A 72,089-nucleotide genomic window follows, 5' to 3' on the forward strand; every position below is an offset into this window, starting at 1 on the left:
AACTCGAGTTCTGGAAAAAGTGGTAGTTTGCCATTTATTTCCGAAACAGTGTTTTTTTGCTAAAAATTTCCAAAAAAGGTGGTATATGGCCATTTTGGCCCGATTAAGGCACCAATAGATTTTTGGTGTAGGTGGGGATTGAATTCCAGATCTCTTATTCAACCATCATTGTTTTTTTTTTTTTTTTTTTTTTTTTTTTGAGTAAAAACCATCAGAGACTTTACCAATTGAGCTAACTGAAATTCACGCATATCACTCTAATTTTTGAGAACTCTCACTTTTTTTTTTAATAATTTATTTATAACACTCACCTTTTATTTTCACATATAAACATAGGATTTAAATCTTTTAAAGTTATTAGGATACTTTACAAAGTAAAGTTTTTTAAATCTTCACATATCTTTTAAAATTGATAGTCAAGATACTGCCACGTCATTAATCTATTAATCTCTTTTTTATACATCAACAGTTGTGGTGGGAGATTTAATTTAAACCTTAAATTTATTCATTGGAAACACCAAGAAATTTCTATTAAACTAAAATAACTAAAATGCTCTTGACTAATTGATACCACTTCAACCAAATAATCACGTAAAAAATAAATTCTCGCATTCATTTTTGTGATATAACACATTAGTTTATAGTTTCTCTATCATTGTTCTTTTTACTTCCAGAGTTGTTTTATTCTAATATAAGAACTTTAGCTAGCTTTTTTCCAATCAAGGTTTGCTTCTCGTTCTCCTGGAGGTTTGCCAGTTTCAAGAGCATAGTTTTGATCCTAGTTTGGATAATAAGATAATATTCTACATTTTATTCATGTCAATGCAGATCCACAATAAAAAGATAATCACAATATCATTGTTTTTTCGCTTCTAAGGAGAGCTTTATACTAAAAAATTAAGATAAATAAGTACAGAGTAAACATAGAACACAAGTACTCAGGGAGATTTATATTACACAAGTCTAGATGTAGTTAATCTTTGGACTTCTCATAAGTACACAAAATATAAAGATGGAGGGAAAGTCCTATAAATTAATTCAAAAAGACTAGCTATTAGAGTTTCTCAAAACATCCGAACATTTATTTTCTTTTCAATATATATGCGGAATGGTCACTTGCTAAGGTCTAGCGAGGGTGCTCCTACAATCAGAATTTAGAGCATTAGAAGATGGATGCAATAAAGAAGTATTACTAAGCAAGTTAAATACCTATATCAAGTCAGTTTCAAGAATAAGATTATGGTAGCCCATTTCCCAAGCAAGTGTTAAACCGTCGCCAATAGCCTATTATTCTGCTGTTAAACTAATTGTAACATCTATATTACGGGAAAAACTTACAATCCAGTTTCCAAAAACGATCTCTAGTTAAATCACCAACCCTAGAAGAACCTTGGCTGCATTTGGAACTACCTAGTATTAAATTTTAAAAAGATTTCAAGAGTGGGGAGCAAGTTATCCATTTCACAAATTTTAAAAAATATGAAAAATGCTGTCCATGACTTTTGCCAAAACTTTCACAACAATTTTCGAGTAATAGATTGTTATTGGCTATTACTAATGGGTGAAAAAAGTAAAAAACAGCTTTAATAGTAGGTTCAAATTAGAACTAAAAACAACTTACCACATTGGATTTGTTATGAAAGTGTTATGAACATAATACTTCATAAAAATTTTGTTTGGGAAAAAAAGTCCTAAGTGTTGGGGGGGTTGGATCTGGTGCCAAACTCACCAGCTAGGACCACACACAATCACAAAGTAAATGAAAGGGTGTTTCAAGAGAAGTACAATTACAACTATAAAAGGAAGAGTTTGACCTCCATGAGAGCATGGTACACTATTTTCTTATTAGTGTAACTATAATCAGTATCTAGAGCTAGAGTATTCTCTACCACAACTGTGCTTTTCATCCTTTCTCATCAGGTAGAATGGTTTTTTATGATGCGAAAATCATCAATTGAGGTGATCATCCAGATGGAAGGTGACTTAGGATCGCCCAAATGCCTGTAGGAGAGAAGGATTCAAGTTGGAAAGGTCACCGGTGTGGTGCCAACCACTGAGCCTTCGATGATAAAGTCAGATGACTAGGAAAAGAATGGCCAATGGCTCTATCTGTGTTGTGAGTATAAGAATATAGACAGAAAAAAATGTACCTCCCTTGGGGTTTTGTGTTACCTATATATATGGCTTTCTTTTCTAGCCGTTGGGGGCATTCAATGGCAATATCAATGTCATTCTTGTAATGCCTCTGAATGGTTTGAATGAGAAGATTCGGTGTCTCTTCGACGTCCGTGTTACTTATTGTTGATGTGTAATGACATTCTATTTATTGCGGCTTAAATGGCTTTTGCCTTCATCTAGCGTGGACTCGGCCTGGACAAAGGAAATTTATTGGACTTATCAATTCCCCCCTATTCTGTGATCGTCGAGCCACCTAAGGACGATCTTAGGAATATGAAGAGTCATCTTCTCCCTCCCTTTTTCTTTTTCTTTTTTTTTTTTTTTTGTTTTGGTTATGGCGCTTGGGATACCACCCTTATTGCCTAATTAAGTGTTTATTTGGCAATTCCTAAATTATAGCTAAATACAATTTCACGTTTTGATGAATTGAAGAACTTTGCAGCCAACATCTTTCTCAAGTTGGTGGTTAGTCACATACTTGAATCTGTGTATCAATTGGTTAGTCACGTACTAGAAGCCTTGCATTAAAAGGAGAGATTGTCACTACAGAACAAGTTCAATTGGGTATTAGGGTAAGAGTTCAACTATAGGTTGGTATAAAGTACTGAGATTTCTTTACTTCTAACCGCTTGTTTTGATAATAGTGGATTCTCAGGAGTGGTGACCTTAAATTCACCCGGTGGGGTTTTGCCTCGATAGTTTTCCCCATTCGTAAACAAATCACCATGTTAACTTTATTTTCCGCTGCATATTAACTTAATTGGTGATTTGTTTGCGTTGCCACGCATATTGCATGTTAATTGAATTAATTAATTAACTTGGCTAATTAATTGGTTAATTTATCACAAAGGGGTCAATACATTCTTGGCCTATCAAGTAGTATTAGAGCAAACACACTCTGATTAGGGTTAATTTTTGCTGTGTGATCTTTTGACTCCTGTTATCATGGATAGAGGACAATCGTTGATTATGCCTCCTTTATTTGATGGCACTAATTATGCATACTGGAAAGTACCTATGAGAGCTTTCTTACAGTAATTAGATGAAAAAGTATGGCAAGCTATGGAGATAAGCTGGACCAAGCCATAGGAAGCGCTAGTTGATTGGGATGATGCTAAGATCAAAGCGGCTAACTTCAATAGCAGAGCATTGAATGCCTTATTCAATGCAATCATGAATGAGAAGTTCATGAAGAATGCCAATATAAGAGGATTTGATAAAGACCGCAAGCAATCCAGTTCATCTTAGTTCAAGAACCAAGACAAAGGAAAGAAGGATGCTATGGAAGGCGGTCAGTACACTGTTCCCTCTGGACCTAAGTGTTTCGGATGTCATGGCTTTGGACACATGAAACAAGAATGCCCAACGTATCTCAAGACTATCGGGAAAAGCAAGGCCCTTGTTGCTACCTTGAGTTACACCAAGTCTGAGGATGATTCGGATAATAAGGATGATGGAATCTTGAATGCCTTCACTACTACTGTGAATCCTACTAAGGGGATTAATAAAGAAGTGGATGAAAAAGAGGACTTTGGGGAGTCTAAGTTTGAGAAGATGGATGATCAGGATGACATCCACACAGCCTATGCAAAATTGTACAAGGTCTCGAAAAAACATGAGAAATTGTATAGGTTGGCCACCAAGAAGCTCAGTGATGTGGAGCTTGAACGAGAAGAAATCTCCACAAAGTTTGATGAAGCTAATCAGACTATTGGAGCACTACGGTTTGAAAACAATTTTTTGGTTGAGAAGACTAAGAAGCTTGAGGCAGAGCTGTTCTAAGTCAGAGCTTAGTTGGAAAGGACTTTATGTGCAAAGCTTGACGAAATGCTCAGCTTTCAGAAATCTGCTTCTGATCGAACTAGTTTAGGGTATGATTTCTCTTCTCCTAATATTGCCTCTACTAGTACTACTATTTTTGTTTCACCTGCTAATAATATTGAATCTAAGAACAATGATGTGAAAACTATTTTAGCTAGTGAGAATATAGACAAGGGTAAATCTATCTTAGAAGCACCCCTTGAGCTTGAGAAGAAAGAGATTAAAAACCCTAGGGCTAAAAAGGGCAATACTCAAAAGTCTAAACAGCAAAAGCAGCATCTCTGCCATCACTTGGAGCAACTGGACATACTTGACCAAATTGCTATAAGTGGTTAGCCACTCAACAGAGCAACAATATGATCTCATCGGGAAACCAAAATTAGTTTCCATCCTCTTTTACTCCTCTTGAAGATCTTCTCAAAGCCCTCATATTCCTTTCGAACTTGAATGGTTTCAATTCTTCCCCCTCATCGCTGGATCAAGGGTTCGTCAAACAAAAAGGTTCTTCCAAAGTGTGGAAGGAAAAAGGCTCTAAGTGATTTAGTCACTTTTTCTCTCTCTCCCTTTCTTGTTTTTGAGTATGCATTACTTATGTGTTTTGCTTTCTTATTTTAAGTCAGTCTAGTTTTATGCTTTGCTTTTGTTTAACATGTTTTATTTTGTTTATTTTTAGTTTTGCTTTATTTTTTTTTCATAAAATTAAAAAAAAAATTTGAAAAATCAGAAAAATACAAAAACAGTATGTGTTTTGTATACATTGGTACTTATGTATCTTGGATGGCCATTGAAATGAGGTTTTCTAAACTTTGTATCTTTTATAACTTAGATAAGCATCTCTATACATAACTAAACAGGTGAACTTTTTGGCTCGTGTTTGTGATGAGTAAAATTAAGTAATCTCTTGTACTTAACACTCGTATCACTCTTTTTGACAGGTAGAACTAGAAAATCCTAAGAGAAAGGCATAAATAACTATCTCACCACTGTTACCCGTCAATCATGAAATGGCATCTGTATGTTTCGGTATAGCAAAAGTGCAATGTTAAAAGCTTAACATCATTGGGTATTTCTTTTCTCTCTCTTATATGTCCATGCATGATATGCTTAACAAAGGAAAACATGCAAAGAAAAATAAAAAGAAAAAAAAATTAAAATGCTTTATATATAATTGCAAGTGTGTCTTCTAGGAGATGTGAGAGTTATAGGATGTACCTTGAAAGTGATAGTCTCCATCAAGCAGTTATGGGTGTGTGTAAGTTAAAATAATTTTCTCATATCTCAAATCATTATAACATGTAAACACTTATGCAATCTTGCGATGTTTTTCACACACAACATGCAATATTCTTTACTACTATTGATACATTTGTAGATACAATGTGATTTGGCCATCACAAGGAATACATATGTTAATGTATGCTCACTAAACTGTCTTGACTTGTTTTTGAAATATAAAATTGGTTAGACTTGTTTAGTGTGTATGTGTGTTTTAGATCTAAATGCTTGACATTTTTTTGTTAAGAGATGTTTTTGAGAGCTTAAAATGTTGTTTGGACCTTTGGTTAAGTAGCATGCTTGATTGCATTCATATATGTGTTTTTCTCTTTTTTGAAAAACTGTTTTTGAGCAATCTCGACAGCTTCTCGATACCTCTCAACAACTAGGCTATCTATCAAGCCTCTTGATCTTCCTTTCTCGATAGCTGCTATCGTAATTTCAATCTATCAAAGTTTTTGAGAATTTGGCTCAATAGCTTTTCAACAGCTTCTCGATCCATCGAGAGAGTTTCTATATGCTTGATAGATTCTTGATAGCTTCTTGATCTATCGAGGTCACTTTGCTGTGGACACCTCTCGATAACTCCTTGACAGCTCCATTTGGTGAGATTTAAAGCTCGACACCTCTCGACACCTTTCGATCCATTGAGAATTGTGATTTCCTATATAAAGCTTCAGCGTGATTTTCTCTCATTTTTTCTCCAATCTCTCTCGATACTTTCTAACCCCTCACCTCCATAAACACTTTTCTCTCTCTCTAAACCTCTTGCCCAAGTGATTTTCGGCCTAGATTGATCTTCTTTTCTCTGGTAAGATCTTGTTTTCCCTCTTGTTCATGCATTTCATTCATATAGATCTAGGTTTTTGGGTTTTCGATTTTTTTTTTTTTTTTTAAATTGATGAGGTTTTTGCAAATTTTTTGGGTTGGGTTTTATTTAAATCATCTTCAATATTCATGCATTACATCACATTTGCATTTTCACAATATTTCATGCATTATAGATCGATGTATGCTTACTATGTTGAAATCATGTGTGCTGGTAGGATTGGATTGGGCTAAACCCATGATGCTTTTACTTTTGCAAGTCACATGTTCTTGCATTTTTCATGCATATGTACCATTTTTTTATCTCTATCTTATTGATATTGATCTATGTTGGTACTTTTCTGTTTGTACCTCTCTCTCTCTCTCTCTCTCTCGGTTAGTTGCTCTATGGTACCTAAGCGTAAGTCTACTCCGTCCTGGAACCCTCTTCATTCTAGGGCAACATCTTCTTCTCCCTTTGTTGATTCTACCCCCTCTCACATTCGATTCCGTGATGAGAAGGCCTGTACGGACTTCTTGGAGAACTTTTCATGACGCAACATTCATTTGAAATGCCAAGTCATGCTGCGTTTGTATATTGTAGGGTTTTGTAACCAAGGAGCTTCGTGATCTTCATCATATTGATGAACTGAAAAACTTTGCAGCCAACATCCTTCTCAAGTTGGTGGTTAGTCACATACTTGAATCTATACATCGATTGGTTAGTCACATACTAGGAGCCATGCATTGAAAAGGAGAGATTGTCACTACAGAACAAGTCTAATTAGGTATTAGGGTAAGGGTTCAACTGTAGGTTGGTTTAAGGTATTGAGATTCTTTTACTTGTAATCGCTTGTTATGATAATATTGGATTCTTGGGAATGGTGACCTTAAAATCACTCGGTGGGTTTTTTGCCTTGGAGGTTTTCTCCATTCGTAAACAAATCACCTTGTCAACTTTATTTTCACTTGCATATTATCTTAGTTGGTGATTTGTTTGTGCTAGCATACATATTGTATGATAATTGAATTAATTAATTAACTTGACTAATTAATTGGTTAATTCATCACAAGGGTTCAATACATTCTTGACCTATCAAATGTATTCAACATTCTATTTCTACTTTTCCCTCATCTTATACCACCAAATAGGATGAGAAAAAAGTTTTTCTTCCTACTGATTTGAAAAAATTTCCTCTAAGATATTACGTGACAACTTATAAAACAATTTACAAGTTTAAACAAGCTACATAATTCATTAAACAAGTCATATGATTAAAATGATAAGTAATTTTGTTAATCACCACATAATTGATTGGAGGAATTGACCTCTAAACTAATTTAGAGGTAACTTTTTCTATAAAATAATTACCAGAACTACAGAATCACGGGCAGCAATGGAAAGAATATCAGCACAAGAAACAATGCCAGGACATGCAGCTTCAAGCTGGGTCTTGGCATCATCAATAACTTCATATCCTCTCTATCCAAGGTTAGCTACATCTTTTTTTTTTGAGTGTTAGGACCGTCAATAAGGACAGAAACATCACAACCCTGCATGAAACAGTCATGAAAATGCATCCTCAACAATCCAGCAGCCACAGTGTGATCAGAATTTAAATGGCATCGAACTGTTGAGCTAACAATGGATTCAGCTTGAGGACACGTAGTGGAATAAAATCCAACTCTGGTGCCTTTATGGCCGTGCACCAAGGAGGCACCCATGGCAAGCAAGAGAAACGTCCACGAAATGAATATTTGGTTGGAATTTCCACTCACCATTATGACTTAGAGAATAAAGACAACAAAAGTATTGTTTATTTCAGACACACTGTTTTAAAGATTTGGCTTGTGAGCCAGAGTTATATATAGGCATTAGTGAAACCAAATTTTTGGACCAAGTAAGCGAATATAGCAAATCAAATTGAAAGATTCAAAAATATCATATGATGGATAATTCATGGATAATTAATAGGATGGCCCACTTCAATTCATTATCAAAAAATATCGTCAACATGTCATTTGCATAGTATTTTGTTGCATAGTAGTATATCATCAACAACTTGCAAAATAAAGGCCAACAACTCATACATTGTTAGCAAAACTACATTATTGATTCCTGAAGTTTATCGTATGATCGAGCACAATTAGTCCCTTATGTTCTAAGTGAGTGCTATTGGGCCCTCAAGTTTCAATAATGAGTATTATTAGTTTTTTTATTAACAGTCATTAATATTAACTAGTCGTTAACCCGTGTGATACATGGGAAAACTCTTAATTATGAAAAAAAATCCAATAATGAATGAAGAATTTAAGCTATTACTTAAATTTTTTTATTAAAAAAATAAATAAATAAAAACAATGAATGAAGGGTTTAAGCTATCACCTATGCAATTTTTTTTGTGCATTTTAGTTAGACTTTAGACAATAATAATATGGTTATTACTTCTACTATTTTTGGGCTGAAATAATTTTTTTTTTCCCTAAATTGAAATAAAGTCATTTGTTTACTACTTTTTTTTATGTCAGAATTTATTTACTGTTATTATTAAGCTAAAATATTTAAAAATGATTATCTGATTATTTATTTAAAAGAAATATTTTTATAAAATGTTGTAATGGCAATTTTGTGAATAATAAGGCATGTGATGTTGTGATAAATGTCATCTCCCTCTCACTGTTTCTCTCTCTCTGTTCTGCGTTCTCTCTACTTTCTCTCTTCCTCTCACTTCAAACTCCTCTGACCTCTCTCTTCTTTTTTTCTTCTTTTTTCTCATCTCTTTCTCTCACACTCTCTACTCTCTTCCTCTCACGGCTCACGGTGAAGCCTCTCTCTTCTTCTTTTTTTCTCATCTCTTTCTCTCACACTCTCTACTCTCTTCCTCTCACGGCTCACGGTGAAGCCTCTCTCTGCTCAAGATCGGCTTTGGGTGGGTGGGCTTCAGATCGGCGTGGGTGGCTTCAAATTGGCGTGGGTGGCTTTAGACCGGTGTGGGGGCGTGGGGTCGTGGGGTTGTGGGTAGCCATGGATGGCCATGGGTTTTGTTGTTTATGGGTGTTTCTAGGTGGTTGGAATTTTAGAGGTGTTTTAATAGAGTTTTTGGGTCGTTGGAATTTCAGAGGTGTTTTAATGGAGTTTCTAGGTGGATGGAATAAGGAGGAAGACGACGAAGAAGGAGATGGGATTATTTTGGGGTTTTTTTTTTTGTTTTTTTTTGGAGAAACTTTTGGTTTGGGCCTATGATTTGGTTTTGTGCTTACGTTTATTGTTTTGGTTTGGTTTTGGATTGTGCTGCGCTTGTGATATAGAGGAAGATGGGAGGAGAAAGAGTTGATCGGGTTTTTATAAGGAAGGAGAAGGAGTATCAGGGAGAAATAGTTATTAAAATTAGAATTTTTGTTTTATAATGCTAATATTTAAAAATAAAAATAGTTATTATTTTTTTGGAGCAAAAATTAAAAATATTTATTTTGCTTAAAGGTTTATGACTTGCCTTAAAAAAGGTATGACTTGAAAACGATTGAAATTGAATGAAAATAAGTAATTTTATTCAAAATAAAGGTTTAGAAAATTCTTTTTCTTTCATTTTATTGGTTCCACATAACACATATCAGCGTGGCTCACAACATTTTCACTATTCTATGGTGATGACTTCAAACATACACAAAAAAAAATTTAAAAAAAAAAATCTAATAGTCACTTTTCTATTTTTTTATTTATTTTTTCCAAATTGTGAGTTCTTTAATTCTGTTAACATTAAACCTGATAAAAAACTTACATACCTTTTGAAAAAATAAATCCAAAACCCAAGTTTTGAAGGCACTCCAAGAACCAAATCAATGCAATACCTTACCAATGTGAGCAAAGAGGAAGAGGACATGCGGCATATGAAGAGACTAAGAAAAGAAGTAGTGGATGGTGGGAGTATGTTATTGTATTTGGAATTGCAAAACACAAACATAGAAAATTCATCAAATATTAAAATGTGAAAACATACTAAATAAAGAATAAATGCATTGACAATATAAATATAAAAGACTATAAATAAATTTATTGAGTTTATCTAAAAAGCCAAAAAATCATCATTAGAACAACCAAACATCTTTAAAAAAAAACAACAATTCCATTCAAACTATGAAAAGAAACTACCTTTAGAAATTACAGTAGATGAAGAAGAAGTAACAGCGAGAGCCATTTGGTTTTGAGAAATTTTCTCTAACAAACTTTGTTTAAGGATTTGGGTTTGTGAGTTTTAGATTTTTCTATTTTAAGTTCTAAAAATGTCAGTGTGTGGTGGTGAATAATGAATTTGGATTAAATAAGGAACCAGGGGGGAAAGGCATGTTTCAATTTGTTTATGTGATCTAAATTACTTTTGCAGAAGTCGTGTAAATGTGAGTCCTTATAGAATTTTTGTTATAGAATTTTAGTTGAAATAGAATTTCAAGCTCTTGAAACATATATTTGATAGAGTTTTACTTAAACTAAACTATTGTAACACTTGAAAAGATAATTACAAGTTGAAGAAAAATAATAAATATATAAGATATAAAACCTAAAATAAAAAGAAAAAGAAAATAGTGATGATGTGGAAAATTGTGGAAGCTTTAAAGGTTTCGGTTTTATATAAATATATAGATTACCTATGTGGCTAATGGAATAGTGACTTGACATATTTTTAATTGATGTGACATTTTTTTAATTAAAATATTATAAAATTCAATTTTAATAAACTCACTACATTTGATGTGGCATAATGTCATATCGACAATTAAAATATTAAGTTAACAAGTCAGATTTATTTATGTTTAGAAAAGAGGTCGGATATTAAGATTAAAGAATTCATTAGAATCTTTAAAATCACTTAAAACACCAAATCGTTCAAGTGACCATCCGTGTCCTCCCAAAGTCTCTTCGTCGGCGTCACATTCAAGACATGGTCACCGTTGATGACTATCCACCCACGTCCTCGTCGGTTTCAATTCGACCCGTCAAAGCCTCCACCTCACTACCAAAGTATCCACCACATCCTAGCCTGAGTCTAAACTGGATCTCATTGTCCTGTTCTTGATATTGCATTTTAATATACTACAACAATGATATTTGGTTTGGCAAGAGTGTTGTTGTTGACACCCTATTTTGTAACCCATATTTAACCTCACATGGAGGGTAAAAGGATAATTTCACATTGGAAATATGCATCTTGATTCTGGCTATTAGATCCTTAATCTCATTTCACCAAAATGATCTTGATGTTGTAACAATCAAATCGACTAGTCATGAGCCCTAATCGGACCATTAGATTGAAAGTTATCATCAAATCAAGTTTTAATGGCTGAGATGCACTATCACAAATTGAGTCCGACTATATGTGATTATGAACAATTAATTTCAATTGGTTATAAGTATAATCAATTTGAGATCGATGATGTGTCATAATTTGATTGGTTATGACTACATTTTATGATAAGGTTGCACACACCTAATTAACTAGATAGTTAAACATTAATTATTCAATGAGTAATTTGTGCAATTATCTTTTAATTAGAGTAAATTTGGAACCAATTAAGTCTGAAATGGGAGTGATTGGAGCCATTTAATGTTAATTGGGAGCTAATTTGGGACATATTAATGTTAATTGTGCTGAAACCATTTTCTAACAAATGACCTCTGCTCACCATTTCATCGATATCTCTCAAAATATTTTGAATCTTTGAATGAGGTTAATTTTTTCAGAAACTAGACATCCGGGGCTTCAATTTTAGTACAAGAATGAGACAATTCCGATCAAAATTGAGTCAGATATGATTTTTCGAAGTTAGCTCTACAGGCTGTTACAGCAGTTATGGGAAAACCGAACATTGCTTGCTCCCCACTCTCATCCATCTCCACCATTTAATGCACCAAATTTCCTCAAAGGCTAAAATGAGGTCTAGGTTCATGATTCTTTGTCAACCCTCATTAAATGGCCTTCCATTTATATTTCCTCCACCACTACTATATAAACCCCTCCTCTCCTTCATTCCGAAAGACACAAAAAATCCTCCTCTCTTCTCTTCTCTTGAGTTCTAGTGAAGTTGAGTAGTCTTGTCATATCTTGGTCTTCCTGAGACTCAAGGTATTGAGTGAGACTCACTCTCCCTCTCATAGCTCTTCTTTTCCTCCACCCTTAGGACCTCCATCAAGAATCTCCTCCTCCATTATATGGATCTTGCATGAAGGTATAATCCCCTTCCCTAATTATTTGTTTATATTGCCATGATGAGAATTTAAGATTAAAGCATAATAATTCCCTTGAATATGTTTGAATGTTCTTAATTGTTCTTATGTGTTCTTCACATGTTCTTAGTTGTTCATCACATGTTCATACATATCACTAGATTTAATCTTAAATCCACATAAAAAATATGAAAAACATGTTTGTTTAGTAATTCTTTCAAATCCTTGAATCTAGGTTATCACTATCCACACACATTCACTAGAATTTATTTTTCAATCCAAATGTCATGCTTAATAAATTGAATTAGGGTTTATCACATGCACACACATTAAATCCAACATACAAATTGATTGACATATTGGATGATGTGATATGAATGTTGGCCACCATAGTCTAGAAGACCGGTTTCACCGGACAAGGCGGGTGCCTAACACCTTCCCACCTTGTAACATAGCCTCCGAGCTTAGATCAAGGGTTAGTAGATCAAATGCTTATCCATGTAATTTTTTATTTTTAGATTATAACTAGGAAACAAAGCCATATACTTTATCTTAGATTGTATCTAGGACCAAAGCCATGTAATTTTCCTATGATCAATGTAAATTCAATTTCAAATTAATAAAATGAGGAATTTTTCATTCATGGTTTTCTTATTTTTCCAATAATTAAATAAGTAGCAACTCCATTGTAAAACCCTTAATCTAAAGGGAAAAATATAACTAGTCGAACCTCCATTTTGAAAGGCAATAACACGACTCCACCCATTCACATGGGTTTGGCCCAACATCTCATAAAAATAGGCCAGGGGCGCGGTCTCTCACAGTGGCGACTCCACTGGGGATATTGAGGGCTAAGCTTCAATTAGGTTATGGTGGCCAACCATGTCATTGTTTGTTTATTGGTTTTTGTATATAATATGTCTAATATGTCATTATATTGCATTTCATGCATCATTTGCTTGAATGAAATTTATTCTATTTGTGTGCTAGCCCGGAAGCCCTGTAGTATTAGCCGTGGATTGTGGTCTTCCTGAGACTCACATACCCAACGATGAATCTACCACCCACCGTGACAAGGATCATCATGGTTATGCCATGATGGTTCATAGGGACAAACTGTACCGTTCGGACCAACGCGGCGCTCCTGGTGTCACAAGTTGGGAGGTACGACGTCCTAGCTTGTGGGGACCTTTAACCTACCTTCTACCCATGTTGTAATGACCCATAGAACCTACCTTTAGGTCGTTCCATGTTAATTGCATTGCATTATGCATGTGCTTGGCCGTTGTTTGAACCATGATGAGCCCAAGTCCAACGCTTGAGCCCATCATAATTGTTTGAACCTTGTATGCTATGAATGAACTTAAGCCCAAAAGCCTATGATTGAACTCTACTTGGTATAGAAACCCAAAATTGTTTCTTGAATTAGTCAAAGCCCAACACTTGAGCTCATCAAAGGTGTATAGACATGAGCAATATCAAAGGCTAAAAACTCACAAGATACATGCCTTCCAAGTGTAAGGTCAAGCCATTTCAAGCAAATACCAAATGATCATATGGTTCAAGCCTTTCAAGTGCAAGCCCAAGCCATTTCATCATAATCAAGGTTCAAGCACACCAAGCCTCAAGCATCCTAAATGGACCAAAAAGAAGCAAGTGGCCCAACTTTGCCTTACTCCACATTTGGTTTGCAACATCATGGTTAAGCTTAAAGTTTGTTTCTATGTTTTTTTGAATTCAAAAATTTCATGTAGCATCTAATGAGCTTTGTTTGTGTATATATATTTAAAACAAAAAAAACAAAAAACAATAAACAATAAACAAAAAACAAAAAATTCAAAAAAAAAATCAAGATTTCCAAATCTTTCCCAAAAAAAAGAGAATTTTTCAAATGAAAAATGTCTTTGGACTAGGGGCATTGGGCCCTTAAGTCATTTAAAAAAAAAAAAAAAAATTCTTTGAACTAGGACCATTGAACTTCCTAGTGACTTTTTCAAAAAGACCCAATTTTTTTCTTTCAAGGTTAAAAAAGAAAAAAAGAAAAAAGTCTCCTTTTCAAAATGGTACATGAGGATCCCTTTGACAAAACATTTTCTAAATCTTAATGTTTAAAGGCTTAAGCAATCAACTTGTACCAAGGAATGATTAATTTCATTCGATCCATGTAAAAACTTTTGCTACTTAACTTAGAATATAAGAAGAAATGGTCTTAAAAGGCAATCAAAAAGAATCCATCCATTGGAAAATCCCAAGAATCCATGCACTTGATCCAATTTTCAAAAGTCTTTTGTTTCACAACATTAGAGCATTTGTTCTTTTTCTTTAAGATGAATTTATTAAAAGAGCTAGAGTCACTGTGCCTACAAGCAAGCATTACTAGGGATAGGAGGCCATCTTTGGTTAAACCAAATTATTTCCTATTACCAAGAATGTTCATTATCCATTGCTAGCCCATTTGAGCCTTTAAACACTTAGCCTCTTTTTCACATGAACCCACTAAAATCTAAACCTAGGGTGGGAAAATTCAAAGTATGCATGCTTAAATCTCATGTTGAGGAGGAGTCGGTCTTGTAGCTTTGAAGCTAATTGATAAAGCTCTCCTAGAAGACATGAAAGACAAGTGGAGAATTCATTAAGCTAAGGATAAGAGATCATCAAAGAAAAATGAAATTTACGTCAAATTTGAAAAATCTAAAATTCATCATGCCAAGAAGAGTAGAAGGTTCATCCAAAAGAAAGTTCATCAAAAAAGGAAAAGATTCATCAAGCACAGAAAGGTGCAAGTGCATTGAGGCAAGAAAGAACTCTAGAGAGTGCATCAAAATGATCGAAAATCATTAAGCTGAGAAATACAAGGAGGGCAAAAGGTCCCCAAAAGTTCATTCAATCAAGAGATGAAAGACCAAAAAAAAAAAAAAAAAAAGAAAGAAAAAAAAAAGAAAAAGAAAAAGAAAAGAAAAGAAGCCCGCTAGGCTGAAAACCCAAAAGGGTGGTCAAGGCAAAAGCTAGGGCCAAAAAAAAAAAAAAAAAAAAAACCGGCTAGGTTGAAAACCCAAAAGGGTGGTCTAGGAAAAAGTTAGGGCCAAAGAAAAGAAGAAGAAGAAAAGAAAAAAATGGAAAATCCTACCAAGTTGGAAAATTGAGGATGCAACCTAAAAAAAAGAAGAAGAATTTTACAAGATGAAAGTCCAGAGGTATGATTCAAGAGGAATGAGCATAAAAACAAATGTTGATGCAAGTGACCAATGAAGACTAGTGAGAAGATAACAAAGAAGAAATGGGAAAACTCCTCCGATACTTGATTTTTGAGTAATGCATACTTGGGGGAAACATCATAGGGAATTTTGAGCCTTTATATCTTTCATTTCATAACCCCAACCCGGCCTACATTACAACCCATGAGTAAAGATCTCCTTGAAGTCTTGCTAATTGTAGGCGCATCTTAAACTCTAATAATATTTTCTCTTGAATTAAAAAGGAAAAATGCTTAAAATTGTCAAACCCCACAGGATGACATGTCCGAGAAAAAATTTCTCAAATTCTCAAATCCTCAAAATGACTCAAAAGAACTTCCAAACTTGGAGCACTCTCCTTGTTTGCACCCAACAATGTGATTCATAAATATTATCACATTTCATTTCTTGATTGCCTTTGGAGACTTAATCTGACGATGTTCAAAAGGAAGAAGCAAATTTGATTACATGAGTTTAATGATCTTGATCCTTCCTAATCAAAGAGATTTGTTTGATTCTTAAACACTATGATTTTCCAAAATGGTTGTTCAAAGGATCACCTCTTGTTCATAATTAAAATAAAATAAAATAAAAAAAGAAAGAAAGAGAAATCTCATTTCAAAAAAAAAAAAAAATCATTCTTTTTCAAAATCCAGTTCTCTTGAACTACGTCTTGACCTGATCCTTTATGAGAGAGGTACGTAGGCAGCCTTGCAGAGGCCCGGTCCCATTCACCCAAACAAACTTGGAGAACAAAGTCAAAACAATGTGACAAAATTTTTTGGGTGCATATTAGGCTAAGCCCATTTGTTTGCATTAAGCATGTTTAAACTTGGAGCATTGGCCTATTTATATTGTGTGCAAGTTTTCACAATAATTGGTTTCTAACAAGCTAGAGAAAGAAAGCCTTTTTTTAGGAACCAAGGATGGCGGACCGTGATCTTCTTTCATGTTCCCTAATGGCCACAACATCAAATGAATTCAACTTCAATCTAAGCATGGAATATGCCCCAAACTAGGGGCATTGGATAAGTACTTCCAATTCATTTCAATGAATAAATCCATTACTAATTGAAATTATCTTTTTACAGGAATTGAGCAAGGACTTATCCAGCAATCTGCATCAACTTCTAGCCAAAGTTATTCTCATTCAAAGGATAGGTTTTTCAATTAAAAAAAAATTATCATGAATAAATCTTCATCACTTTTACTCCATCTTCATCTTCATCTTCTTCACTTTTTGATAATGAACAAATCTTCATATTTCAAAAAAAAAAAAAAAAAAAAAAAATTCTTTCTAAATCTTTCAAAAAAAAAAAAAAAAGAAGGAAATTTTCAAAAAAGGCCTTAGGACTAGGGGCATTGGGCTCGTACTTCTTAGGTTGCTTTCAAAAAAAAAAAAAAAAAAAAAAAACATCAATCAAAATTTTCAATTCCTTGAAAAAATTAAAAATTTCTAATTCTTTTTTTAAAAAAAAATCATCAATCAAAATTTTCAATTCCTTGAAAAAATTCAAGATTTCCAAATTTTTCAAAAAAAAAAAAAAAATCATTAACCAAAATTTTCAATTCCTTCAAAGAAATTCAAGATTTCCAAATTTTTCAAAAAAAAAATTCATTTATCAAAATTTTCAATTCATTCAAAGAAATTCAAGTTTTCCAAATTCAAAAAAAAAAAAAAAAAAAAAAAAAAAAAAATCTTCATTAAATTCTTCTTCAAGAACAGAAAGCTATCATCCTCTTCCATATTCTCCAGTGGTGCAACATCAAGTCAATTGTCCACCCTCAGCATTCATCGAAGCATGGAATATGTCCCAAACTAGGGGCATTTGCCAGGTATGCCAAAATCTTTTCAATGAATAACTCTGTTACTAATTGAAAGTATTTATTTTGCCGGTATTAGGGTAAAAGGCCCACACACATTGATATGAATAATACCTTTCAATTCCATCGGACCTTTGGGAAGCATGTCCAAAATTCAATGTCAATGGACCTTTGGGAAGCATGTCCAAGATTCAATCCATCGGACCTTTGGGAAGCACGTCCAAAACTTCAATCCATCGGACCTCTGGGAAGCACGTCCAAATTCAATTCCATCAGACCTCTAGAAAGCACGTCTAAAATTCAATTTCAATGGACCTCTGGGAAGCATGTCCAAACTTCAATCCATTGAACCTCTGGGAAGCACGTCCAAAATTCAATTTCAATGGACCTCTGGGAAGCACGTCCAAATTCAATTTCAATGGACCTCTGGGAAGCACGTCCAACCTTCAATCCATCGGACCTCTGAGAAGCATGTCCAAACTTCAATCCATCGGACCTCTGGAAAGCATGTCCAAATTCAAATCCATCGGACCTTTGGGAAGCACGTCCAAATTTCAAATCCATCGGACCTCTGGGAAGCACGTCTAAAATCAATCCATCGGACCTCTAGGAAGCACGTCCAAATTTCAAATCCATGGACCTCTGAGAAGCATGTTCAAAACTTCAAACCATCAGATCTCTGGGAAGCACGTCCAAAATTCAATTTCAATGGACCTCTGGGAAGCACGTCCAAATTCAATTTTAATGGACCTCTAGAAAGCATGTCTGAAATCAAACCATCGGACCTTTGGGAAGCACGTCCAAATTTCAAATCCATCGGACCTCTGAGAAGCATGTCCAAAACTTCAAATCCATCAGACCACTGATAAGTATGTCTTGTACTCATTTTTTTCAAAAAAAAAAAAAAAAAAGGAGGGGGGGGGGGGACTGCATGCATGAACTATGTTTAGACCTGATCCTCCCACTAAGAGGTACGTAGGCAATCTCCCTCGAGATTCGGTCCACATTTTGATCCAGAACATGACCGTCTGCATTTTTATTTACATGCATCATACATTCACCATGGTTAAATACTGATTGCAAAGTTAGGTGTCTTTTTCATACATCGGCATTCGCTTTTCAAGCTCTGCCAATGAGGGGCATTCTGTTGACACCCTATTTTGCAACCCATATTTAACCTCACATGGAGGGTAAAAGGGTAATTTCACATTGAAAATATGCATCTTAATTCTGGTCATTAGATCCTTAATCTCATTTCACCAAAATGATCTTGATGTTGTAACGATCAAATCTACTGGTCATGAGCCCTAATTGAACCATTAGATTGAAAGTTATCATCAAATCAAGTTTTAATGACTGAGATACACTATCACAAATTGAGTCCGACTATATGTGATTATGAACAATTAATTTCAATTGATTATAAGTATAATCAATTTGAGATCGATGATGTGTCATAATTTGATTAGTTAGGACTACATTTTATGGTAGGGTTGCACACACCTAATTAACTAGATAGTTAAACATTAATTATTTAATGAGTAATTTGTGCAATTATCTTTTAATTAGAGTAAATTTGGAACCAATTAAGTCTGAAATGGGAGTAATTGGAGCCATTTAATGTTAATTGGGAGCTAATTTGGGACCTATTAATGTTAATTATGCTGAAACCATTTTCTAACAAATGACCTCTGCTCACCATTTCATCGATATCTCTCAAAATATTTTGAATCTTTGAATGAGGTTAATGTTTCCAGAAACTAGACATCCAGGGCTTCAATTTGAGCACAAGAATGAGACAATTCGGATCGAAATTGAGTCAGATATGATTTTTCGAAGTTGGCTCTACAGGCTGTTACAGCAGCTACGGGAAAACCGAACTTTGCTTGCTCCTCACTCTCATCCATCTCCACATTTAATGCACCAAATTTCCCAAAATGCTAAAATGAGGTCTAGGTTAATGATTCTTTGTCAACCCTCATTAAATGACATTCCATTCATATTTCCTCCATCACTACTATATAAACTCCTTCTCTCCTTCATTCCGAAAGACACAAAAAATCCCCCTCTCTTATCTTCTCTTGAGTTCTAGTGAAGTTGAATAGTCTTATTATATCTTGGTCTTCCTGAGACTCAAGGTATTGAGTGAGACTCACTCTCCCTTTCCTAACTCTTCTTTTCCTCCACCCTTAGGACCTCCATCAAGAATCTCCTCCTCCATTATATGGATTTTGCATGAAGGTATAATGTCCTTCCCTAACTGTTTGTTTATATTGTCATGATGAGAATTTAAGATTAAAGCATGATAATTCTCTTGAATATGTTTAAATGTTCTTAATTGTTCTTATGTGTTCTTCACACGTTCTTATTGTTCATCACATGTTCATGCATATCACTAGATTTAATCTTAAATCCACATCAAAAATATGAAAATCATGTTTGTTTAGTAATTTTTTCAAATCCTTGAATCTAGGTTATCACTATCCATACACATTCACTAGAGTTTATTTTTCAATCCAAATGTCATGCTTAATAAATTGAATTAGGGTTTATCATATGCAAACACATTAAATCCAACATACAAATTGATTGACATATTGGATGATGTGATATGAATGTTGGCCACCATAGTCTAGAAGACCGGTTTCACCGGGCAAGGCGGGTGCCTAACACCTTCCCATCTTGTAACATAGCCTCCGAGCTTAGATCAAGGGTTAGTAGATCAAATGCTTATTCATGTAATTTTTTATTTTTAGATCGTAAATAGGAAACAAAGCCATATACTTTATCTTAGATTGTATCGAGGACCAAAACCATGTAATTTTCCTATGATCAATGTAAATTCAATTTCAAATTAATAAAATAAGGAATTTTTCATTCATGGTTTTCTTATTTTTCCAATAATTAAATAAGTGGTGACTCCATTGTAAAACCCTTAATCTAAAGGGAAAAATATAACTAGTCGAACCTCCATTTTGAGAGACAATAATACGACTCCACCCATTCACATGAGTTTGGCCCAACACATCATAAAAATGGGCCGGTGGCGCGGTCTCTCACAACGTAGCACTTCTATATAAATAAATAAATATATATATATATATATATATATATAATTAGCGATAATCCCGAAACGATACACCGATATTAACCGGTACCAAAATATTTTGTATCTATAATCAAACCAAAACAGCTTCCGGTACGGTATTGACTCCCTTGCTAATAACACGAATCTCTCAATTTTTGTGTCTTAAAGAAAAAAGGCAAAAATTTCTCTTTTGAGATTGTGGCCCCATCGTGGAGCACTTTCTCACTTAATTAGTGAGATGAGTATTAAATTTTATATATATATATTTTTTTTGGGTGGGGGGGGGGGGGGCGTTGGATTGATTTTGAACAAAATATATTACATTGAGCATAAATATAGGCCATAATTTAATTAAGACAATAATCAATTATTGCAAAAGAAAACAAATATGAGACACACACATAAGACCTTTGATGAGCAAGGCGATCTTGCTATATAGCATTTTTAATTTCACAATATGGACCCTTTTTTTTAATTATATTTTTTTATAAAAGATAGAAATTTTATTTTAGCGTAATCTAAGTGTATATGTGTGTAAAGTTCACTCCTAGAGACTTGAACTCCGGCCCTTGCCCCGCACACCCCACAAGTACTTATACTTGTAAAGTGACTACCGCACTAAAGATGTGCAGTGATTACACTATGGACCCTTATTACAAAGGTTTTTTTTTTTTTTTTTTTTTTTTTTTTCATCAAATAATTTTACATAACCAAAGGCAACATTTTTTTTTTCTCTTTCTAATAGGACACACCATAGGAACTTCAGCTTGCCAATTCTTTCAATACAGAATGTACAATTTCACTAAAGTAAGAAATGGTGTTGTCGACCCATCCATCAACCCTGCATTTCTTCCTCAACTCCGAGCACTCTGCCCACAATATGGAGATGGTTCAAAGCAAGTTGCACTGGACACTCATAGCCCTAATAGGTTTGATACCTCTTATTTTAGAAATATGAGAATTGGGAAAGGGATTCTTGAGTCTGATCAAATGTTGTGGAACGATGCTTCAACAAAAGCCATTGTCCAACACTTGTTGCTTGGTTTGAATTTCAAAGTGGAATTTGGAAATTCCATGATTAAAATGAGTAACATTGGTGTGAAGATAGGCAATACAGGTGAAATTTGCCAAGTGTGTTCCAAAATTAATTGATGATATAATCCCATAAGATCAACTCACTTGGTGGTATTGTGTGTGTGTGTGTGTGTGTGATGGAGTCAGTCAAATGAGTGAGTGACAATTAAATATGAAAGTAGGTGTGAAATTTTGCCTACAAAAGTATTGTAACTTATAAAGTACCCTAAACTCCAAAATTTAAAGGAGAGGGATCGAAAAAGAGTATTGCAACTTATAAAGTACCCTTACCTCCAAAATTAAATGGAAAGAAAATAAATGAAGTGTGAAGAAGAGATTGATAAAGAGGCATCCTATTTGACCCACTGCTTGTGGTGGAATGCTGGCTTTAAAGTCAAGATATTTTGTACTAAACTTGTTGTGGCTAGTTAACATTATTGTAAGCACTAAATTTTAAGTTTGGAAATCAAATAATAGAAATAGTTTCATAAATGAATATTTGTATTGATGAATTAGTAGGCACAATTTTTTGAAATTAAATTCCATTACAACATAATACTCCTTCGATTTGATCTCTTTGAATTAATCTTTGATTTAAGTATATTCTTGAATCAAACACTAGATGCTCCTTAATTTTATTGGGAAACGGATCAAGAGATCTTTGAAAAGAAATTACGATGAATTTCTAATTATATGTTTTTTAGAAATCCTTTGTTCTTCGTGTTCTTGTGTTCTTTGTCTTCGAAGATTGTAATTGAAGTTCTTCAGGACTTTAGGCTTGAATCCATAGATTTTCATTAACTTGCAATCTCTTGAAGTTTTCTAACGATTTTGAATTTAATTCCAGTGCACTTTTAGATCTAGAAGGATGAACTTGAATGATTTATATTTGAAGGTTGAAGTTCTTGAAGTCTTTAAAGCTTGATTCCTACAGAGTATTGAAACTTCTAAATGTGGTCTCACAAAATTGAGAAGGAACTCTATTTACAAGAGTCTTGGAAAGTTGTGATGAGGCATGTTTCACTATCATTGATGACATGTGTCATAATTTAACGTATTGTTCTCCAAGGGACACATGACATAATTTAATTAGCCATAGTGTCTTAATTTAAAATATCACATGGCAGCATTTAATTAGACCCCTAATGTCACTTAAATTAATATATTAACATATGTTGATGTGCAATTGGCTCTTGGGTGTTCTTTATAATTATTATTCAATAACGATTGAAATATTTTCATTGGTCTCTGAATAGTGACAATGAAATCCACTAATTATATATCACTTGGCATCTTGTAATTGGTCGCTTTAAACATGCTACGTAGAGTTGAATATGACCATTTGTGATCGGTTGGAATTTTCCAATCTTTACAATGCCTCAATGAAAAAACAAAAGAAGAAGATAGATGAATCCTATTGTCTCAATGCCTCAATGGAAGAGATGCTTTAAAATATATATGATTAAAGTAAAATTACAAATACAATATATTTTACAATAAATTTCAGAACTATTGATGAGTACATCTGGTAGAATGTTTTATTTTTTTATTTTTTGGGTAAACTGGTAGAATGTTTTTATTTTCTTATCATAGGATTTCAGAACTAATGATAAGTTGGTAAATTGTTTTGAAGCTCATATATATAGATCTACTGGACTCTAGACTTATTTATACTGGTTGAAAAGGAGATCTGTAGAAGCTAGGCTGTACGTACCTCTTAAAAAAAAAAAAAAAAAAAAAAAAAAAAAAGTTCCTATCTCGCTATATAATACGCCAACAACAACTTTTGACTATTTCACTATAATGCATGAGTGGCTCAAGACTCAAGTGCAATTTATGGCGACCTGATTGATATCTTTCCCTGCTGTATGTATAATCGACGAGAAGACTATTCAAAATAAGCGTCAGAGTGAACTAATCAAGTGGGTATTTTGCATAAAAGTAATCACTACTCCTGAATCTACGAGAAGAATATCCAAAATGAGAGGGACGATGTCAACTAAATCATGTGGCCATTTTGCATAAACGTAATCACCATTCGCCGTATAGCTAGGGTTGTCTTTTACTCCAATAATAATTATTGAGAGACAAAATTAGAGTTTCATAATGTTTTGTATCAGATGACAAAATGAAATTGAGAAAAATGATGTTAATAGTATGTACATGTAAATAGTATATTACTTTAATCACAATAATAATAATAATAATAATAATAATAATAATAAGAGTATTAATTTTTGTCCTTAGCATTCGTCTTTTGAAAATCAAGATCTTGTTGTTTATTGAATAATTCTTAGCTATGTATTCCTGGAGCATGAAAAATTATGTTTTTTTTTTTTTTTTTTACATTTATGATGAGGTCCACCATGGTTATGAGAGGAGGGAGCACAATTTTTTTGTGCTCCAAAATACCTTAGAATTTTCTGTTGTTTCCTGAATTATTTGAATGAATGAATGCAACTTACTGAATTATTGGTATGGCATTTTAAGCAATAGTTTTCAGTTTTTAAACAACATTACATGTATTTTCACATATTTTTTCACCCACTCATATTTCTAAAAAATACAAACAACATTACTAGAACAACGTTACCAAATGAGCGCCTAGGACTCTTTAACTTTACGAGTAAAGAATGTGATAGCTGCACCTATATACAACTCTGCCTAAAAAATGTGCAAAGTCACACTGAAAGTAAAAAATTATTCTACTTAAAATAATCGAATAAGTAATTTAGTTCATCAATGGTCATTCTACAATAATAATCAACGGCTTAAAAAAAAAAAAAAAACCCCATGTGCAACTGGAAGAAAAATCCATAATATTCCAATACTAAAACCAATAGTCACTGAAACACCATTCTTTGTTTAGCCCAAAAAAAAGAAAAGAAAAGAAACACAATTCTATGACATTTAATTACTAATGCAAATCCTAAAGCTTTTCATGCATCCACCTCTGACTCTGAGTGAACAAAATACATCTAATCCTGAAATTCTTTTATTTTATTGTTTTTAAAAGCAATCCTGAAAATCTAAAATAGAAGAGAAAAGTAGGGAGCTCAACGGTTCGGTAATAATGATAAAGGTTGAGGCTCTTAATCTCTCTCTGTAATTCTGTTGGTGTTTTGTGAATAAAAATTTCCAGTTCATCAAAAAAAAAAAAAAAAAAAAAAGTAATAATAACCAAATGACCTAAACTAGCTAAACAAACCATTAAAAAAAAAAAAAAAAATAACATACACAAAATTCGTAGGCTTGGAAAAAATCATTTTAGTTCATTTTGAACTCCTGCTTACATGATTGAAATTAGTTAACAATAATATCAAATATTCATCAGATTTTGAAAGAAATACTTACAGCTATGAAATATTATATGGACTTTGTTAATAAGTACCGGCCAGTACCTATTAATATTAGACATGTACTTTTCAGCCGCATAAGAAATTGACAAAGTTTTATTTTTCAGCTGTGGTTGATGTTAGACGTGTACTTTGGTTTCTACAATAATTATAAGACAAAAATGCCCCTTTAACACACCTTTAACACATTTCCCTCCATTTCACTTTTTTTATTTCCCACCCAATTTCACTTTATCAATATTTTACTCTTCATCTTCTTTCACTTTACCAATACCAAACTCACTTTCAATACCATTATCAAACCCACTTCCAAAAAAAAAAAAAAAAAGAGATGAAGAAAAGTTCAAGTATTCAATAAAGTATTACTAACATGTAACCCATGCAAATGCATAGTTCAAGTCAAGATTTAAGAACATATAAGCTGCTAAAAAAGGAGTTTAGTAACTGTGAAGGTCGACCAATCGAAAGATAGGTTCGACTGATCGAAAATTGTGTTCTACAAATTTTAAATCAAGCCCAAAGCCCGCGAAAAACATCTAGGGTTTTAGTCTAACACTTCCTAGTACAAAAAGAAAACCCTAATCATGTTTTATAAGCTCTTGGAAGTCATGTGAGTTACTCTTATGAGATCTGTGAGGTTTCGATAACCTTCTAACTCTACAAGCGTCTACTGGAACGAGATCTACAATCAAGAACTAGTGGAAACAAGTTGTTGCATAAAGATCTACTATTGATGGTGACCTGAAATCTTTGAGTGAGATCTCAAAGTCGCAAACAGAGAGTCTGTGTTCAACAAATTCAAGATAGAAGAGTCCGTGGAGTCAGAGATGCACGTGATTGTGTTAGTAAGTTCTACTTGAGGTAATTATATTAAATCCTTCCCAAGTTTTAACCTTAAAACGATTGGTTTCATTAGTTTTCTTGGGTCATCATATTACTTTTTTTTTTTTTTACCAAGTAATATGTTTGCATTTGTTTAACCTAGATCTCATAATTAACCTAAGTAAATACTTGACTAATTAATTAGGTAAGGGGTCTAAACAAACAAACAAGCATAATTGCCGGCATTTGTTAAGAAGAACTCACAACCATTATATTTCTTTTGGTATCATTTTGTAAGGAAAAATGAAATTAGATATTATTTTTATATAATGGGTTGAACGAGTTACAAATTTGAATGACTAGAGTTTTTTTTTTTTTTTTTCTTTTTTTAATAGGCTTTTTCTTGAACAATTTGTTCACTTGTTATTGTTTGGTCTAATCTTGTCTCTCTCTTTTTTTGGGTTATTTTTGCCGTAATTGGGCTAATTTTTATTATTATTATTTAAGCCAATTTTTTTGGAGTTTAAGGGGTTAAGGATTATGTTTGAGGAGCCAAAATTGTTTTTGGAGTAATGCTAATGTCCACAACATTTTCTTGACAAATCTTATGCAACAAGTTGTTATTGGTGAGTAAATAAGTAATGTCTGTATTGAACTCAAATTAGAATCACTAACAACTTACTACATAAGATATATTGTAAAATTATTGTGAAAATGTTGTGGATTTAGCATTACTCTTCTTTTTGTTGAACCTAAATTCCTATGATTTTCAAGTCAGGGTGTTCAAAATTTTTGTTAGAGTAGATAGAATAGGCTAGTTTAGTATATAATTTTTTTGCAAGTGTATATATACATTATTTTACAAGTCAAGGTGGTCCTATGAAAACCTTGACGTTAATGCGAAGTCGCCACTCTTAATTAGCAAAGCAAAATGTAGCATTCCAATTAATTTCCCCACCTACCCCATCGATATCCCCTATTTTTTTTCACCTTTTTGCAACATATCGGTTTTCAATCTCTCTCTCTCTCTCTCTCTCTCTGGAGATCGCTAGTGCTGTTTTCTCTACTACCTACAACTCACAAGCCACTATGACAAAGGGACCTCCACCACTGCAAGATGGCTAAAAATTGATCTCCTCTGCCACAAAACAACATTTCTCTCCTCTTGTGAATCTCTGTTAGCATCTTCATCTTTTGCTTCTTTTAGAGTCAGGAAGTCTAAAATTTTATTTTAGGGGCCATATATATATATATATATATATATATATATATGTAAATATAATTTTTTTTTCTTCAAGTCAGGGGGTTCATTTGAATCCCTTGCCTTCAACGTGGTGCCACCCTTGTAAGTGTTACATGGGGAATAATTTACGGGTTAAGTGTGCATTCTCATAGTGGAAAAGTTGACTGATAAGTCACCCTTACTGCCACTCTAAAAAATCGTACATAAGATTTTTACCTCATATGGCTCCTCATTCAATTCTTTTGAAGTCGTTGGATCCTTTTCCTTGTTTAAGAATCTCCTCCCTTCTTTCACTTTGCCCTGAAGAGTAACTAGGACTGATTCAATCACATTTTCATTCACTTGGAATCTAGGCTCTTCTACTTCATTTTGATCTAATTATTTTTTTGATTCTTTTTCCCTCTCTTTTGATCTTTTCTTTTTTTTTTTATTCCCTTCCATCATTCTTAAATTCCATAGGTTTGATCCTATAGAATCAGACCCATTTTCTCATTGAATGAAAGGTATGAAATAAATAAGATTTTTTTTTTTTTTTTTTAATGAAATCTCTCACCTTCACTTAATTTGAGATGTAGAGAACTATTACGTTTACAAAAATCAATAATTAAAAATACAGATTTAAACCCAACATTATCTGATTAATAAATATTGATTACAAAAGCCCATATTTTATGATAAGGGACTACGATTAGTTCTACTAGTAATAAGAGTATAAGACAATAGCAATTTTTTTTTTTTTTTTGATTTACAGGCTGATTTTGTATCATTTGATGTTTTCCATCTTTTGCTTTTGTGTTCTTAGAGCATCTCCAATAGGTTCTCTAAAACCAATTTTGGAGAACAAAAACTCATTCCAACAGCTTCTCTAAAACCAAAACTTTTTATAATTTTTTTTTTTTTTTTTTGAAGTTGCAACAGTAGTTTTCTTAATCTAGAGAATATTGTAGCAAATCCAAATGAATAGAGGAAGAATAAAGAAAGATTAAAAATGAATAAAGAATGAATAAAAAATAATATTTAAATGAGATAGAGAAATGATAGAGAATTTGTTAGAAGGTGTATTTGAAAAAGTAAATAGGTAGAAAGTAAATATCACTGTTCATTATTCAAATAATACAAAAATTTAGATAAACTACTGGAGATGTTCTTATCCTTGTGACAGTTCTGATCTCTACTATAACACTGTTTGTAATATTATGCTAAATTTCCTTTGTTCATGATGTTCCTGAACCAAAAGGTTATGGCAGAACTTTTATTGTATTTTATTTTTTTGGTAAACATGGCAGAACTTTTATGTTGCTTGGGAAAGAAATTCTACGTACTGGGACCCATTAATGCTGCCATTTTACTCTAGTAATTAACAGCTAGCCTCCCTAGACAAATAAACCTAACACCGGAGTATTTATTGGGCCGGGGTCCTTGTCAAAATCTTGAGCGATTTGATTCCTAAAAATAAAATGTTAATACACACAAAGTCAAATATGTCAATTCCTTTTGGATCTGCTTACTATTCTATGAGCTTATCTTATCTATTTTTTTTTTTTTTTAAATTCCTCTTATTATTATTATTATTCTGTCTAACTAGTTTTTTTTTATGAATAATTATTACGTTTGACTTAAAATCTTAGGCCAAATGTCTTGTAACTAAATTTACACCTCCTCATGTACAAAGTGCTTGAGGGTCTAGGGGTGAAAGGGTTCGGATTGCGGAATTAGCAGCAAGTTGTAATTATCTCTAAAAAAAAATAATTCTTAGAGGTCACATCATTTAGATCAGTGGGCCGCGAAAAGAGCTTTGGGGTGGCGAGGAGGAAGACCCCCAAAATTCAAATTCTAGTACTAAAATTTTGGCCCATGAAAAAGGAAAAAAAAATAGTATTTATTCTATTATGATTAAATACAAACAGAAGATAAGATAGATAATAACTATTTGTTAATACATTTCAACTCAGTCAGTTATCGAATAAATTGAAATTTTTTTTTAAAATAAAATCTCGAAAATTATTTAAGATTGAATCTTTACTATATTCCTAGTAATTTCTCTAGATCTTTCAATAAACTTTTTCATTTTTCATTCTATTGTGAAGCCTAGTTTTTGCTTCTAATTTATTTGCACGTTTTCTTTGAAATGAAAAATATTATTGTTAAAGTTCTATAATTTACAAATCATATTTATTATCTCATTATTTGTAAAATGTTCTTCCAACTAAAAACCAATTAATATTCTTCCAACTAAAAACCAATTAATATTAGTTCTCTGTGAATTGCCAAGTACAAATATACACACCCAAATACACACATAAATAAAATTTTAAAATAATTACTGAAACAATCCTTGCTGGGATGGAGGTAGACAATACGATAACATATAAATTTCAAAGTCCAAAACTTTTGCTTTTTGATTCCAAACAGAAAAAAAAAAATAGCCAAAGTGTCATACCAAACACAACCAATATCATTTGTATATTAAAAAAAAAAAAATATTCAAACACAAAATGACACAAATAGAGTCATTATTAAAAAAAAAAAAAAACAACTAAATACTAAAATACATAGTCGTCGTAGAATCTTAGCAAAAGACATAGTAAAAAATATTGCTCATTGAGATTTGACACAAATAATAATAATAATAATAATAATAATAATAAGTCTAGAATGGAGAGAAATCAACAAACCTTTGAGTCAATTTTCAATTTTGAAAGGTCAAGTATAAATTTTTTAGATTCAATCTTTTAAATTCATGTGTGTATATATATATATATATATATATATATTATTTTGAAAAATATTTAAATCTAATGGGGTCCTAGTGCCATTGATTTGCATTTGCCTCTGTCTATCCCTTCCAATTGGTCACGTCAATTGTAGGTTTCAGTTAACTCAACTAATAAAGTCTCTCTGATAGTTAAATAAAAGATTTTGGGTTCAATATCTGCCTACACAAAAAATTGATTGGTGTCTTGATCTGATAATAAATAGCTATCATTGTGAACAGACACCATAAGTTGAAACTCTAAAAAACAAAATCGGTCGCATCAATTATTGCAAAAAAAAAGCTATGAGGAATATTTTGTTTTTATTTTTTGGTCCTCTAATAAATATTGAAGCTGTCACTGGTTCGCTATCAGTGCAAGTTGGATTGGTTCCTAATAGTTTCATAGTCATCATCCTCTACTTTGAAAAAGAAGAGCCTCCTAAAGTCGGTATAATGCCCTTTTAATTAGCAACTAACAACCAGCGTATTGTCGGGCCTTTATTTTGCAAGTTGTTGCTTAAACGTATGTTTTATACTTTATTGGTACCGAGGTGGGGTTAAATTTTCTTATTCATTGAAGAAATACCCAGAGATTAATTCTCAGTTTGTGTGTACAGGGTACAGCCCTATCTACAAGGAGAAATTATTGTGTACTCCCAGAGTACCATAAATGCTTACTCCCTCCTCTTACATGAATGGTGAGGCCCACTAATTAAATTCATGGTGGGACTCACCATTCATGTGAGAGGAGAGACTACGCATTTATAGTACTTCGAGAGTACCTAATAATTTTCCATCTAGAAATTGGTATGTACATGCAACAAGTTTTACCGTTTATGTTAGGTTTTACCATATATATATTCATTCCATATTTGGGAAATGAAGGATTTAAATCCTGACATTTTTATTGAAAACACTAGAAAATGATTATCAGACGAGTTACATAATTTTTGGCAAATATTTATCTTGTATACTAAAATTTAGGGGAAACTGCAAAAAATAATAATAATAATAATAATAATAATAATAATAATAATAATAATAAAATAAAACATAGATTTATCATTGCGACACATTAAACTTTGTACTTTTAAACTAGACATTGTAAACCCCGACTTTCATAATTGCACCCAAAGAAAAAAAAGAAAATGATTCCATTGTCAGGAGATAGGGATGGCAATGGGGCGGGCCGGGTCCGAAGGATGGGGTCTTCACTCCTGCACTACATGGTTTTGTCTTACCCTATCCCCGCATGATGGGAAAAATTTTCTTACCCCATCCTCGTCCCTTGGGGCCTTGCAAAGCCCTGTCTCAACCCGTAAAACTCTACTTCTTGTTAATTTGTTCACAACTATTACAATTGTTTTTAATAAAATTTATTTCATTAATAAAAATATACTTGAAATTTACAAATAAATTTATCCCATCAAATCAAACTAATTTTTAGCAAAAATTGAATAATATTATTAAAGTGTTTAACAAGACAATATCACAACAAAAACAAAAATCTCATAATACAAAATCAATTGTTCGATAGTATATAAATTTGTTTATGATAAAGACAAAAGAAAATGTTAAAATTGGTACCTTATTTCCAACATTGCCAGAGAGAAAAAAAGAAAGAAAGACAGAAAGCCTTGTTGGGTAGAATAAAATAAGCTGATGATATGTTTGTTTAAATAGTAGGGTTTTAAGATATGAAAATTTTATAATTTAACCCTTATCAATGCGGGATTGGGCGGGGTAGGAATGGAGCGGGGTAGGACGAGTTAGGTCTAAAATATCTAAACCCATCCCCGCCCCATTCTATATTATAGGGCTAAAATCTCGTCCTATCCTCATCCCACCACCTTTGCTAGGGGGTGGAGGGGAGGTGAAACCCGCGTGGGGCGAAGCAGAGAGGGGTGGGGCAAATTTGTCATCCCTATCAGGAGATGTACACATATGATTTATGAAAGTGTAGGGTTTTTTTTTTTTTTTTCTCAAGAAAGAAAGTGTAGGGTTTAAAATATTTCATTTAAAAGTCTAGAGTTAAATGCGTGAAATACAAAAACTGAGCTTTTTTTTTTTTTTTTGGGCCAAAATTGGAAATTAACACTGTTTGCCAAACAATATAATTAGTAGGCATTGTTTTCAAACTGTATATATTACTAACATCTCGAGTTTAAAAGGCTCGATTTAGGGCCTATAAATCGAGTCTCAAAGACTCGGTTTCCATGGTCTGATCATATCTGATGTGGCGTTTTCTCCATGGGGCGTCCACTTGGAAATCGAGTCTCTAAGACTTGATTTATAAGCCGACTTTTTAAAAAGAACACCATTCTATGTTTAGGAAAAAAAAAAAATTTTAAGATAAGATTAAAAACATCTCTCGGCCTCTCTTTTCTCTCGTCCCTCTACTTCTCTCACATTAACAACCAATGGTGACCGCAACCACCGCAAAAACACCAACAACCATCGCATCCACACAAAACAAAACAATCACCGATCTCAATGCTACCATAAGCAACCCACAAACTCAATGATCGCAACCCACGAAAACCCATTCACAACCAAAACACCAACAACCACCGTGACAAACGAACCCCAAAATCCAACCCACCGTGACCGTCGCACACAGCCCAAACACCCATATATACCGCCGACCCAAAACACCCAACTCGCAGATCCACAGTTGTGAGCACATGACTGACTAACCAGCAACCAAAATCAACCGTCGTCGCCTCCACAACAACCCCACCACCACCAAATCGATGAACTAAATCGACTCAATGGCTGGGTTTCTACAGTTCGTAGTCGAAACCACCACCTATCCACGTCATCGTCGCCGCCACCTAGCAACCTAGCATCTTTGGTCTGTGCTCCCGAAAGAAGAGAGAGCAGACATAGTGAAAGAAGGGAGAGAGGACTGAGGTGAGGAGAGATGTCTAAATGGTTGGGAGAAAAGAGACATAATTGTGCATTGATTTGTGCTGTATAATGTTTTAATTTTTTTTTTTACTAAAAAGGTAGAATTTGAATTAAAATAATGAAATATAAGTACAAAGGTGTAAGTAAGGGTCTTGATGTGCTCCAGGGCTATACATACTAGCCTGACACCCAAGACAAAGAAAAAAAAAATGAATATCATCATTACACCCATCCCTTCAAACAGCTAATGTGTCCGTTGGTTTGCCACTAACGTTTGATATTCATGCAGAAATGACGTAGCCTCGCGAAGGATAGCTTTAGGTGCTGGAAGTCCTCAAAACAAAATTTGTTACGTGCCCTCCAATGCACTGATAATGTTTGAATAATATTAAATGTGAAGTGTTTTGTTTTGTTTGCTAGCACGCACAAATTGATGCTTAAAGGGTCGACTTATAAATCAAGTTTTAGAGACTCGATTTCCTGATGGACGCCATGTGAAAAAACACCACATCAAACGTGATCAGACCATGGAAACCGAGTTTGAGACTCGATTTATAGGTCTAAATCGAGTCTTTAAGACTCAAGATGTTAGTAATATATATAGTTTGAAAACAGTGCCTACTAATCATATTGTTTGACAAATAATGTTAATTTCCAATTTTAGCCTTTTTTTTTTTTTTTTTTAGTACTTTCCCCTAAACATTTATTTACTGATTGGTATATCTTTCCTTCTTTCTTTCACGGAAACAACCTATACGGTGACTTGTTCGATCACTTTTTCAACAGTGTTGGCGGGGTTAAATTATAAATGGATATTATTAAGTAATTATAAGACAAAAAAACTCTGCCTCGTGTTCACGTGAAAGTTGAAACACTATTGCGTCAGGCCCGCCATGCAAACTATGGAAATGATTGGGGGGACAAACTCTTGAAGCCAGCTACAAGCTGGGCCATACATTATCTAATTTTTTGGAATCATTTCAATTTGAATAGCCATCTTTGTTTACTTATTACAAAAAATTGACTTCACTCTTGCCTATATATAACTCTGGCTTACAAGCAATTTCTTTAACAATTCAAAAATACTTCTCTCAAGAATTGAATTGACTAGTAGTTAGTCGAGTAGTTTCATTTTCTTTCTCTTGCTGTCATTTTTCTTTAGTCATAATGGCGAGTGGACATTTCAGCCATATATTGATTTTGTTTACGTTTTTCTTGCTTGCCTTGAGTGCTTCCTTGGTGCATGGCCAAGGCACAAGAGTTGGATTTTATTCTGCTGCGTGTCCTCGAGTTGAATCCATTGTTCGTTCAACAGTTCAATCTCATTTCAGTTCTGATCCCACTGTGGCACCTGGATTGTTGAGGATGCTTTTTCATGACTGTTTTGTGCAGGGTTGTGATGCCTCTATTCTTATTTCAGGGTCTAACACTGAAAGAACAGCTGGTCCTAACCTATTACTGAGAGGATATGAAGTTATTGATGATGCCAAGACACAACTTGAAGCTGCATGCCCAGGCATTGTCTCTTGTGCTGATATTCTTGCCCTTGCTGCCCGTGATTCTGTTGTTCTGGTAATTATCACACGGAAAAAATTTACTTTCAAACTAGCATGGAAGTAAATTCCTCTAACCAACTGGCAATTGATAAAATCATTTATGTGTGCATTTAGTTACATGACCTATTAATAGATTATGCGATTTGTTTAAATGATATACGTGAATGGTTTTATAAGCAAATATGTTAATCGGTCCTGATTGATTTGGAGAAAAACTTTATTAAAATAGAATGTTGTATGAATTTGTATTTCTGTGTAGTGTTTGTTATCTGTTCTTTAAAGAGTTTGGTTAATAATTAATCCTCCTTTGGGACTAATGATGCAGACAAATGGACCTAGTTGGGTTGTTCCCTTAGGACGCAGAGATGGGAGGGTTTCATTGGCATCTGATACTGCCAATTTGCCAGCATTCACTGACTCCGTCGATGTGCAAAAGCAAAAGTTTTCTGCTTTGGGTCTCAATACTCAAGATCTTGTGGCCCTCGTTGGTAATATTTCTTTAACTCAAGTTGGCAAGGTTTTGACGTTTTGTAATGAAAGTGAGTGAGAGAAGCGCATCTAAACAATGAAACCATGATTGTTGTCGGTAATGAGAAAACAATCAATAAGTTGAAAAAGAAAACCAAAATATCACACACGAGACAATGATAGAGACACTACAAATTTTAGTACATAAATTTTACAAATTGACATGTTACCATAATAACCAAAAAAAAAAAAGAAAAAAAAAAAAAGAAGTAATTTAAACATTCATTTATTATATATTTATTAAAATTATCTCAATTTTATTTTTGTTACCTTAATTTGTAAATCTTTTGTAGTGTGTGTATATATATATATATATAAAGCCTCTAGGATTTCATACTACTGACTGCACAGTTAGATCCCTTTGTTATGAGAGTAATATTGTTTAGCAATGAGTAACTAACAGACTATATTTGAGCTTTACTTATGAGGGACTAGTCTAGTAACACGAATCTCTTAGTTTTTGTCTTAAAGAAGAAGACAAAAAACTTCCATTTTGAGCCGTGGTACCCATTGCGGAGTGCTTTCTCACTTAATTAGTGAGATAAGTGTTAAATTATCTTCCTCACTTTTTCCAATTTTTGGACTGATGGTGAACAAAATATATTAAAATAAGCATCAATATAGCGATAATCAATCATTAAAAAAGAAAACAAAAATGACACGAGAGTGAGAGAGATATGCCCTTTACAGTTTTATGCTATGGACCCTCATTACAATTGTTTTTTTGTTTCTTCAAATACTTCAACATGACCTAACATTTTTTTTTTTTCTGTCATTTAATTCTAATAGGAGGACACACCATAGGTACTTCAGCTTGCCGGTTCTTCCAATACAGAATGTACAATTTCACTAAAGTAGGGAATGGTGCTGTGGACCCATCTATTGATCCATCATTCCTTCCTCAACTACGAGCACTCTGCCCACAAAATGGAGATGATTCAAAGCGAGTTGCATTGGATACTGGTAGCCCTAATAGGTTTGACACCTCTTATTTTACAAATTTGAGAAATGGGCGAGGGATCCTTGAGTCTGATCAAATGTTGTGGACTGATGCTTCAACAAAAACCATTGTCCAGCGCTTCTTGATGGGTCTCAACTTTAATTTGGAATTTGGGAAGTCCATGATTAAAATGAGTAACATTGGGGTAAAGATAGGCAATGCTGGTGAAATTCGCAAAATATGTTCCAAAATTAATTGATGATATACAAAAGTATATAATCATGTAAGGAACTCACTTGTTGAGGTTTTTGTTTTGTTTTGTGTGTGTGTTTGTTAGCCTTAGCTTATACAATAACTCTATAGGTGCCAAAAATTTTACATAAATTTACATACTTGAGATATATCATGAGTGACAATTTTATGTGAAGGGTGTGAAATTTCATGAGTGGCTAATTCGCATAATAAATAACAACCAGGATCTAAATTTACTCAACAAATTTTTAATCCATATAGACAAAACATAACTTGACATTACAAGAGAGATCACCTAGCTTAAGACTCTTATGTTGCATGTGGATTTGGAGAATTCTAGTGTTTGAAGCCAAATCAAGAGAGGACTCTAGAGTAGTCCAAAATATTATGTGGTGAGTGGTAAGGTTGTTGTGAAATTTTAAAGTACTCACAAGTATACGAACCGTACCGAAGTATAATTTCACAAGAACGAGGTCGAACCCATAGGGACTTGAATGAACGTAGGAAAATTAATTAAACCCTAACCAAATTAATCCTATTTTATTTAATAAAAATTGGTTTTTCTGAGATTAAATAAACTAAGCAAATAATAAAATTAAGCAAATGGTTAAACTAAGTAAAAGATATAAAGCAATAAAAAGATGTAAACAATCAAGAGAAAGGAATTAAGGTTTTGGAATCCGCCTTGTAAGTCATATCAGCATATATTTATGATCATTAATTTTTCCCAACTCACTACATGATAATCTAAAAATCAATCTTGCTATCATGAAAAATATTATCATTAAAACTTCTACTTAAATATCTAAAGCATGTTCTTCTTCGCTTCTTAAGTATAAAATCAAATCATCAATTGTATTTATAGCCAAACAAATCACAATATATATATATCCAATTCTAAAAATCAAATCATAAATTGTATCCATTGACAGACAAATCACAAGTGATATCCAATTTTATAATCAAGAATTAATAAACCAAGCATTCAATTAATTAAGACAAATCCTAAATCATGAGAAAAAATATGATTGAACTCATATCTAGAATCTCATCTTAGTCAATTGATATGAAGCAAAAACAATTTAAATCATTAAAGAACAACTATTGTGAGAAAAATCAAATCACATAAATATTACTGATAATCCTTAACAAGGTTTCATCCTCAACCCTAATTATAAATTTAGCTACTCATAGTAATTGAAAGAAAACACAAGAATAAAATACTAAACATTAAACTAGAAAAATAAAATAAAACTAATTGTCATGGAAGAAAACCAAAGAAGTAGCCATAGCTGCAGCTCTCTATGCATTCAGCCCTCAGCCCTAGCACTCACCTTCCTGAATTTTCCTCTAAAGAGCCTTTAAATAGGTCAAAGAATCCGTTTGGAGAAAATTCCAGATTTTTAGGCTTCTTTTAACCGACAATTTTGGCCCATTTAACTTCTGAATTCGGACTTTTGGAAAACTACTAAGTTGTAACCCTTTAAGTTAACGTTCCAGCCCAACTTGAATCATTGCAATTGGACTTTTGAGCCGAAAGTTATGCTAAAAATACTAACTGATGTGCAGTATGGAATCCTAATCCGAATTGAACTTGGATTTGATGCAAATTTCCTTTGATTCCTTATTCCAATTGAACTTAAATTTAATTGGGTTAGTCTTCTTTAACTTCATTATGGCCCTTGTAAAATTAAAGTCCATTAGCTTTATTCTTTGCACAAATCCACTTATTTAATTCCATTCTCCTACAAAAGACAAATTCATGCAATAAAATTCAGTTAAGCACAAAATTGATTATTTAACATTATTCCAAAACCAAATATGAAATGCATGAATTAACTCAAAAGAAGTATGATAATACTTTCAAACAATGATATAAATATGCAAAATTAAACTATTATCAATGCACATCAAAGGTTGATACCAATAGGTATTAGTTCTTGTACGATTGCCAAGTAAACATATACTCTCCCAAATACACACTCAAAATTTTTATTGAAATAGGCATTGAAGCAATCCTTCAGATGAAGGCAAACGATATGATAGGACAATGATTCACACATACTTATTGTATATCATTTTACACATTACCTATTTCACGTTTTAAATGTGGACATTATTAAAAAAAATGTGAATATTGAGTATGAAATTATGGATGTTATATGTATGTATGAAGTATACATTAAAGAGTGTGAGAAAACAATTATTGAATATGATAACATCTAAACTCAAAAGTCCATAACTTTTAATTTTGCATCCCAAACAATAAAAAGCCAAAATGTACACACAACTATAAATCATTTGTATATTGAAAAAAATCCAAATACAAAGTGACACAGCTAGAGTAATTATATGACCAAAAAAAAAAAATCAAGTTCTTAAATACATGATAGTCACACTCGTTTAGCCACAAACTTATAGTAAAATATATTTCCTTAGAGATTTGAGAGAATGAGATAATAAATACTTTAGATTTAAACTTTTAAAATTGGGCAAGGATTTGCTGAATACTTAGTTGTAGCAAGTGTTGCATATTGGCATATGTGTCAAAATATTAGAGGGACATCTGTCAAGTGCCAATTTAACAAAAACTTGTATTAGCCCTTAACCTTAACGTTCTCTCACACTCTCTCTCTCTCTCTCTCTCTCTCTCTCTCTCTCTCTCTCTCCCTCACTCTCTCTCTCTCTCTCTCTCTCTCTCTCCCTCTCTCTCTCTCTCTCTCTCTTCTACTTCTTCTTCTTCTTCCTCCTCCTCCTCCTCTTCCATTCTTCTCACTTCTTAGATACCCATCCACAAAACAAATCAAAATACAAATCTCTCTCTCTCTCTCTCCTCCTCCTCCTCCTCCTCCATTCTTCTCAGATAGCCACCCCCTTAAGCCACCATTAAACTCATCAAACCACCACCACCACATGCTCAGGCTGGCAATCCCACTTGACCATGTCTACATCAACCCCACCCATCAAGACAAATATTCAAACTTCAAAAATAATTACAATCTAAAAAAAAAAAAAAAAACAGAAATTTGTTTTACAAATTTTAGGAAATAATTAACTTTAATGAAAAACAAACTTGGAAATTTGGGAGTTGTTGTCTTTGCCACTGTTGGGGACAATGTCATGAAAATAAGAGGCAGGTAGGGGATGGGAATGGCAAGGAGAGATAAAGGGATTGGGGGTGGCACCAGCGGAGTGAGAGAGGAAAGGGGGAGGGGGGCGACCGACAGAGAGGGAAAGGGGTGAAGTGGTGGAATGGAGGAGACATGGGGTGGATGGGTGGGATTGACAGAGACACAATCAGGTGAGATCTACGGCCGGAGCATGTGGTGGTGGTGGTGGTGGTTTTTTTTTTATAGGTTTAAAGGTGGGTAATCTGAGAATATCAGAGGAAGAGGAGAGAGAGAGAGAGAGAGAGAGAGAGAGAGAGAGAGAGGGATTTTACTTATTCTTTTGGTTTTACCTGTGCATGTGATAGGGAGAGAGTGTGTGAGTGAAAAGTTAAGGTTAAGGGTTAACGGAAGTTTTCATTAAATTGGCACTTGATAGGTGTTGCTCTAATATGTTGACATGTATGGCAATATGCAACAAGTGCTGTAGCTAAGTATGTAGCAAATCTCTGCCCTTTAAAATTTATATGTATATATGTTGTTTGAAAATATTTTAAATCTCAAGAGGGACATAATTCCCTTCATTTTCAGTTATGTCGGTCCCCAACTCACAATAGACCACATTGACATTTAGTGAAAAAAAATTTATGAAAATTATTGTGCCCTTGGATTTGTTATTAATTTTTCTTTGGTCCTTTAATGGATATTAAAGTTGTCCCTATAATGAGTAATGACCAAAGAAAAAATTGTCCCTACATTAAAGTTTTCCACACTACTCAAGGACTTATCACATACCAACATAACACTCAATTAATATCCAATCAAATTTTAGGCCTAACAATCCGAAGTTGTTATCAATGCAAGTTTGATCGATTCATATTTCGTAGTCATTGTCCTTTGAAAAAAGTGAACTTCCTAAGTCCCTATAATGCATTAATTAATGCTTTTAATTGGCAACAAACAATGTAGGCAAAACTACACTACTAGTTCCTGAAATTTACCTTGTGAGCGCAATTGGTCCTTTAAGTTTTAAATGAGTTCTATTAGTCCCTTAAGTTTCAATAATGAGCATTGTTAGTCCTTTATTAACTGCCATTAGTATTATTGTTTATGTGGCTAATAGAATAATGATATGACATCTTTTTAATTGATTTGGCACAGTGCCACATCAGCAATTAAAAAAAAAAAACTAACAGATCATATTTTAGATAAAGAATTTATTAAGATTTTAAAAAGCCTTAAAACATTCATTTAAAAAAAAAAAAAAAAAAAAAAAAAAAAAACAAACAATAGATCAGTGGTGATTAAGTCCTACAGGTAAGTCTATCTGTGTCCTCCTAGGTCTCTTCGTTGGTGTCCAAGCCTCCACGCTTCTTGACCCTTAAAATCCTTGCAAAGCTGTTCAGCCACATTCCAAACTTACATCTTGCCTTTGCTTCCATCCACCATGGCAAGTCCTCCATAACAACTCAATAATCCATAATTTTTTTTCTAAATAACAATAAATATTAAAAAATTTAGTTAATTGTCATATTTCAAAACAATATTGAAAACTAGCATCTCGAGTGTCTAAAACTCGAGTTCCATGATAAAAATCGAGTTTTTAAGTCTCGATTTGTATGTGGATTAGTTTAAAGTGGGAAAAAATTAAGCTGAAAATCGAGTTTTAAAGACTCGATTTCCATAAATTGAATAAAAACGCCACTATAGGTCTATAAAACGTCACTATAGGGCTTAAAAACGCCACTATAGGACTCCATAAATCTGTCCTTAAGAAAAAAAAATTTCCAGGAAAACGCCGCTATAGGGCTTTAAAACGTCACTGAAAGGCTTAAAAACGCCACTATAGGTGAAATTTTTTTCGCATGAAACTCGAGTCTTAAAGACTCGAGATCTATGGGGTCTTTTTCTAATATGGATCTCGAGTTTCTAAAACTCAAGATGCTACTTTCCTTTATTGTTTCAAACGTTGCCTAACTAACTATATACAATTCTTTTGCATTGCTGTTTTGCACATTACCTCCAATAATCCATATCTGGATTCTCCACCAACCCAAGTACCTAATTACTCAAATATCTCCATCCCACAAATACTTGGAAAGCGTAGAAAGGAATTGCAAATGTATCAAAGTACAAATCGTCAAATTATAATTTATGCTTCTTAAACCAGACAAGGTTTAAGACATATCCTTTTTTATTTAAAAAAAAAAATCATTCCAACCTCACTAGGCTGATAATTAATTATTATAATCTACAAAAAGGCTACTTGCTGGTTCATCTAAATGAAATCCAATAGTCATGGATTCTGAAAGAAAGTTCTCATCAATGCCTCTAGCAAAAGCAAATCTTTAGTCTTTACACAACTGTGAGAGACCGCACCCCCGGCCCGTTTTTATGATGTGTTGGGTCAAACCCATGTGAATGGGTGGAGTCGTCTTATTCTCTCTCAAAATGGAGGTTCGACTAGTTATATTTTTCCCTTTAGATTAAGGGTTTTATAATGGAGTCACCACTTATTTAATTATTGGAAAAATAAGAAAACCATGAATGAAAAATTCCTCATTTTATTAATTTGAAATTGAATTTACATTGATCATAGGAAAATTACATGGCTTTGGTCCTAGATATAATCTAAGATAAAGTATATGGCTTTGTTTCCTAGTTACAATCTAAAAATAAAAAATTATATGGATAAGTATTTGATCTACTAACCCTTGATCTAAGCTCGGAGGCTATGTTACAAGGTGGGAAGGTGTTAGGCACCCGCCTTGCCTGGTGAAACCGGTCTTCTAGACTATGGTGGCCAACATTCATATCACATCATCCAATATGTCAATCAATTTGTATGTTGGATTTAATGTGTGTGCATGTGATAAACCCTAATTCAATTTATTAAGCATGACATTTGGATTGAAAAATAAACTCTAGTGAATGTGTGTGGATAGTGATAACCTAGATTCAAGGATTTGAAAGAATTACTAAACAAATATGTTTTTCATATTTTTGATGTGGATTTAAGATTAAATCTAGTGATATGCATGAACATGTGATGAACAATTAAGAACATGTGAAGAACACATAAGAACAATTAAGAGCATTCAAACATATTCAAGGGAATTATCATGCTTTAATCTTAAATTCTCATCATGGCAATATAAACAAACAGTTAGGGAATGAGATTATACCTTCATGCAAGATCCATATAATGGAGGAGGGGATTTTTGATGGACGTCCTAAGGGTGGAGAAAAAGAAGAGCTAGGAGAGGGAGAGTGAGTCTCACTCAATACCTTGAGTCTCAGGAAGACCAAGATATGACAAGACTACTCAATTTCACTAGAACTCAAGAGAAGAGAAGAGAGGGGAATTTTTTGTGTCTTTCGGAATGAAGGAGAGGAGGGGTTTATATAGTAGTGGTAGAGGAAATATAAATGGAAGGTCATTTAATGAGGGTTGACAAAGAATCATGAACCTAGACCTCATTTTAGCCTTTGGGGAAATTTGGTGCATTAAATGTGGAGATGGATGAGAGTGAGGAACAAGCAAAGTTCGGTTTTCCCGTACCTGTTGTAACAGCTTGTAGATCCAACTTCGAAAAATCATATCTGACTCAATTTTGATCGGAATTGTCTCATTCTTGTACTCAAATTGAAGCCCCGGATTTCTAGTTTCTGGGAAAATTAACTTCATTCAGAGATTCAAAATATGAGATATTGATGAAATAGTGAGTAGTGGTCATTTGTTAGAAAATGGTTTCAGCACAATTAATATTAATAGGTCCCTAAATTAGTTCCCAATTAACATTAAATGGCTCCAATCACTCTCATTTCAGACTTAATTGGTTCTAAATTTACTTTAATTAAAAGATAATTGCACAAATTACTCATTTAATAATTAATGTTTAACTATCTAGTTAATTAGATGTGTGCAACCCTACCATAAAATTTAGTCCTAACCAATCAAATTATGACACATCATCGATCTCAAATTGATTATACTTATAACCAATTAAAATCAATTGTTCAAAATCACATATAGTCGGACTCAATTTGTGATAGTGCATCTCAGGCATTAAAACTTGATTTGATGATAACTTTCAATCTAATGGTCCGATTAGGGCTCATGACCAGTCGATTTGATCGTTACAACATCAAGATCATTTTGGTGAAATGAGATTAAGGATCTAATGACCAGAATCAAGATGCATATTTCCAATGTGAAAGTAACCTTTTACCCTCCATGTGAGGTTAAATACTGGTTGCAAAATAGGGTGTCAATAGAATGCCCCTCATTGGCAGAGCTTGAAAAGTGAATGTCAATGTATGAAAGAGACACCTAACTTTGCAACTAGTATTTAACCGTGGTGAATGTATGATGCATGTAAATAAAAATGCAGACGGTCATGTTTTGGATCAAAATGTGGACCGAATCTTGAGGGAGATTGCCTACGTACCTCTTAGTGGGAGGATCAGGTCTAAATGTAGTTCATACATGCAGCCTCCCCCCCCCCCCCCCCCCTTTTTTTTTGAAAAAAATGAGTACAAGACATGCTTACCTGTGGTCTGATGGATTTGAAGTTTTGGACGTGCTTCCTAGAGGTCCATGGATTTGAAATTTGGACGTGCTTCCCAGAGGTCCGATGGATTTGAAATTTGGACGTGCTTCCCAGAGGTTCCATGGTTTGATTTTGGACGTGCTTCCCAGAGGTCCGATGGTTTGATTTTGGACATGCTTCCCAGAGGTCCATTGAAATTGAATTTTGGACGTGCTTCCTAGAGGTCCAATGGTTTGAAGTTTGGACGTGCTTCCCAAAGGTCCAATGGATTGAAGTTTGGACATGCTTCCTAGAGGTCCGTTGAAATTGAATTTGGACGTGCTTCCCAGAGGTCCATTGGATTGAAGTTTTGGACGTGCTTCCCAGAGGTCCGATGGATTAAAGCTTTGGACATGCTTCCCAGAGGTCCGATGGATTGAATTTTGGATGTGCTTTCCAGAGGTCCATTGAAATTGAATTTTGGACGTGCTTCCCAGAGATCCGATGGATTGAAATTTTGAACGTGCTTCCCAGAGGTCCATTGAAATTGAATTTTGGACGTGCTTCCCAGAGGTCCATTGAATTTGGACATGCTTCCCAGAGGTCCAATGGATTGAAGTTTGGAATGCTTCCCAGAGGTCCATTGAAATTGAATTTGGAAGTGCTTCCCAGAGGTTCGATGAATTGAAGTTTTGGATGTGCTTCCCAGAGGTCCGATGGTTTGAATTTGGACGTGCTTCCCAGAGGTCCGATGGATTGAAGTTTTGGACATGCTTCCCAGAGGTCCGATGGATTGAATTTGGACGTGCTTCCCAGAGGTCTGATGGATTGAATTTTGGACGTGCTTCCCAGAGGTCCATTGAAATTGAATTTTGGACATGCTTCCCAAAGGTCCGATGGATTGAAGTTTTGGACGTGCTTCCCAGAGGTCCAATGTATTGAAGTTTTGGACGTGCTTCCCAGAGGTCTAATGGTTTGAAGGTTGGACGTGCTTCCCAGAGGTCCATTGAAATTGAATTTTGGACATGCTTCCCAGAGGTCCGATGGAATTGGAAGGTATTATTCATATCGATGTGTGTGGGCCTTTTACCCTAATACCTGCAAAATAAATATTTCCAGTTAGTAACAGAATTATTCATTGAAAATTTGACATACCTGGCCAATGCCCCTAGTTTGGGACATATTCCATGCTTCGATGAATGCTGAGGGTGGACAATTGACTTGATGTTGCACCATTGGAGAATATGGAAGAGGATGATAGCTTTCTGTTCCTGAAGAAGATTTTTTTTTTTTTTTTTTTTTTTTTTTTTTTTTTTTGAATTTGGAAAACTTGAATTTTTTGAAGGAATTGAAAATTTTGATTGATGAATTTTTTTTTTTTTTTTGGAAAGCAACCTAAGAAGTATGAGCCCAATGCCCCTAGTCCTAAGGCTTTTTGAAAATTCTCTCTTTTCTTTTCTTCTCTCTTTATTATTATTTTTTTTTTGAAAGATATGGAAATCTTTTTTTTTTTTTTTTGGAGATTTGAAGATTTGTTCATTATCAAAAAGTGAAGAAGATGAAGATGAAGATGGAGTAAAAGAGATGAAGATTTATTCATGATTATTTTTTTTGAAAAACCTATCCTTTGAATGAGAATAACTTTGGCTGGAGTTGATGCAGATTGCTAGATAAGTCCTTGCTTAATTCCCAATGCCCCTAGTTTGGGGCATAATCCATGCTTAGATTGAAGCTGAATTCATTTGATGTTGTGACCATTGGGGAACATGAAAGAAGATCATGGTCCGCCATCCTTGGTTCCTACAAAAAGGCTTTCTTTCTCTAGCTTGTTAGAAACCAATTATCCTGAAAACTTGCACACAATATAAATAGGCTAACGCACCAAGTTTAAACATGCTTAATGCAAACAAATGGGTTTAACCTAACATGCACCCAAACAATTTTGTCACATTGTTTTGACTTTGTTCTCCAAGGTTGTTTGGATGAATGGGACCGGGCCTCTGCAAGGCTGCCCACGTACCTCTCTCATAGAGGATTAGGTCAAGACGTAGTTCAAGAGAACTGGATTTTGAAAAAGAATGATTTTTTTTTTTTTTGAAATGAGATTTCTCTTTCTTTCTTCTTCTTCTTCTTCCTTTTTTTTTTTTTTTTGGGAACAAGAGGTGATCCTTTGAACAACCATTTTGGCAAATCAAAGTGTTTAAGAATCAAACAAATCTCTTTGATTAGGAAGGATCAAGATCATTAAACTCATGTAATCAAATTTGCTTAATCCTTTTGAACATTGTCAGATTAAGTCTCCAAAGGCAATCAAGAAATGAAATGTGATAATATTTATGAATCACATTGTTGGGTGCAAACAAGAAGAGTGCTCCAAGTTTGGAAGTTCTTTTGAGTCATTTTGAGGATTTGAGAATTTGAGAAATTTTGTCCTTCAACATATCATCCAGTGGGGTTTGAAAATCTTAAGCATTTTTCCTTTTTAATTCAAGAGAAAATAATACTAGAGTTTAAGATGCGCCTACAATTAGCAAGACTTCAAGGAGGTCTTATTCATGGGTTGTAATGTAGGCCGGGTTTGGGTTATGAAATGAAAGATATAAAAGGCTCAAAATTCCCTATGATGTTTCCCCCAAGTATACATTACTCAAAAATCAAGTATTTGAGGAGTTTTCCCATTTCTTTGTTGTCATCTTCTCACTAGTCTTCATTGGTCACTTGTATCAACATTTGTTTTTATGCTCATTCATCTTGAATCATACCTCTAGACTTTCATCTTGTAAAATTCATCTTGTAAAATTCATCTTGCATCCTCAATTTTCCAACTTGGTAGGATTTTCCATTTTTTTTTCTTTTCTTCTTCTTCTTTTCTTTGGCCCTAACTTTTGCCTAGACCACCCTTTTGGGTTTTCAGCCTAGCAGGCTTTTTTTTTTTTTTTTTTTTTTTGGGCCTAGCTTTTGCCTAGACTGCCCTTTTGGGTTTTCAGCCTAGCGGGCTTCTTTTCTTTTTTGGGTCTTTAATCTCTTGATTGAATGAACTTTTGGGGACCTTTTTCCCTCCTTGTATTTCTCAGCTTAAAGATTTTCAGTCATTTTGATGCACTTTCTAGACTTCTTTCTCGCCTCAATGCACTTGCACCTTTTTGTGCTTGATGAATCTTTTCCTTTTTTTTTTTTTGATGAACTTTCTTTTGGATGAACCTTCTACTCTTCTTGGCATGATGAATTTGAGGTTCTTCAAACTTGATGCACATTTTGCTTTCTCTCACATTAATGGAATTTCATTTCTCTTTCCTTGATTAAGTGAAAGCTCATTTAGCTTAATGAATTCTCTACTTGTCTTTCATGTCTTCTAGGAGAGCTTTATCAATTAGCTTTAAAGCTACAACGTCGACTCCTCCTCAATGTGAGATTTAAGCATGCATACTTTGAGTTTTCCCACCCTAGGTTTAGATTTTAGTGGGTTCATGTGAAAAAGAGGCTAAGTGTTTAAAGGCTCAAATGGGCTAGCAATGGATGATGAAAATTCTAGGTAATAGGAAATAATTTGGTTTAACCAAAGATGGCCTCCTCTCCCTAGTAATGCTTGCTTGTAGGCACAATGATTCAAGTTCTTTTAATAAATTCATCTTAAAAGAAAAAGTATGAATGCTCTAATGATGTGAAACAAAAGACTTTTGAAAATTGGATCAAGGGCATGGATTCTTGGTCTTTTCCGATGGATGAATTCTTTTTGATTGCCTTTTAAGACCATATCTTCTTATATTCTAAGTCAAGTAGCAAAAGTCTTTACATGGATCAAATGAAATTAATCATTCCTTAGTAGAAGTTGATTGCCCAAGCCTTTAAACATCAAGATTTAGAAAATGTTTTGTCCAAGGGATCCTCATGTATCATTTTGAAAGGGAGACTTCTAAGGAATCTTGAAATCTTTGAAAGAAAAAAATGGGCCTTTTTTGACAAAGTCACTAGGAAGTCCAATGCCCCTAGTTCAAAGAATTTTTTTTTTTTTTTTAAATGACTTAAGGGCTCAATGCCCCTAGTCCAAAGACTTTTTTTCATTTGAAAATTTTTCTCTTTTTTTGGGAAAGATTTGGAAATCTTGAATTTTTTTTTGAATTTTTTTTTTTGTTTTGTTTTGTTTTTTTGTTTTTTAATATATATACACAAACAAAGCTCATTAAATGCTACATGAAATTTTTGAATTAAAAAAAAACATAGAAACATGGAATAAACAAACAAACTTTAAGCTTAACCATGATGTTGCAAACCAAATGTGGAGTGAGGCAAAGTTGGGACACTTGCTTCTTCTTGGTCCATTTAGGATGCTTGAGGCTTGGTGTGATTGAACCTTGATTATGATGAAATGGCTTGGGCTTGCACTTGGAAGGCTTGAACCATATGATCATTTGGTATTTGCTTGAAATGGCTTGACCTTACACTTGGAAGGCATGTATCTTGTGAACTTTTGGCCCTTGATGTTGATCATGCGAATACACCTTTGATGGGCTCAAGTATTGGGCTTAGAATGATTCAAGAAACAATTTTCTGTTTCCATACCAAGTAGAGTTCAATCACTAGCCTTTGGGCTTGAGTTCATTCATAGCATACAAGGTTCAAACAATTATGATGGGCTCAAGCGTTGGACTTGGGCTCATCATGGTTCAAACAACGGCCAAGCACATGCATAATACAATGCAATTAACATGGAACGACCTAAAGGTAGGTTCTATGGGTCATTACAACATGGGTAGAAGGTAGGTTAAAGGTCCCCACAAGCTAGGACGTCGTACCTCCCAACTTGTGATGCCAAGAGCGCCGCGTTGGTCCAAACGGTACAGTTTGTCCCTATGAACCATCATGGCATAACTATGATGATCCTTGTCATGGTGCGTGGTAGGTTCACCGCTGGGTATGTGAGTCTTAGGAAGACCACAATCCACGACTAATACTACCGGGCTTCCGGGCTAGCACACAAATAAAATAAATTTCATTCAAGCAAATGATGCATGAAATGCAATATAATGACATATTAGACATATTATATACAAAAAGCAATAAACAAACAATGACATGGTTGGCCACCATAACCTAATTGAAGCTTAGCCCTCAATATCCCCAGTGGAGTCGCCACTGTAAGAGACCGCGCCCCCGGCCCTGGCCTGTTTTTATGGTGTGTTGGGCCAAACTCATGTGAATGGGTGGAGTCATGTTATTGCCTTTCAAAATAGAGGTTCGACTAATTATATTTTTCCCTTTAGATTAAGGGTTTTACAATGGAGTCGCCGCTTATTTAATTATTGGAAAAATAAGAAAACCATGAATGAAAAATTCCTCATTTTATTAATTTAAAATTGAATTTATATTGATCATAGGAAAATTACATGGTTTTGGTCCTAGATACAATCTAAGATAAAGTATATGGCTTTGTTTCCTAGTTACAATCTAAAAATAAAAAAATTACATGGATAAGCATTTGATCTACTAACCCTTGATCTAAGCTCAGAGGCTATGTTACAAGGTGGGAAGCTGTTAGGCACCCGCCTTGCCCGGTGAAACCGGTCTTCTAGACTATGGTGGCCAACATTCATATTACATCATCCAATATGTCAATCAATTTGTATGTTAGATTTAATGTATGTGCATGTGATAAACCCTAATTCAATTTATTAAGCATGACATTTGGATTGAAAAATAAACTCTAGTGAATGTGTGTGGATAGTGATAACCTAGATTCAAGGATTTGAAAGAATTACTAAACAAACATGTTTTTCATATTTTTGATGTGGATTTAAGATTAAATCTAGTGATATGCATGAACATGTGATGAACAACTAAGAATATGTGAAGAACACATAAAAACAATTAAGAACATTCAAACATATTCAAGGGAATTATCATGCTTTAATATTAAATTCTCATCATGGCAATATAAACAAACAGTTAGGGAAGGGGATTATACCTTCATGCAAGATCCATATAATGGAGGAGGGGATTCCTGATGGAGGTCCTAAGGGTGGAGGAAAAAAAGAGTTAGGAGAGGGAGAGTGAGTCTCACTCAATACCTTGAGTCTCAGGAAGACCAAGATATGACAAGACTACTCAACTTCACTAGAACTCAAGAGAAGAGAAGAGAGGAGGATTTTTTGTGTCTTTTGGAATGAAGAAGAGGAGAGGTTTATATAGTAGTAGTGGAGGAAATATGAATGGAATGCTATTTAATGAGGGTTGATAAAGAATCATGAACCTAGATCTCATTTTAGCCTTTGGGGAAATTTGGTGCATTAAATGTGGAGATGGATGAGAGTGAAGAGCAAGCAAAGTTCGGTTTTTCCGTAGCTGCTGTAACAGCCTGTAGAGCCAACTTCGAAAAATCATATCTGACTCAATTTTGATCAGAATTGTCTCATTCTTGTGCTCAAATTGAAGCCCCGGATGTCTAGTTTCTGGGAAAATTAACTTCATTCACAGATTCAAAATATGAGATATTGATGAAATAGTGAGCAGTGGTCATTTGTTAGAAAATGATTTCAGCACAATTAACATTAATAGATCCCTAAATTAGTTCCCAATTAACATTAAATGACTCCAATCACTCTCATTTCAAACTTAATTGGTTCTAAATTTACTCTAATTAAAAGATAATTGCACAAATTACTCATTGAATAATTAATATTTAACTATCTAGTTAATTAGATGTGTGCAACCCTACCATAAAATATAGTCCTAACCAATCAAATTATGACACATCATCGATCTCAAATTGATTATACTTATAACCAATTGAAATCAATTGTTCAAAATTACATATAGTCGGACTCAATTTGTGATAGTGCATCTCAGGCATTAAAACTTGATTTGATGATAACTTTCAATTTAATGGTTCGATTAGGGCTCATGACCAGTCGATTTGATCGTTACAACATCAAGATCATTTTGGTGAAATGAGATTAAGAATCTAATGACCAGAATCAAGATGCATATTTCCAATGTGAAATTAACCTTTTACCCTCCATGTGAGGTTAAATACATGTTGCAAAATAGGGAGTCAACATACATTCATAACATTTTACAACATTTTCGCAACAAATTATAAGTAGTTAATTGATATTGCTTCAAATTTAAACTTAACACTGAGATTACTTTTTTTATCTCAATAATAACAACTTGCCACTTAGAATTTGTTGTAAAAATATTGTATACATATTGTAGAGTCACGAATTATTTAACGGCCCAAGAGTAACGTTGGGCTCGTATACAATGGACCCTAACAATATGATTTGTAGAGAGTGGGCTCGAATGGCATGACATTGGGCACAGGTGGACGATTTGATCATGGCGACCATGGAAATTCTGGTACGGGCGGGCCTTGCTTGAATAGCTAAGCCCTCCATTGGAACGGGTTGTAGGACTTTTGTCCTCGGAAGCTGTCCAAGGATCCTTGTGTCCTTCCCTCTCTCCTCTTTTTCCGGGGAGAGAGAGAGAGTTCCTTCTTTCTTCTGGTGAGTTTTTCCTTTTATATCCGTGTTTCTTCTCTTCCTTCAAGTTCACATGTAAGTCTCACCCTTTTTTCGGGGTGCAGACCTGTCCTGTCAACCCATACTCCAGTATGGTTTGGGGTCGCTGGGAAAGTTACAGGGTATGGTTTAGAGCATGGACTTGTCAGATGCAGGGCTTGATATTATGATGTTGGTAGTTTTTTCCCTTACCCTGCCCCTGAACTCATTTTCCCCCCTTCCTCAGGCATTTTGTGAGATGCCGAGCAGGAGGTTGTCCTCGGCAATGGCTCTCCTCGGCGTGGGCCCTAGCCCCTGGGCCCCATGCAGAATGGGCCTGGGCCGCGAATTCACTAGCCCCACAATAGCCCCTCATAATCCTGCTGCCCGACTTTTAGTTGGGGATGAGGATTTTGATAATGCTGGGCCCACATCACAACTCACTCAGATTATGTACTTTTGATGTTTGGGCTTTCTCCATTTGCATAGGAGATGCACCGGATTAAGAGGCATTCCTTCAGTCTTTGGTCACGCGGTACCCTTTGACGTTCCAGTGTTCGAGGTGCGCCTTCACGAGAATCTTTTAATTTTATGGTTGCAGGTGGCGTTGGGAATTGAACCGGAACCATTTTTCTATAGCGTTCCTTGGGACTCTGCGTGAATTAAATGCCACCTCCTTGTCTTTTAAATAAATAGGGTAGGAGGTTGCTCCACTTACACACAAATCCTTCAGTTTCCTCCCAAACCACAATCCTTCAGCCGTAATCACAACTTCCATATCTGGTGTTATCCTCCCTTAGTATAATATGTTTGAGGCGCGGGTTGGGGTGAAGGAACTCCCTCCACCACAGAGGCGCCGGGCCCTTCCAAGACTCAAGGTAGCGTGGTCTGGGCATGGGAAGCACAGATTCAAGAAAATACTCCATCTGGACAAAGGGGGAAATGGTGTTTCTCCTTCTTTTAGTCAAAATCCGAAGCAGGTACTGGTCGCACCAGATTCTTGGTGCATCAGAAGTAAAGTTTTCCGCCATCACCGCCATCTGCCTTGTCACAGGCAAATTTTTGTGTAGTCTCTTCAACTTCCGGTTCCCGGCACCTTCTCTTCAACGATGTGGGCCTCAAGTTGGGTTCCCTGCACCTTTTCTTCAGCTGCGCTAGCCTGAAACTGGGCTCTCTCTGCACCTTTTCTTCAACGGTGCAGGCCACACGCTGGGTTCTTTTGCTGCCTGAGTTATGGGCATGTAAAAGTGTTAAGGAAGAACAAAGTCTTGAAGCAGCAGCCAACCTCTCCTCTGTACTACCTCCTCGGCTTTATCTTATTCTCTTGTATCTTTCTTTTCGATTATGTAGTTAGCTTTAGCAGCCAACCTCTCTTCTATACTACCTCCTCGGCTTTATCTTATTCTCTTGTATCTTTCTTTTCGATTATGTAGTTAGCTTTAATATAAGCTGATTCCAGCTTTTCATTGTACGCTGTACTATTTTTTTGTTTTAATAAAAAGGGAAATTTATTTGTTTGTTTTGAATACTTTTCTTTTTTGCAACACTACTATGTGAATGGGTGTGCTCCGTGTGTGTTTTTCTTCAATGATACTTAGAGCAAGAAACCTCGAAACATAATCCAACTAATTCTAATTTACCGACATTACCAGGCATAATAATGATAATTCATAGTAAGTTAAACTTGGGAAACTAACCAAGATGACAGCTGAATATTCTATAATAAGTGCGAGAATACCGTCCGAGAACGATAAACTCTAAATAATTCATCCGAGGGGGTGACCGAGTAGTAGGGGACTCCGATTGTGTTTTTGGCAACATATTGCTCTATATTGCATCAATCCCTTTGGTGCTGAGGATCCGAGAGCAAACTTGAGAATCCATACAGTTTAGGAATTAACCCAATTGTTAATGGAGTGTTCTCCTCGGATAGATTCTAAGGTCCATGTAATGTAGTTTTTCCTTTAAGTACTTGGCTTCCCCATAGACTTGAGTCCGAGGACCATGCAAGGCCTTGGTTCTGTCCAAAACTTGTATTTTTTCTTGTAAGTAGTTGGTTTCCCAGAGGCTTGAGTCCGAGGACCATACAAGGCCTTGGTTCTATCCAAAACTTGTATTGTTTCTTGTAAGTAGTTGGTTTCCCCAGAGGCTTGAGTCCGAGGACCATACAAGGCCTTGGTTCTATCCAAAACTTGTATTTTTTTTTTTTGTAAGTAGTTGGTTTCCCCAGAGGCTTGAGTCCGAAGACCATGCAAGGCCTTGGTTCTGTCCAAAACTTGTATTGTTTCTTCGTAAGTAGTTGGTTTCCCCAGAGGCTTGAGTCCGAAGACCATGCAAGGCCTTGGTTCTGTCCAAAACTTGTATTGTTTCTTGTAAGTAGTTGGTTTCCCCAGAGGCTTGAGTCCGAGGACCATACAAGGCCTTGGTTCTGTCCAAAACTTGTATTTTTTCTTGTAAGTAGTTGGTTTCCCCAGAGGCTTGAGTCCGAGGACCATACAAGGCATTGGTTCTGTCCAAAACTTGTATTGTTTCTTGTAAGTAGTTGGTTTCCCCAGAGGCTTGAGTCCGAGGACCATACAAGGCCTTGGTTCTGTCCAAAACTTGTATTTTTTTTTTTGTAAGTAGTTGGTTTCCCCAGAGGCTTGAGTCCGAAGACCATGCAAGGCCTTGGTTCTGTCCAAAACTTGTATTGTTTCTTCGCAAGTAGTTGGTTTCCCCAGAGGCTTGAGTCCGAAGACCATGCAAGGCCTTGGTTCTGTCCAAAACTTGTATTGTTTCTTGTAAGTAGTTGGTTTCCCTAGAGGCTTGAGTCCGAGGACCATACAAGGCCTTGGTTCTGTCCAAAACTTGTATTTTTTTTTTTGTAAGTAGTTGGTTTCCCCAGAGGCTTGAGTCCGAAGACCATGCAAGGCCTTGGTTCTGTCCAAAACTTGTATTGTTTCTTCGTAAGCAGTTGGTTTCCCCAGAGGCTTGAGTCCGAAGACCATGCAAGGCCTTGGTTCTGTCCAAAACTTGTATTGTTTCTTCGTAAGCAGTTGGTTTCCCCAGAGGCTTGAGTTCGAAGACCATGCAAGGCCTTGATTCTGTCCAAAAGAAATGCAAGACTTAAGCACATAGACAATCCTAAGGTGATCTTTCTTTTGACGGCCCATAATCGTAAGAAAGTGGGCCTTGTCTTTTCTAGCCTTTGTTCTTCTATCCGTTTGAATCTCCTCATTTTCATGTCCCAGTTTAAGAAATTCTTATGTGCACTCATAGCAAATCTTTTTTTATGTTTCAACTACCCCCTTTCTTCCGCTCTTCCACTATTAATCACAAATGGGTTTTCCCTCACTAGCTAGATGAAACTAGTGAGCGATCACCGCAGCTTTTCTTTCCTTATTATACGATAAAAAACAAGATTCGTAAATAAGAGACTGAAAGCAAATACCTGAAGAAAGGGTTTGTATTTTTTCTTTATTTATTTATTTTCCGAAGGTTAGCTCCTCGAACAAGGTGGGGGAAGCTAGCTTGATGTTTGAAGCCCCTAGACTTGCTCATGCCATTGGCACTGCGAGGCGTAGCCCCTAGTGGGAACTTATGTTGGAACAACAACAATGTGTCGCCGGTCATAAAGGCATCCTCATAGACCCTTGCTCAACAAAAGCTTAACTCCACCGCCGCCTGAGCCAACCCGTAAGCCATCCCCATAGACGGCGCCAATTGTAGAGTCACGAATTATTTAACGGCCCAAGAGTAACGTTGGGCTCGTATACAATGGACCCCAACAATATGATTTGTAGAGAGTGGGCTCGAATGGCATGACATTGGACACAGGTGGACGATTTGATCATGGCGACCATGGAAATTTTGGTACGGGCGGGCCTTGCTTGAATAGCTAAGCTCTCCATTGGAACGGGTTGTAGGACTTTTGTCCTCGGAAGCTGTCCAAGGATCCTTGTGTCCTTCCCTCTCTCCTCTTTTTCCGGGGAGAGAGAGAGAGTTCCTTCTTTCTTCTGGTGAGTTCTTCCTTTTATATCCGTGTTTCTTCTCTTCCTTCAAGTTCACATGTAAGTCTCACCATTTTTTCGGGGTGCAGACCTGTCCTGTCAACCCATACTCCAGTATGATTTGGGGTCGTTGGGAAAGTTACAGAGTATGGTTTAGAGCATGGACTTGTCAGATACAGGGCTTGATATTATGATGTTGGTAGTTTTTTCCCTTACCCTGCCCCTGAACTCATTTTCCCCCCTTCCTCAGGCATTTCGTGAGGTGCCGAGCAGGAGGTTGTCCTCGGCAATAGCTCTCCTCGACATGGGCCCTAGCTCCTGGGCCCCATGCAGAATGGGCCTGGGCTGCGAATTCACTAGCCCCACACATATCATTTCACATATATATATATATATATATTTTTTTTTTGGTAAACTTCTCATATATATATATATATAATATTACATTCTAACCCAACCCAACATTGTAATTGTAAAATTAAAATAATAATATAGATATTTAGGTACATATATAGATCTTTTTTTTTTCTCTTTTTTTCTTTTACCTTGGATTAATTCCTAAACAAACATGTAGTTTTATAGTGAAAATATATAAAAATAAAAATGAAGGCTTAATTCTTGAACAACAAGCGGAAATGTCATCTCATACGAGTACAATTCAATCAACTAAAGAAAAGAAGTTTCTCAAAAAAAAAAAAAAAAAAAAAAAACTAAAAAAAAGAAGAAAAAAAGCTTAAATTTTAAATTTCAGAAAGACTGCGGCTGTCATTCACATTGAAAATGGCAAAACCCCAAAACTTTTTTCAAACTCTCTTAACACCTCCCATCAACCACGTGTCTTAGAAACTCACTTTTAATATATATATTTTAACTTTTGCATTGAGAAGAGCACTGGTAAGTGTACAAAACAAGAAGGAAATAAACTTGGCATGGCTTCCAGCCAGATCTTCAGTACACCAACAAGAAAAACATGTAAATCAGAGGAGAAAAAGTAGTAGGGGGTGAGAAGAAGGCTGTAAAACTAAAACAGTGCAAGAAGGAGAAACAGAGAAGGTTGAAAGGCTGAAAGCGGTGGCGATAACATTTGGTTACTAGACCAGTCCCATGCAGCTAAAGCCCATGTATAGTTTGTTAGCTACTCCTTGCTAAACAATACTTCTCTCGGATCTAACTGTAATGGTTAGAAGTGTTAAATTGTTGAGACTTTCGGGAAAAAAAAAAAATTACTGCTAAAAGATTACATACTAACATGGTAAAATACGATCAGTGTCATTTCAACAAAATGAATTTTTATTTTTATTTTTTTGTGTGTTTATATTAGTAACCTATCAACTTGTAAGTTTTATACATCAAAATTTATGGGATCTCTAGCATTACCATTTTTGTGTGTGTTATTTTCGTTTTCTAATTCAACTTGTTGATTACTGTCTCATTAGTCATTACCAACAATAATCATGGTTTCATTGTTTAGTAGCACTTCTGTTCCTCACTTTTGTTACAAAACCTTGCCAGGTTTAGTTAAAGAAAATTAAGTTAAATTACCAACGAGGGCCACAAGATCTTGAGTATTGAGACCCAAAGCAGAAAACTTTTGCTTTTGCACATCGATGGAGTCAGTGAATGCTGGCAAATTGTCAGCATCAGTTACCAATGAAACCCTTCCGTCTCTGCGTCCTGTGGGAACAGCCCAACTTGATCCATTAACCTGCATGATAAGTCCAGAAGCACGGTTAATTATTGAAAATAAATAAATAAATAACAAGTACCCACACAAATATATTCCACATTCTATTTCTACTTTTCCCTCGTCTTATACCACCAATTAGAATGAGAATAAAGTTTTTCTTCCTACTGATTTGAAAAAATTTGCTCTAAGCTATTATGTGACAACTTATAAAACAATTTACAAGTTTAAACAAAGCTACATGATTCATTAAATAAGTCATATGATTAAAATGATAAGTAATTTTGTTAATCATCATGTAATTAATTTGAGGAATTGACCTCCAAACTAATTTGGAGGTACTTTTTCTATAAAATAATTACCAAAACAACAGAATCATGGGCAGCAAGGGCAAGAATATCAGCACAAGAAACAATGCCAGGACATACAGCTTCAAGTTGAGTCTTGGCAGCTTCAATAAGGACTGAAGCATCACAACCTCGCATGAAACAGTCATGAAAATGCGTCCTAAACAATCCAGCAGCCACAGTGTGATCAGAATTGAAATGGCATTGAATTGTTGAGGTAACAATGGATTCTGCTTGAGGACACGTAGTGGAATAAAATCCAACTCTTGTGCCTTTATGGCCATGCACCAAGGAGGCACCAATGGCAAGCAAGAGAAGCATCCAAAAAATGAATATTTGGTTGGAATTTCCACTCACCATTATGACTTAGAGAATAAAGATAGCAAAAGTATTGTTTATTACAAACAGACTTGTAAGGTTGAACTTAATCAACCATTTTATTGGCTTTATTCCGTGCAAAATTTGCTTGTATTTCAGCATTTAGTAACCCTGTATTTAGGTGGGTTTGATGTAAGGGTAGTGAGTGAGATAGAGTGTTGATTGCACAAGAGTGTGCAAGAAAACAGAGACTCGCGGCTTGCTCTTGCGGGTAGCTCGCGGCTTCAAGCCGCCAGAAGCAGCACACGTGCCAAGCATGCTGGAAGATGAACAGTCATGCTAGCTGGAGCACTACAGGACAAAACAGGACAACTGGCCATACGGTTAACTCGCGACTGGATCTCGCGACTTAGTCAAGCCGCGAGGTCAAGCTGCGAGCCACCCCTATTTTGTAAAACCTGACGTTTCACATTCCTCTCCCACTCCAGTATAAATACCCCTTTTACCCACGATTGAAAGAGAGCTTCCAGAGAGAATTTTGAGAGAGAAACCCTAAAGAAAAACAAGATTGTTTCACCCACAATCTATACCTTAGAGTCTCTTCAAATTCCCCTACTCTCTTCCTCTCCATTGTCAAATCCTTGAGAGGCATTATATCAAACCTGGTTCTCACCATCATCATCACTGTGAGACAGTTGTTTGGATTTCTGGGAAGCAGTTAGGAAGGAGCCAATCTTCATTGGTTGATGCTACGGTCTAGTAGCGGAATCCGGGAAGCTAGAAAAGAAAAAGGTTCGGCGCAACCTCGTTGGAGCAAGAAGCTTGGAGGGCTTAGGTGCACTGGGTAGATTAGGCTTGAAGGGTCTATTGCTGTCCTTGTATCCCAACTGTATTTTCTAGTGGATTGATTACCGCTTGGAGGGTGGCGGAGAGGTTTTTCGCCGAGGACTTCAGTTTCCTCTTCGATAACACATCGCGTGTTGTCTTTGTGTTTGCATCTTCCTTCCTCTCTATCTTTGCCTTTATATTATCTGCTGTGGTTCTATTTTGTTATGGCTTAGATAGTCTTTAACCAATTTCGTATTATAGCATGTGTTAAGTTTCCGCACACTAGTTGTTTGACATATTGCTTGTATTGGTTAAGTTGTATTTTGGGGGTCTAAACGTTCAAAGGTGTTTTGTACACGTTTTTGAACTTTCAATTGGTATCAGAGCGGGTACACTGCTATTGGTTTCATTACCATTGTGTGATCCTTGACTCCCTTTTGAGATGGATAGGTCTCAATCCCTAAATGCACCTCCATATTTTGATGGTAGTAATTATGCTTTTTGGAAGGTTCGTATGAGAGCTTTTCTGTGTTCTATTGATGAATCCGTTTGGGATGCTGTTGAGATTGGTTGGACCAAACCTGAGGCAGCCAAATCCACATGGGATAAGGCAGCACTTGCTGCATCTAATGCTAACAGTAAAGCACTCAATGCTATTTTCTGTGGTGTGTCTCCAGATGAATTTCACAGGATTTCTCACATTACCATTGCCAAAGAAGCATGGGAGATTCTGGAAACAACTTATGAAGGCACGAAGAAAGTGAAAGACACCAAGTTACAAATGCTGACCACTCGGTTTGAGGAGCTCAAAATGAGTGAGGATGAGTCTTTTGACTCTTTCTATGGAAAGCTAAATGAGGTGGTTGTCAGTAAGTTCAACTTGGGGGAGAAAATGGAGGACTCAAAGATTGTAAGGAAGATCCTTCGATCATTACCGGAAAGTTTTCGTGCTAAAGTAACAGCAATTGAAGAGAGCAAGGATCTTGATGACATCAAAGTGCAGGAGCTGGTTGGTTCTCTGCAGACTTATGAGATGTCGCTACCCAATCAACGGAAGAGTAAATCCCTTACTCTAAAGACCATTAATGAGAAGGTGGAAGATCAAGACTCATCGGGAGAAGATGTAGTTGACAAAGATGTAGCCTACCTTGTTAAAAATTTCAGAAAGTTTTTGAAATTCAAAAATAATGGCAAATTTGATGATAAAAGAAAATTCCAAAGTTCTGGAAGGGAGAAGAGGGATTTCAAAAAGAAAGATGGAAAAGAATCTCAACCCACACAAGGTGTCACTTGTTTCGAATGTAACGGGCATGGACACTTTAAGAAGGAATGTCCGAATTATTTGAAATCGAAAGGTAAAGTGTATGCCACGACCTTGAGTGACTCGGATTCATCTGACTCAGAATCTGAAGAGAGCTGTGATGGAGAGGGGAACTATTCAGCTTTTATGACTATTGCTCATGTTGAGTCTTCAGATGAGTTAAATCTGCTTGTACGAGACCTTGGAGAACATAGTGATGATGAATCACTGGGAATTGTTGAAGAATCAGATGCTGAAGAAGATGAAAGCACAGCAAATCTTCAAGAGAATTATAACTCACTCTTGGAGAAGTCGGGTGAGTACACAAGGGTGGCCAAGGCTGCTGTGAGAAAAATGAAGAAGGCTGAGGAGGACTACAAAAGTCTCCTAATTCGATATAGGGAGGCCAAATGTGAGATAGAAACACTGAATGGTGAGTTGTCCGAAGCTTACACAAAAGTGAGATTTCTTGAGAATGAGGTTGTGCAAGCGAATGTTAAAATAGAGAGGGTCACCACCAAGAAGCTAGATGATGTTATATCATCTCAAAAAAGCTTTTCAGACAAATCCGGATTGGGATATACCAGAGGAAGTAGTTCATCTGGAAATGTCACTAAAGAAGTGAAGTTTGTAAAGGCCAAAGATCTAGTTGTAGCTGACCTTACTGATGAGAAGCTCGAGGTGGAGGAGAAGAAGAATGTGGTGAACCAACGGATGCTAAATCCCCGTAATCAGTCTGTGGGCAGGTCTGAATCTCGTTCCAAGTCACGTCCACGACCACAAAGAGGTCCTAGAGGAACTTATGTGTGCCATTATTGCGGACTTCAAGGGCATACTCGACCAAATTGCCAAAAGCTGAGAGCAAAGAACAGTGCAACTCCTCAAAGGTCAGGAGGACCCAGAAATGATAGGAGAATTTGGGCAGGTGATCAATCTAGAGATCAAAATGGAGATCCCGGAATGATGAACGTGATGAAGATGATTGGTGCATTCACCAACTGCTTAGAAAGCTTCTCACGAAGGTTTGAAAGCCCTAACTCCCGTACCCAATCCTATAAGGAAATCACCCCAAACGCAAGTGACGTGTGGGTGAAAAAGGGTACTCATGCATAAGCATTACAACATGTCCATGCATTAATACTTCCTATGCTTTGCGACATTGTTTGTTTGGTTTGTTTGCTGTTGTTGATGTTGGTTGTTTGCTTGTCTACTTGTGAATATTTTTGATTTTGTTTTATCAATATTTTTGTTTCTTGTGTCAAAAATCCAAAAATCACATAAAAATTAGAAAATTAAAAAAGCTTGATTGACTTTGTTGAGTTTTGTCTCAAAACTTGTTTTGCCTTGTACCTTTGTGCTAATGGCTTTGTGCATTTTCGAGCATTGCTTGTTTTCATGCACTTATATCACTGTGGGAAAAATCTTGAAATCTATGTGATTGTTGTAAATAGATCTTCAAACTTGTCATGAATGATTAGTGAATGGTTATGTTGATCTTGAGACATGCATAGACTTGTGTCTATATATCTTCCCACTTTTTATTTTTGTTTTGCTAAAAAGAGCTCACCAAATGTAAATCTCCAAATAAAAAGAGATATTGAGCTGCAAAAGCCTGTCGCACATTCTAGTATTTGACTAAGAAAAATGATAAGCGACCTTATATTAAAGTGAATGTTTTCTTCAAAAAGGCCAAAGGCCTGTTCTTTAAAGTGAAATGTCATATATCACTCTCACAATGAGAGATGATTGCCTCAAAAGATCAAAAAGATCAAATGTTATGATTGAAAGTGGAGTCAAATGATAAGCTCCAAGTTATGTTATCAAGTTGTGTGGGAGGTCATATATACATATTTCTATAATTGAGATGGGTCACATAATCTAGTGCTAATTGTGTATGCCTTGGTTGAATTGATCATTGAAGCTTCACATTAGACAAAGGACTATCTCATTGTTGATATCCACATACAACACACAAGTTTATGTTCAATAAATGCCATATTCATTTGTGTGATTGTACTTGATGAAATATGTTTTCACATGCTCAATCTTTGTTAATTCAAGCACAAAAAGATTTTTGAGTGTTTTAGGTGTTTTTGGAAAGTATTTTGTTTGAAAAATCTGAAAATTTCAAAAATCCAGTTTTGCCCTGTTTTGGCGGCTCAGTCGCGAGTATGTCAAGTCGCAAGCCTCAGTCGCATCTTCGCTGGTCATTTTTGGCGACTTGTTCGCGAGTGGAAGGTCCAGTCGCGAGGTTCACTCAGAGATTTTCGCGGCTCAGCTCACGACTCACTCGCGGGTAGACCTTCCAGTCGCGAAAAACACTTAGAAAAATTCTTCAAATTTTTGTTCTTGAGTGCTTTGGCGGCTTGAGCTGGCGACTGTGTGGCGACTTAATCAAGTCGCGAAAATCGCGTGTTTTGCAGAAACAGGAGCAGTTTTTAAACCTCTTTTCAGTTTTCCCTCGAACTTTTGTAACTGTTCATCTTCTCTATAAACTATCTTCCTTCCAAACACTTCGTGAATCCATTTTCAAACCTCTTTGGGGATTCACTTCTTATCCAAATCATCAAGAAAAGGTATGGGTTTTGCTTTCTCAATCTCATTTTCTTTTTCCTGCATATTTTTGTTACTGTTTGGACTGTTAGTATGTTCGAAATACTTCTCTCTTTGTGTAATGGGTATGGTGTGTCTTATTTGATATTGTTCTCTCCTGTTTTCATGCTGAGCGGTCACAATGTGTTTTTCATTGTTCTGATTTTTGCCTATTATTGAGTCTGAAAATCTTTTCTTAAATGGGTTTGGTGTCTATTTGACTTACTCATTTCACTTGCTTAAGTATTGATGTTGGTGTTCGGTATTGGTTACTGAGTTTTTATGATAACATAATGTTTGTCTCTAAACCATGTGCTCTAGTGTGGATGATTGGTTTCTTCATGTTGAAATATTTTCCCTTGTTCATATCTCTGATGGAGTGATTTATGTTATCTGCTCTAAATGTTCGAATGCTGTATCTGTTTGCATATCATGGTCATGATAACCTGTCTCATTGACAGTTTTGTCAGTTGTGTTGTCTATCTATGTCTTGGTGCACTATCACCATTTTGCTGCACCTGTTATTTTGTGCTTCTTTGTATTGTTGGAAGTTTGGTTGGGTCTGCACTATCTTCAGTTTGTGTTTATATATTGAAATTTTGTTTACACTGAATCTTGTTGACAATTATCTTGTGTGGTATTGTTGTTTGGTTCTTTGCTGTGGGCCTGTTCTCTTGCAGATGTCTCGTCGATCTTCCAGGGGTAAAGACATTGTTGCTGACGAACCAGCAACACCAGTTGCTAAAAGGACTCGTCTATCATCTCAGGCATCTCAAGATCCTAATGAGGATAGGTTCAGACTTCCGCTTAACTCACACGCCTACTCAAATGTGTTTGACAAGTCAACCACTATAGTGGAACGGATGGTAGAGTTCAACACTTTAGGGACCACTTTCATCCCTCGAATCTTTGAGAAACGAGATTGGGCAAACTTGTTCGGGAACTTTGATGATCCAATGGATGAGATGGTCAAAGAATGCTTCTCCAATGCAACTGATCTTGGACCTCAACTCATTTTCTGGGTCAGAGGAACAGAGTTTAGTGTTACCCCAAACTCCATCGCAGATCTTCTCAACATCACCAGACCTCAGAATGTGAATATAACTCCTTATGATGAACGAAATCCAGAAGTTGGAGAAATTTTACAAATCCTAGGATACGATCATGAAGTATCCAGTGCAGGAACATCCATCAGCACCGCAAAGTTTGCACCTAAGCTGACCACACTGAAGTTGATCATGTTCACCAATCTCTACCCACTGTCCAACACTACATTCATCAATCTTGGGAGAGCTCTATTTCTTTGTGACCTTATTACAGGAGCCCCCATTGATATATGTGCTCACATCTACTACACCTTGAGGAAGACCGCGTGTCGATCTGCAGCTCGAGGAATTATTCCATTTTGCAGTCTCATCATGAAGCTCATTCTTCGTGCAGGCATTATTCCTCCTGCAGATGGAAAAATGTTGACTCGTCAACGTCCCATTTCCTTGTTCACTCTTCAAGCTAGCAGAAGTCACTCCTCTAAATCACCAAGAAGTGCTCACATCTCTCCGGTTACTCCATCTGCCCCTGACTCAGAGACACCTGCACATACCACATCTACATCACGTGCTGTTCCTGAAGCTTCACCGGCTAGTATTCCCTAAGCACAGACTGCTCCTCATACTGATAGAGTCGGCAGTGTACTTGAGCATATTCAGAAACGCGTTGATGAGCTTGTGGCACTTCTCTACTCCACAAACAACCATGTCCAAATGCGTCTCGAGACTATGGAGAATCAGCTAGATGAGATTCAACGAAAGTTAGACGAAAGTCTTTAGCTATTCGTGACAAAAAGGGGGAGAGCATTCAGTAAGGGGGAGAAAAGTTCAAAGGGAAGTGTGCATAGTGATAGGGGGAGTACACACATACTTTTGTCATACTTTTGTTTTTAGTCTTATCCTCTAAACTTATGGTTTTAGGTTTATGTTTGTTGGGTACTTTTAGTGTTTTTATGGTTTTTATACACTGTGTTTTGGTGTATAGCTGTTTCTAACTTATTACTTATACTCTTGGTTTAAACTTTAATATATTTTGATGATGTTATTCAGGATGTTTTTGTATTTGTACCCATGTGCTTTTGTAAGCTTTTAGGGTTAATGTTTTATGCATAGTTTGTAGGCTTTATGGTATGTACCTTGCTTAATGCAGCCTTTATGCTATGTTGAAATCAGTACTTTAATCTAAATGTTCTGCATTTTGGTTTATGTACTGTCACTCTTGTGCCCTTGTAGGATTGTTCCTAGATGCATATGCCTTGTGTGTTATGCATTGGTTGAGTGTTGAGCATACAAATGTCTTGCCTTGTGCTTGTTAACTTGTATGTCCTTGTGTTCATTCCAAGTGTGAATGAGCACTGTGATCACTACCTTGTGGTGTTCACTTGGTTGATCAAGCCATGATTTGTTTATTAACTCCATCTTTGCTTGATCTCATATTGCCTGTTTCATATGCATTTATAATTTTCTGCTTACAATGATCATGGTGTATTGTTGTGTTTCAGGAGTATTATGTTCATATGATTCAAGTGTTTCACAGCTACTAGAGTTAGGTGTGAGTGAGTTTTGTTCAACTGTTCCCAACTCACATGTTAAGTCTAGAGTCTGTTTTAGGGTTTTGTCACGGAATAGCCAAAGGGGGAGATTGTAAGGTTGAATTTATTCAACCATCTAATTGGCTTTATTCCGTGCCAAATTTGCTTGTAATTCAGCATTTAGTAATCCTGTATTTAGGTGGGTTTGTTGTAAGGGTAGTGAGTGAGATAGAGTGAAGTTTGCTCAAGAGTGTGCAAGAAAACAGAGACTCGCGGCTAGGACTCGCGGGTGACTCGCGGCTGCAAGTCGCCAGAAGCAGCACACGTGCCAAGCATGCTGGAAGATGAACAGTCATGCTAGCTGGAGCACTACAGGACAAAACAGGACAACTGGCCATACGGTTAACTCGCGACTGGATCTCGCGACTTAGTCAAGCCGCGAGGTCAAGCCGCGAGCCATCCCTGTTTTGTAAAACCTGACGTTTCACATTCCTCTCCCACTCCAGTATAAATACCCCTTTTACCCACGATTGAAAGAGAGCTTCCAGAGAGAATTTTGAGAGAGAAACCCTAAAGAAAAACAAGATTGTTTCACCCACAATCTATACCTTAGAGTCTCTTCAAATTCCCCTACTCTCTTCCTCTCCATTGTCAAATCCTTGAGAGGCATTATATCAAACCTGGTTCTCACCATCATCATCACTATGAGACAGTTGTTTGGATTTCTGGGAAGCAGTTAGGAAGGAGCCAATCTTCATTGGTTGATGCTACGGTCTAGTAGCGGAATCCGGGAAGCTAGAAAAGAAAAAGGTTCAGCGCAACCTCGTTGGAGCAAGAAGCTTGGAGGGCTTAGGTGCACTGGGTAGATTAGACTTAGAGGGTCTATTGCTGTCCTTGTATCCCAACTGTATTTTCTACTGGATTGATTACCGCTTGGAGGGCGGCGGAGAGGTTTTTCGCCGAGGACTTCGGTTTCCTCTTCGATAACACATCGCGTGTTGTCTTTGTGTTTGCATCTTCCTTCCTCTCTATCTTTGCCTTTATATTATCTGCTGTGGTTCTATTTTGTTATGGCTTAGATAGTTTTTAACCAATTTCGTATTATAGCATGTGTTAAGTTTCCGCACACTAGTTGTTTGACATATTGCTTGTATTGGTTAAGTTGTATTTTGGGGGTCTAAACGTTCAAAGGTGTTTTGTACACGTTTTTGAACTTTCACTAGTTGTTTGACATAATGCTTGAATTGGTTAAGTTGTAAATTGGGGGTCTAAACGTTCAAGGGTGTTTATACACATAATTGAACTTTCATTTGGTATCAGAGCGGGTACACTTGTTGTGGTTTTATTACCTAAGTGTGATCTTAGACCCCTGTGTTGTGGTAGCTGTTATGGAAAATACCATGCTGAATTGTAGTTCAAGTGTTTGTGAAAATGATTCTTTGCATATGTCTGAAGAGTGTTTTACCAATGATCTTGTAGAGTTATTAAAAACTAAGAAACGTGCTAGGATATTTGTTCACATGCTGGAATTTTTTGAAAATCAGAATCATGTCTTACACAATAGCATATCTGAATCTAAATCATTGATTAAGAAATATAAAAGAAAGAATAGAATGTTGTGTGAGATGATTGAGAATCTGAAATTGAAAGGTCAATCTGAAAGAAGCATGAAATCTAATGATAAATTCTTGTTTGAAGGTCAAGAATGTTTGTCACATGTGAGCTTATTTGTGCATACCTCATTGAAGGTGTTTAATGCATGTTTGTGGTATCTTAACAGTGGTTGTTCTCGCCATTTGACAGGGGTGAAAGTTCAATTATGTGTATAAACACCCTTGAACGTTTAGACCCCCAAATTACAACTTAACCAATTCAAGCATTATGTCAAACAACTAGTGTGCGGAAACTTAACATAAGCTATAATATGGAATTGGTAAAAACTATCTAAGCCAAATTAAAACACAATCCATAGCAGATAATAAAAAGGCAAAGATAGAGAGAAAGGAAGATGCAAACACAAAGACAACACGCAATGTGTTATCGAAGAGGAAACCGAAGCCCTCGTCGTAAAACCTCTCCGCCGCCCTCCAAGCGGTAAGCAATCCACTAGAAAATACAGTTGGGATACATGGACAGCAATAGACCCTCCAAGCCTAATCTACCCAGTGCACCTAAGCCCTCCAAGCTTCTTGCTCTAACGAGGTTGCGCCGAACCTATTTCTTTTCTAGCTTCCCGGATTCCGCTACTAGACCGTAGCATCAACCAATGAAGATTGGTTCCTTCCTAACTGCTTCCCAGAAATCCAAACAGCTCTCTCACAGTAATGATAATGGTGAGAACCAGGTTTGGTATAATACCTCTCAAGGATTTGACAATGAAGAGGAAGAGAGTTGAGGAATTTGAAGAGACTCTAATGTATAGATTGTGGGTGAATCAATCTTGTTTTTCTTTAGGGTTTCTCTCTCAAAATTCTCTCTGGAAGCTCTCTTACAATCGTGGGTAAAAGGGGTATTTATACTGGAGTGGGAGAGGAATGTGAAACGTCGGGATTGACAAAACAGGGGTGGCTCGCGGCTTGACCTCGCGGCTTGACTAAGTCGCGAGATCCAGTCGCGAGATAACCGTATGGCTAGTTGTCCTGTTTTGTCCTGTAGTGCTCCAGCTAGCATGACTGTTCACCTTCCGGCATGCTTGGCACATGTGCTGCGTTTGGCGGCTTGTAGCCGCGAGTCACCCGCGAGGCCAAGCCGCGAGTCTCTGTTTTCTTGCACACTCTTGAGCAATCTTCACTCTATCTCACTCACTACCCTTACATTAAACCCACCTAAATACAGGATTACTAAATGCTGAATTACAAGCAAATTTGGCACAGAATAAAGCCAATTAGATGGTTGAATAAATTCAACCTTACAAGGGGATAAGTCACTGTTTAAGACATTCAAAGAAAAGGTTGGTGACTATGTGACCTTTGGTGATGGAAGTCATGCTCAAGTCCTAGGCAAAGGAACTATCGAGATACCTGGATTACCGTTGTTGAAAGATGTGTTATACATAAAAGGGCTGAAGGCAAATCTGCTGAGCATCACTCAAATTTGTGATGATGATTTCCTGGTGCAATTCTCTAAGAAGGGATGCTTGATCATCAATGAAGAAGGGATTCAGGTCTTGGAGGGAAATCAGACTACTGATAACTGTTATGGAGTAGTTCCCACGGCACCCATTTCATGTAGGAGTGCTCGGGTGGATATGTTGGAACTTTGGCATCACAGATTTGGGCATGCTAATTTCAAACAAGTAGCTAAAGTGTCCAAACTTGAAGCTATTAAGGGACTTCCTAAGTTTGGAAAGGTGAAGAAGTCCGTTTATGGTGCATGCCAAATGGGAAAGCAAACAAAGGCAAGTCATCACAAGGTGAATGTGATTGTTACTTCTCGGTGTTTGGAGTTACTTCATGTTGATCTAATGGGGTCTACCAGAACTGAAAGTCTAGGAGGAAAGAGATACATTATGGTCATTGTGGATGATTACTCAAGATATACTTGGGTTGAATTCCTTAGAGAAAAATCAGAAGCATGTGAGAAGTTGGAGATTCTGTGCAAGAAACTACAAAACGAGAGAAGGGTCCCTATTGCCAAAATTAGAAGTGATCATGGGAGGGAATTTGAGAATGCAAGATTCGAGTCTTTCTCTGAAAAGAATGGAATCAAAAGAGAATTTTCAGCCCCCAAAACTCCACAACAAAATGGAGTGGTAGAGAGGAAAAATCGGATGATTCAGGAAATGGCAAGAGTCATGTTGCTTAACAAACAAATACCTCAAAAGTTTTGGGGAGAAGCTGTCAACACCTCGTGTCACATTGGCAATAGAATATTTTTCCAAGTAGGAACAAAGAAGACCGCCTATGAGATTTGGAATGGAAAGAAGCCTAGAGTGAAGTATTTCCGGGTGTTTGGAAGCAAATGTTATATCCTAAATGATCGGGAGAATCTTGGGAAGTTTGATGCGAGAAGTGATGAAGGTATTTTTCTTGGGTACTCTACTACGAGTCGGGCATATAGAGTTTTTAACAAGAGAACTAAGACAGTGATGAAGTCCATCAATGTCAAGATTGATGATGCCTTACCTAAGGTGGAGATGATTGATGATGGGGAAGGGCCGAGCACCAAAGAACCCGATGTTGAGGTCGAAGCTCTTGATATAGAAGGTGAAGAACCTACACCAGAAGAAGAATCGACTCCCATCAACCCAAGAATGGAAACGAGATCGATGTCTAGAACGTCAAGTCCTCTTACTCCTCCGGAAGTCCATCCTCCTATCTCTCGAAGTGATGAAGTCTCCACATCAAAGAAGCCATCTTCAAGAGTAATTAAGAACCATCCGGAAAGCAACATCATAGGGTCTCTAGATGAAGGTCTTCGCCTCAGAAAAGGAAACATCTTGCTAGCCAATCATGTAACATATCACTGCTATCTTGCTTAATTTGAACCAAAAAGCGTAGAAGAGGCCCTTCAAGATGAGAATTAGGTTGAGTCAATGCATAAAGAGCTGAATCAGTTTGTGAGGAATGATGTGTGGGAACTTGCTCCAAGGCCTGAAAATGTTCATGTCATAGGCACAAAATGGATTTTCAAAAACAAAACTGATGAAGATGGAGAGATAATTCAAAACAAATCTCGGTTAGTAGCTCAGGGATACACTTAAGTAGAAGGAGTAGACTTTGATGAATCCTTTGCTCCTGTGGCAAGACTCGAGTCCATTCGAATTCTAATGTCCATTGCATGCACTATGAGCTTCAAACTTTACCAAATGGATGTTAAGTGTGCATTTCTGAATGAATTTCTAAATGAAGAAGTGTTTGTTGAGCAACCAAAAGGATTTGAGGATCCTCACTTTCCTGATCATGTGTTGAGACTGAAGAAAGCCCTTTATGGCTTAAAACAAGCACCTAGAGCTTGGTATGATCGGCTTACACATTACCTCTTGGATAGAGGATTCAAAAGGGGGTATGCTGACCAAATTCTGTTTGTCAAAAATGATGAAGATTATCTCCTTGTGGCACAAGTTTATGTTGATGACATAGTGTTTGGAGCTACCGTTGAAGATCGTGCTATTGAATTTTCTGAAGAGATGAAGAAGGAATTTGAGATGAGTATGGTGGGGGAACTCACATTTTTCTTGGGTCTACAAGTCAAACAGCAGAAGGAGGGCATATTTGTTTCACAAGAGAAGTATGCTAGAAACATTGTCAAGAAGTTTGGACTAGACTCCAAAAAACATGCTTCCACTCCCATGAGCTCATTTACTAAACTGAATGTTGATTCTTCTGGAGTAGAAGTAAGTCCTACCTTATATAGGAGTATCATTGGGAGTTTACTCTATCTTACAGCTAGTAGACTAGACATTGCATTCAGTGTTGGTGTTTGTGCCAGATATCAAGCTAATCCAAAGGAATCTCACCTGACTGCAGTCAAGCGAATCATTCGATATATTAATGGAACTTCAAACTATGGTCTGTGGTATTCAAAAGACTCAAATGCTTGTCTTGCCGGGTATTCAGATGCTGACTGGGCTGGTAGTGCAGACGATCGAAAGAGTACTTCAGGAGGCTGCTTCTACCTTGGTAACAATCTTGTCTCGTGGATGAGCAAGAAACAAAATTTCGTCTCTCTATCTACTGCTGAAGCAGAATACATCACCGCTGGAAGTTGCTGCACTCAGCTTCTTTGGATGAAGAAATTACTTGATGATTATGGAATTCCTCAAGAGACAATGTATGTCTTCTGTGACAACACCAGTGCCATCAATCTTTCCAAGAATCCTGTCCAGCATTCAAAATCTAAACATATAGAGATACGTTACCATTTCATTCGAGATCTAGTAGAAGAAAAAGTTATGTGTCTTGAGTTCATACACACCGACAATCAAAAGGCGGACATCTTCACCAAACCTCTCGATGGTCCACGGTTTGAATCACTCCGTAAGACCATTGGTGTTGGTACAATTCCTTGACTCTCTTGTGTGCTGTGTGCTTCACATATTTATGATATGATAAGTTTGCTTGTGTTGGGGCACACACTACTCTGTTGGCTTTTTGTGCGGCATGATTTTGTTTGTTTGTCTATTTGTGCATTCTTTTGGTTTTCTTTTGTTTTTGATCAATCTTTTTCTTCTTGTGTCAAAAATCCAAAAATCACATAAAAATTAGAAAATCAGAAAGTTTGATTGACATTGTTGAGTTTTTGTCTTAAAACTTGTTTTGCCTTGTACCTTTGTGCTAATGGCTTTGTGCATTTTCGAGCATAGCTTGTTTCATTGCACTCATATCACCGTGGGAGAAATCTTGAAATCTATGTGATTGTTGTAAATAGATCTTCAAACTTGTCATGAATGATTAGTAAATGGTTATGTTGATCTTGAGACATGCATAGACTTGTGTCTATATATCTTCCCACTCTTTATTTTTTTTGCTAAAAAGAGCTCACCAAATGTAAATCTCCAAATGAAAAGAGATATTGAGCTGCAAAAGCCTGTCGCACATTCTAGTATTTGACTAGGAAAAAGGGTAAGCGACCTAAAATTCCAGTGAATGTTTATTCAAAAAGCCAAAGGCTATCTCATCAAGGTGAAATATCTAATATCACTCTCACAATGAGAGGTGATTGTCTCAAAAAGGATCAAAAAGATCAAATGTTATGATTGAAAGTGGAGTTAAATGTAAAACTCCAAGATACGTTATCAAGTTTTGTGGGAGGTCATATATACATATTTCTATAATTGATATTTATCACATGTTTGATAAATGCCATAATCATTTGTGTGATTGTACTTAATGAAATGTGTTTTCACATGCTCAATCTTTGTTAATTCAAGCACAAAAAGATTTTTGAGTGTTTTAGGTGTTTTTGGAAAGTATTTTGTTCTCAAAATTTGAAATTTTCAAAAATTCAGTTTTGCCCTGTTTTGGCGACTCAGTCGCGGGTTATTCAAGTCGCGAGCCTCAGTCGCGTTCTCGCGGGTCATTTTTGGCGACTTGTTCGTAAGTAGAAGGTCCAGTCGCGAGAGTTACTCAGAAATTTTCGCGGCTCAGCTCGCGACTCTCTCGCGGGTAGACCTTCCAGTCGCGAAAAACACTTAGAAAAATTTTTCAATTTTTTGTCTTTGAGTGTTTTGGCGGCTTGAACTGGCGACTTTGTGGCGATTCACTTCAGTCGCAAAAAACGCGTGTTTGGCAAAAATAGGGGCAGTTTTTAAATCTTTTTCAGTTTTCCCTTGAACTTTTGTGACTATTCATCTTCTTCCTCAACTGTCTCCTTCTCAAACACTCTGTGCACCCACTTTCAAACTCCATTGTTGCTTCATTTCAGCTCAAAATCTTCAAGTAACAAGTATGGGTTTTCTTTCTTGAACTTAGTGTATTATGCATTGGTTGAGTGTT

The 72,089-nt window shown here is 35.8% G+C and overlaps 2 protein-coding genes across 2 annotated transcripts; one reads left to right on the plus strand and one right to left on the minus strand.

Annotated features, from left to right (window-relative positions):
* The first annotated feature begins 33,670 nt into the window (after positions 1 to 33,670).
* Positions 33,671 to 35,945, plus strand: LOC126705543 (cationic peroxidase 2-like). Its single transcript, XM_050404597.1, has 3 exons — positions 33,671 to 34,178; positions 34,488 to 34,650; positions 35,480 to 35,945. Exons 1-3 carry the CDS (start codon positions 33,774 to 33,776, stop codon positions 35,887 to 35,889), a joined length of 978 nt encoding a protein of 325 aa, XP_050260554.1. The 5' UTR covers positions 33,671 to 33,773; the 3' UTR covers positions 35,890 to 35,945.
* A 16,080-nt stretch (positions 35,946 to 52,025) lies between these two features.
* LOC126704824 (peroxidase N1-like) lies at positions 52,026 to 57,397 on the minus strand. The gene is made up of 3 exons (XM_050403822.1): positions 57,053 to 57,397; positions 56,549 to 56,711; positions 52,026 to 52,243 (listed from the first exon to the last, which is right to left on the minus strand). The coding sequence occupies exons 1-3, from the start codon at positions 57,395 to 57,397 to the stop codon at positions 52,026 to 52,028; spliced, it is 726 nt and encodes a 241-aa protein (XP_050259779.1).
* Between the last annotated feature and the right edge of the window lie 14,692 nt (positions 57,398 to 72,089).

This window comes from Quercus robur, chromosome 11 (genome assembly GCF_932294415.1).
Source record: "Quercus robur chromosome 11, dhQueRobu3.1, whole genome shotgun sequence".
NCBI lineage: Eukaryota > Viridiplantae > Streptophyta > Magnoliopsida > Fagales > Fagaceae > Quercus > Quercus robur.

Excerpts from the sequence above, each read along its gene's own strand:
- LOC126704824 (XM_050403822.1), bottom strand. The coding sequence starts at position 57,397 with ATGGTGAGTGGAAATTCCAACCAAATATTCATTTTTTGGATGCTTCTC. Across the intron at positions 56,712-57,052 it reads CCCATGATTCTGTTGTTTTG|GTTAATGGATCAAGTTGGGC; the intron begins GTAATTATTTTA and ends CTTATCATGCAG. Across the intron at positions 52,244-56,548 it reads AGATCTTGTGGCCCTCGTTG|GCAGCAAAAGAACCCAGCGT; the intron begins GTAATTTAACTT and ends CCCATAACTCAG.
- LOC126705543 (XM_050404597.1), top strand. The coding sequence starts at position 33,774 with ATGGCGAGTGGACATTTCAGCCATATATTGATTTTGTTTACGTTTTTC. Across the intron at positions 34,179-34,487 it reads CCCGTGATTCTGTTGTTCTG|ACAAATGGACCTAGTTGGGT; the intron begins GTAATTATCACA and ends CTAATGATGCAG. Across the intron at positions 34,651-35,479 it reads AGATCTTGTGGCCCTCGTTG|GAGGACACACCATAGGTACT; the intron begins GTAATATTTCTT and ends TAATTCTAATAG.